Genomic DNA, 71,521 nt, shown 5'->3' with positions numbered 1-71,521 from the left:
ATCCTGTATTCAGCACATGGGGAAAGCTACCTCATGTTTGATGGTGGGTTTTATAGATTAACTGTGAATGAGGTAGTGTTATTCAAGATAGATCACTTGTGATTAGATATCTCTTATTAAGTCCTCTTAATTATAATTACCTTCTTTCATTAGTTTTCATTCAAGTAACACAGTGGTTATGTTGATTTTAAGCCACAGTAGTTACCTGAAGAGTTTCTTAGGTATTTCTAATGTTCCTACACTTACAGCGTTTAGGCCAGAAGGGCATTTCTTTTTTTTTTTTTTATTTTATTTTATTTTTCTTTTTAGTTACATTTTGTTAACTCTGTGTCCCAGCTGTATCCCGCTCCTTCATTCCCTCCCCAACCCCACACTCCCTCCCTGGTCTCCTCCCTGCCCCTTTCCAAGTCCCCTGATAGGGGAGGACCTCCTCCCCTTTCATCTGACCCTGTTTTATCAGGTATCTTCAGGGCTGGCTGCAAAGTCCTCCTCTGTGGCCTAACAGAGTGCTCCTCCCCTGGGGTGGGGGTCAAACAGCCTGCCCTTGAGATCCTGTTAGAAATAGTCCGTGTTCCCCTTACTTTGGAAAACTACTTGGTTACTGAGCTACCACAGGCCACATCCGAGCAGAAGTTCTAGGTTATATCCATAGATGGTCCTTGGTTGAGTGTCAGTCTCAGAAAAGACCCTGTGCCCAGATATATTTGGTCCTTGTAGAGCTCCTATCCTTTCCATATCATACTAACTTCCCTTCTTTCATATGAAAAGATATGGAAGGCTTCACGAATTTGCGTGTCATCCTTGCGCAGGGGCCATGCTAATCTTCTCTGTATCGTTCCAATTTTAGTGTATGTCCTGCCGAAGCGAGCACCAGAAGGGCATTTCAAACCTACCCTGTAGCTGCTGCAGAGGCTCTGGCCTCTGCTCCTGACATCTAATTACCTGCTTTTCAGTTAAAGGGGGAAATGCAGAGAAGAATAGTTTTGCCAATTGTAAAACTCCTACCTGTATGGAACGGGTATTCCTGTTGGTGATGGTTCAGAACAGGAAGATGCTGAAATGGCAGGGCTGGCTAGAACAGGAGAAGCCTCCTGTGTCCCTTGACTGGCTGTTGAAAACGTAGTGCAAAGGAAGGGATGGCTAATAGGGTGGTATGTGATTGGATACAAGTGAATTCAGGAACCCAGACCTCAGATAACAATGATGTGTCAGCTGGGAACTGAACAGACCAAAAGATGTAACATAAACTCAACAGGAAGTGGTTTCCTAGTACTTGACCTTTCAAATGTGCACTCTGGTTTCTCATAGTAAAAGCATTTCTCTCCTGTCGCCCATCCGATAGAGTGTCTCAGACTGGTGTAGAGCGTGGGTGCTTCTGAAGTGACCAGGGAAGGCCAGCTGAACACAGGTGAAACAGCCTGATGCTTGTCTCAGAAAACTGGTGCTCTGAAGTTGTCATCAGTTTGCTGTCACATGCACTTTGCCTCATGTCTGGAGCAGAGCCATGCGGCGCACTGTTGGCTGCAGGCTCTGAGGTTGAGCATGACTCAGCTCCAGCGATAGGGCTCACTCTGTTCTGGGGAGTGTGCTGCTGAAACTGGGTCATCGACTCCGCCTCAACTCATGAGCACCCTGAAATCTGTGGCTGTGGAGAATGGGCCTGCACGTAGAAAACCACAGGAAGTGTGTGTTGCATGTAAGTTCTCATCCTTGAAGGCTCAGCCGGGAAGAGAGCAGGCACTCTAACCTGAGACACCAGGTGTTAGCATCTGCCCACGTCTCTGCTTGCCAGCGCTCCTAACACTTCACCGTAACATTGTGCCTAAGGTGTAATAGGATTCAAGTGACTGATATAAAAATAGTTTCATGTGTCTGTGTGTATTAAATACATTTGTCTTCTAGAGAATCTACTGATTAATTCTACAGGTAGGAAAGATGCATTTTAAAGAGCCGTCTTCCAGGCACTAGTTTAAAATTGCTTTTAGCTTTTTCCAAATGTCCTGTTGACAGTAGGAGCGTAAGTCCAGTTAGGCAGCTGTTGGTTACCACCAAGATATTAGTGCCACCATTATACCATTTTTGAAATGTGGTGAGTCTAGTGGGGTTTTGTGGTTCATAGGCTACAGCTGGCTAGGGTGGCTGGCTGCTGCTTTCCCTTGCCAGTTTACATTGTACTTTCTGGTAGTATGAGAGCCACTGCTCGGGCATGAGGCTTCTGGGGTCAGTTCTAGCTCTGTTATTCCCATGCCCTGTATCCAGTGTGCATGCTGTCTTCAGAATAGGTCCTTACCCTAACATTCTAAAATCCAGGGCGGTGGTAATAGCCTGTAATATTTTGAGAGTTTGGGACTACCCTGACCAGTAACTTTGGAGGGGGTTTATCATGCATGCTACTGGTGTTTTTTCATTCAATAGTTCATGGCTCATGGGGGAAGCATTATTGCTCCAAGTGGTGTAACTTCTTTAACCATATAAATATATAGGTAGTTTATGTGTATTATGTATATGTAATATAGTTTATAACATTTATATAAATATATCTTTATAATTTTAGGTAAATGTAAAATGTCTTCTTGTATGTCTTTTTTGTTATATCGAGTCTCCCTCCACAAGCTCCTCCCCATGTCCTCCTCCATTTCTCTCTTAATTCATGTCCTCTACTTCGGAAGACTCCATCAGTAACCATCCATTGCCTATAGCTCCACAGCTGTATAGGGTGTGGGGATGAGCAGCCCCTTCTGCTGTCCATGCTGGAATGTTGACTGCTGTGGTCTTGCCTAGGCCAACTGTTGGTAGCTCATGAGTGCATTGTCCCTACCATGTCCAGAAGACATAATTGTGTGGCACTCCTCCCAAGCCCTCTGGCTCTTACTGTCTTCTTCTCTCTCTTCTGCACTGGTCCCCAAGCCATGGGTGCAGGGGTTGTGTGTAGATGTCCTATTTGTAGTTGGACACTCCACAGACACTTTAATTCTTTGCACCTTGTCCAGTTGTGATTCTCTGTAATTACCTCCATCTACTACAAAAAGAAGCTTATTTGATGTGGATGAGAGCTGTGTTCATCAACGGTTATAAGGATATTTAGTAGGCAATTAGATGTTATACCAGGTTAGTGAAATGGTAGAGGTAGGTTCTCCTCCAGGGTCTGTGACCTCTCCAGCCAAAGGTTTTTGGCTAGTCTTGCACACCAGATATGACATCCCTTCTGTTTAGCTGACTTTAAGTCCAGCTGCATATCTAATGCTAGTGAAGAAAGGGACTTGCCAGGGAGAGTGAGAGCAAGCGGGCAGAGAGAGAGAGCAAGCTTCCTTCTTCCATGTCCTTTGTGTAGGTTGCCAGCAGGGGTGGCCCAAATTAAAGGTGGGTCTTCTCACCTCAAAAGATCTAGAATTAAAACAGGGTCTTCCCACTTTAAATGATTAAAAACAAACAAACAGCTCTCACAGTTGAGTCCAGCCAGTTGGGTTTTAGTTAATTCCACATGTAGTCAATCTGACAACTACGAATAGCCAGCACAGACTGTCATTATGGTAGCTCGTGGGATTTACAGCTGAGTGGGACTCTGGAAACTTTCTCTCCTGGCATCCTGCATAGCACATTCATGCACTGTGAGAGCTAGCCAGAGGAGGGGGATTGCAGCAGCTTCGAGCCTAGTACCAGCTCAATTTCTGCAAGTCCCATGACCAGTGTGTGGTGTCTTCAGCACGTCACAAGTTAGGGCAGCAACTAAGAGCAATGACAGTAGCCGGTGTTATCTTGTGTGGTCTTGTGGACTCCCCAGCCCCCACATCTGACACTGGACTTTTTATCTGACAAGTCTGTGGCTCCTATGGGGAGCATCTCACTGAGGATAATTACTGCTAAACTATATATACATTTTTTCATGGGTGTGTTCTTAAGAAAGCATATAAAATAGTAGGATTCTGTATGGCTTTTTCAAACATCTTTAGTATTATATCTCCATTTCTCCCTCCCTTGCTTATCTGAATGCTACTCTCTCATCTCCTGTCCCCATTCCCCCTTTCCCTTCATAGCACCTGTGTTCCACTGTCCTCTCTTGAGTGCTTCCTGACTACATGGGTCCTTTTTCACATGGTTGGATTCTACCGTTACTCCAAGTTATACACCCTGACTTAAAGGGTTGAAGCAACAGCTTATAAGTAAGAAAGAACATGTAGATTTTGTCTTTCTAGGTTTAGGTGACCTCACTCATTATAATACTGTCTAATACCCAAACCAAAAATCCATGGCCGAATTAGAATTAGAAAAATAATTAGCTTTGTATTTTCTTTCATTACTCATGTCCATTACTTGCATTCAGTCCTTCCTCGTCCCTTAAATTTAAGCTTTCTGTCCTCTGTTCTTCATGTTATACTGTAACCCCTACACACACACACACACACACACACGTATATGTATATACATTTACCTATGTGTATATAGATACTGTGTATATGTATTATTGGCTAGATTCTGCATATGAGAGAGCATGTGGTTTCTTTCTGAGAATGTGTGACCTTGTTTAATCTTGTACATCATAAGTTCATTGATAGGCCTTTGGGTAATTGCCAGGATTGATAGAGCTAGGTCATGAGGTAGATTTGTTTTTAGCTTTCTGAGGAGCCTCCACACTAATTTCTACAGTGACCTAACAGTTTGTATCCTCACCGTCAGTGAATGAGGATTCTTCTTTCTACACATCCTCACCAGTATTTGTTATCATTTATCTCAATTATAGTCATTCTGAGTGAGGTGAGAAGAAATGGCAAAGTAGTTTTAATTTAGTTAAGTTTTCCCTGGTTGCTAAGGCTGTTGATAACTTATAAAAGTATTTCCTAACTGTTCATGTTTATTTATTCCTTTTACCACTCAATGTTAGCTCTAATAGTTTGTTGTTCTTTTTTTTTTTTTTTTTTCTTGCTTTGTTTTTTGAGTTGTTTATATATTCTGCCTACTAGTCCTCTGTTGGATAAAATGCTGTCAGGGTTTTGCTGGGTTGACTTTGTGGTCCTTATTTGGGTGCTCTTGGTCATTTATTGCTTATGATTTCATTTTCTACAGTACTTATAATTACTATAGTTAACAGATCTGACACTTCAATAAATAAGTGTTCCATCCTCTCAAAAGCATGTTAGTTCATTTTCTAATTCTGTCTTTCCATTTGTATTTGTAGAGTATGCCATGATGGAAGGAAGCCCCATACGATAAGATTAGTCATCCGCCGGTACTCTGACAAACAGTGCAGCCGTGAGAGTCGTCAGTGCCCTATCCCCTCCCACGTCATCCAGAAGTTAGGCACAGGTACGGCTGGGTTCTCTTAGGACTCTGCAAAAAAGTGAACGTGGAATGGGAAACATGATATGTAAGAGTATTTTCATGTAGTTCTCAAAATCAGATATTTTACCAGGAACTAACATCAGGAAAGCTTTTTAATAGATAGTGAAAGTAAATCTCAGTTATTTACGCAGTCACCTCAGTGCATGCTTAGTTAAAAAGATTTCTCAACTTCAAAGAGTACAAAACTAACAGAATTATGTAGAGTACATTTGGTAAATAATGTCAAAATGCCCAGTGATCCCAACTTAGATTTTAATTTCTTTTTTTTTTTTTTATTAATTATACTTTATTCATTTTGTATCCCCCCATAAGCCCCTCCTTCCTCCCCTCCCGATCCCACCCTCCCTCCCCTTTCTGCATGCATGCCCCTCCCCAAGTCCACTGATAGGGGAGGTTCTCCTCTTCTTTCTGATCTTAGTCTATCAGTTCTCATCAGAAGTGGCTGCATTGTCCTCTACTGTGGCCTGGTAAGGCTGCTCCCCCCTCAGGGGGGAGTGATCAACGAGCAGGCCAATCAGATTATGTCAGAGGCAGTCCCTCTTCCCATTACTATGTAACCCACTTGGACACTGAACTGCCATGGGCTAGACCTGTGCAGGGGTTCCAGGTCATCTCCACGAATAGTCCTTGGTTGGAGTATGAGTCTCTGGGAAGTTCCCTGTGTTAGATTTTAATTTCTTAATCCCAGTCATTTAAATAATATTATGCTTTGAACATTAATGAAGATGCATGTGTTTATTACATCCTCAACATTTTCCTTAGGAAATTATGATGCAACAACTCCCCTGGTTGATATCCTTATGAAGCTGTTCCGAAATATGGTAAATGTGAAGATGCCATTTCACCTCACTCTTCTAAGCGTGTGCTTCTGCAACCTGAAAGCACTGAACGCTGCTAAGAAAGGGCCCATGGACTGCTACCTCACATCATCGCTGTCAACCACGTGCCACTCCGGCAAGCGCAGCTTCGTAAGTGCATCCTCATGGCAGTGATGGCTAAAAGCCACCGTCTGTGCTGCGAGTGCTATGGAGATTCTCTGAGGTGTGACTGTCCTGATTATTTACTTGTTTGTAGTTTCTATCACAGTATGGTCATTGGCCTTAAATATATTGTAATCTAAGAGGAAAATGTAAACATCAGAATAAAAGAGAGAATTGGAATACGCTTCTGTTTTAGAAGTGTTAACACATTTTCTGGAGATATATTGGAATATTATGGATTGGCTTATAAACATCTAGAAAGTAATTATTATATTAAGGTTAGGATAGTATTATAATAATTGTTGAGCTATAGTTGAGTGTGTAAATACTTATGCTACATAAAGCTAGAAGGGAAATTCAAATGAAAAAATATTTATAGAAAAATTGTGCAAACTTGGTGAGAATGTTTCCAAGTTTTATATAAATGTAATGTTACAGCATCAAAAATAACAGACTTTTATAGTGCTTTTTTTGTTTCCTTTTGTGAAATGTTACCCTTTAGACAAGTAACTTTTGGAAAATCAGCCCTTGGTGCTTTGTGCATATCGTTTTAATAACATTGATTGTGTTAGTTTACCAAATTGAACGTTTGAACACATGATTGTTGAGGTCCTTTTCTCATGCATGTCTCCAACTCAGAGCTAGTGAGCAAAGAGCATTAGGAATATAACGATAAGCTGCACAGTAGTGTAACTCACTGGGGTAAATTAATCACCATAGCTACTTGGCTCCGGCAGGCTTGAAGTTGTTTGTGAGACTCTAGCTACAGGAGTATTTCAGCTGCAGTGATAGAAGGCAGTCAGACTCCTAAGTTCTGTTCTTCCGCTTGTGTTCTAGAAAGTGAAGGACACACACACCGAAGACTTGTACAAGGAGAAAGAAGCAAACTGGAATTGTTTGCCAAGTAGAAGAATTGAAAATACTAGAACTGGGGAGTCTCGCGTGGATGCCGAATGCCTTTCTAAAGAAAAAGACACAAGTGACTTCCCCTTCCAGTCACTTCCCGAGGGGGTTGACCAAGAAGTCTTTAAGCAACTTCCAGCAGATATTCAAGAAGAAATCCTTTCTGGAAAATCTAGAGAAAATCTTCAAGGGAAAGGAAGTTTAAATTGTCCATTACATGCCTCTAGAGGAGTATTGTCTTTCTTTTCTACAAAGCAAATGCAGGCCAGTTCCTTAAGTCCCAGAGATACTGTGGTTACTAGCAAGCAGGTATCAGCTGGGTCTCCCTGTGAGCCGGGAACGTCAGGCTTGAGTACCAGCACTTCCTCCCACCCATCGAGCGGAAAGAATTGTTCCTACTATATAGACAGCCAGTTAAAAGATGAACGCATGAGTCAAGGACCTAGAGAGTCTCAAGGATTCCACTTTTCCAATACAAACCCTGCTGTTTCAGTTTTTCATTCGTTTCCAAATTTGCAGAGTGAACAGCTTTTCTCCAAATACCGCCCTGCAGACAGTCACAAGCAGGCAGCCTCCACCTCCCACCAAGGACTGGGAGAAAACAGAGAGCAAGATTCTGCTGATGAAAGAATTATTTTCCCATCTGACATTGATCCTCAAGTTTTCTATGAGCTACCAGAAGAGGTCCAGAAAGAACTGATGGCTGAGTGGAAGAGAGCTGGAGCAGAGTTCCACTCTGTGCGTAAATAAGTGTGCTCAGGAAAAGGTCCAGAAAGCAAGGCAGCCATCGTTCTCAGACTGCTGTTGATAAGCTCTTCCTAATTAAACACCAGTATTCAATGATGTAGAAGCCTGATGTAAGATGTAACAGATAAAGCAAGAATGGGTGCAGGAAGTAAATTCTAGTTCAAAAGGAGAAATATCTATAACATGATAATGTAAAAAAAAAATGCTATCTTCCTGTTATTTCTACAGCTGTTTTATATTACTGTCCAATAAAAGGAATATCATGGTCAACAATAGGCTACTTACCATAAGTTGCAGTAGAGATGTTTGATGCCTGTATGCAAAATATGGGCTCATCCTCAGCATCACTTTGCTATAGGAAAGAACAGGTCTGTTTGCTTTGGTGTGTGGACATGAGTCCATAATATCCAAAAAGGAAATTCTCTTGACAGCTTCAAAAAGGTAAATATATTTGGCCGAATTACTACATACAATAAGTTGACTTCATTTTTGTTTTTGTAACCCAGACCAGCCTCAGTGTTTGATCTTTCTGCCTCAGACCCCTGAGTTTTGAGACTACATCAGGATATACCAATATGCCCAGCTACAAATTGGCTTTTGAAGATTTTGTTTTGTGTGTTCAAGTGTGTGTGTGTGAAGGAGAGAAAGAGAGAGATAGTGTGTATGTGTACATGGAAGCCAGAAAAGGGCATATAATCCCTTGATGTTGGAGCGACATGTGTTTGTGAGCCACCAAGTGTGGGTGCTGGCATCTGAACTGCAAACACCTTAGCCTCAGCTTCTAAGAGGGCAGAGACAGGATGTCAGGATGTTTATTGGGGCTTGCTACCCTCCAGCCTCACTGAGAAATATGAGCTCTGGGTTTAAGGAGAGACCCTACCTCAAAGGAACAGGCAGGGAGTCATAGAGGAGGACACATGAAGCCCCCTGCTGCCACCTTGCACAGGTCCACACACTATGAACACACACACATAAACACAATTTTTTTTTTTCATAAACACAATCTTTTGCAAAATTTATTGTGAATGAAGTATGAGTAACTCTGGCCCAGGAACAGATTCAAGTCACTTTGAATGACATGTTCCGCTGTGGAAGTGGTGGTGTCACAGAACAAAAGAGTCACAAACCAATGTATTTAATAATTACTTAATGGGGTCATTAAGTTATTTGGCTCCAAAGCCTGGGATATCTGTAGGTTTCAGATACCACAACATTCTTAGCCTTTGGATTGAATCAGAGATCTGCTGAGTTTAGGAATATATCTGGAGAAATTTATTAGTCATGAGATTGTTAGATAAAAAAGTTAATTAGATACAAAAGGCATAAGATAATTCAAGAGAACTTTGGCTGTCAACTTTGATGTTGATAGTCTGGACAGCTGTGGTCAGGTAGTCTTTGCGACTTTCACTATGGAGTCAACTTCTCCAGAGAACTTCAATCCACTTTTCAGACTATCTTTTAGCTATTTTTTTAAGATTATTTTTTTCTTTGGTATTCGCATATTTACAATAATGTTTGGAGCTGTGAATTTCTCTTTCTAGTATATGATGGTTCTCTATCTTTCATATTCTGTAGAGTTTTATATAGTTTTTCAAATATTCTGGCCCACGAGTCCCAGAATAGCTTTGAATGTTGCCCAACACATTTGTAAATGGCATTGTCATAATTCTGCGTCAAAAGTGTGGACATCCCTGGTAATATTCTGACTGCCCAAATGACAGGCTTCCATGCTGTGTCTCATGTTTTTCATCTTTTTGTTTCTCTTTGGTTCATCTGGGTAATTCCATCAGTTCTTCCTATTAATCACTCTTCAGGATTAATCTCGTTTGCTACTTAAACCATTAATGATGGCTTTAATTCCAACAATAACTCATTTTCGATATTTCTGCTTACTCACTGTAGTTCTTTGTAACTTCATTTCTATTCATAAAAACAAATACTGTATATTCTACTTCAGATTATTCCAGTGTCTTGATTACAAATTTAAGTTTGTGGTATTGTTGTGTACCACTTGTGACTTCTTGAGTAGCTGACACAGATAAGGGACCTGAACTGTGGCTGCTGTCCTTTAGATGATAATAGGTATTTGGTGTTCTGAGTAAACTGGTCCCCACCAACGGGACCAAAACCTTGGCACTGCTGTAGTTTAATTACCCGGGTCCAAGCTGCCATCTTGAAGTTTTGAGTAGAAGTGTGTTATTGGCTACTGTCACCCTTTCCTAGCTGGTGCCTGAGTTTTTGGTATTGGTTTCAGTTCAGAGACCAGGCCCCATGAATGTAGAAGGGTTAGGCATAGAGGTGTTGCTATTTGGTACAAACCAGCAATGAATTATTAACAAGACATCTACTTTTCCCAGAAACTACTGCTTGGAGTTAGGGGATCTCCTCATGGAGTATCTGGTACCATAGTGCCAAAGTGCAAGTCCACTTAGATTTCTTCTTAAGTCTCATTGTGCCTGGAACTTGCTCTGTAGACCAGGCTGGCCTCTGACTGACAGAGATCCCCTTTGTTTTGCCTGTGATTAAGGGTGTGTGCCACCACTACTTTCTGTTGGTATTGCTTGATACCATTTTTTTTTCTTTTTCTGTACTATGGTTTTCCTTGCTTTTGTCCTCTCTTAACATCTTTGCACTAGAATTTTTACCATGCATTTTCCTCGACTGATTTGAAATGTGAACATTTACTACAAATATTTTAATTGCTCTTAAAGGCTCAGCATTTGGAGGCTTGAGGACATCTCTGCAGTTAAGATCACTGATTGCTCTTTTCAGAGAACCAAGGTTTGATTCCCAGTGCCCACACGGGCAGCTTGTAACTGACCACAGGGGATTCAACACCTTCTTTTGGCCTCTGTGGACTCTTCCATACACATAATGCACACACAGACACTCAGGCCCCAACACACATACACTTAAAAAAAGTTTAACATACATGTAAACATGCTCCCACTTTCCAAACATCACAAAGACATTGGAATACATTAATTCTAATTTAGCCTGCTAGTTATTTAATCTCCAAACTAGACTTTTTTTTTTTTTTTTTTTTTTTGCTGTGGTAAAGTATATTGGGAAGGCTGGTGACACAGGTAAGAGGAAGATTGTGGTCAGAAAAGACAAAAAGGTTACTGAAAGACACTGCAAGGCTGTAGTGGGATTCCCAGAGGGCCAGAGAGGGCGAGCACAGCCTGAAATGAGTAGGAGATATGCTCCCGAGTAGCATATCTCGGGAGAATTGTGTGGGGTCTGTATCTGGGCATCTTACTTTGTTAACTAGTACACTTTACAACTAGTCTCAAGACTGGCCATTGGTAGGCCACATGGGCCATTAGTGTCTAGGCTTCAAATAATTATTTAAGCCATAAATCACTACAGTTGGGCACCAAGTAGATGAGGCCTGGTTGCTGGTGTAGAAATAACCTCCGCTCTACCCACCTGCTGGCCCTTTGTATATTGCTTCTTCTTTCTCCTCCACCTTTCTTCTTCTTTCTTCTTCTTTTCTTCTTGAAACAGGATCACCATAGCCCTGGCTATCCTGAAACTCATTCTGTAGACCAGGCTGCCTGGGAACTCAAGAGATCCTCCTGCCTCTGCCGCCTGAGTGCTGAGATTAAAGGTGTGTGACACCATGCCCAGTTAATTTTTGTTGTTTTTATGTTAGCATACAAATTAATGGATTTCATCATAACATTATACCTTATTCCCATTTGTTTCCTGCCTCTCTCAAGCTGGCTCCCTTCTTTCTCCTAGTGAGTTCACCTTCTGCTTTCTTACGTATGCTCCATTACCCTCATTTTTCTCCCACCTCCCTAAAGATCTCTTCCTTCCCTTTCCTGTTTGCTAACTTACACACAAACATACGTAAACTCATGCACAAACATATTTATAACTTTAAATGTAGTTTGCACACAGTATAGGAAATATATTTGTATCAACTTTGTTCATTTTGCTCAGTGACTTCCAGCTGCATTGGTTTCCCTGCCAATGCCATTATTTTGTTGTTCTTAAACAGCTGCATGAACCTTCACTGTTGTGCACATGCGCCACATTTCTTTCTGCATTCATCTGTTGCTGGATGTCTAGATGGCGCCATTCTGTGGCTATCGTGGGTAGAGCAGCGTAAACGGGTGTGTAGCTGTTTCCACGGCATGTTAAGAGTCCTGGTATATACCTAAGGGTCGTACCGATGGACCATACAGTGGTTCTATTTTTGTTGTCTGGTTCTTTTAAAGAAAGTCCATACTGCTCTTCACAGTGGCTACAGCACTCTACTTAGCAACCAGCAATGTGTAAGCTTTCCCACACCCCCACATTCTTGCATTTGTTCTTGATCCCCTTTGGGACCAGGTGAGATCAAACCCGAGTTTTAATTTGCATTTCCCTGATAAAGAGGATATTAAACACTTTTTTTCATGTATTTATTGGCCAGTTGTATTATGTTATTTGAAAACCATAGTTGCTGATTAGATAAGTTTTTGTATTTTTAAATCCTAGATATTTATTCCCTAGTGGACAACATTTTTTCTCATTTTGTATATTGTCATTTTACTCCAGTGGTTGTTTCTGAAAGGTCTCAGATGGGGGACTCGAGGACGCAGACATTGTTGTAGGTAAGAAGTTGTGTTAGAAGAGTTAGTACTGATGCTGTGAACAGACAACATCGTGATGGGCTCTGAGGAAGCTCCAGACCCAAGAACCAGAACTTGATGGTGTGGAGGCTCTATAAAGAGCACTATCAGTGCCCTAGCACCACGGATAGACATCATGGCAGAAAGGAAGTCAGGCTGAGGCCGACTCAGGGTCCCTTCTAATAGCTCTCTGAGGAAGAGGTGTGTTCCATAACACAAGCCTGCTGTCAGGTTTCCAGATCCCCAGCAGCAGACAGGGAAGATGATGAAGTGCAGGATGGGTGGTCCCCAATACCCACATTTATATAAATTCACTTCTGCTGGTGAGAAATCAGGGCACTTGAAAGTTAGTTAGCCAGAGATAAACAGAACGTTCTCAGCAGGATGTCTGTTGGGTGTGTGTGTGGAGGTGGTGGGAGGGGGAGGGGTCGCTGCTGTAGATCTTGTGACCTGAGCAGAAGTCTGTCCCAGATTCTATGATTACAGTTTCCTTTGCTGTGCAATCATCTGAAAAAACAAAACAAGAACAACAACAAAAACACCTTTAAAGGCCATTCCATCTGTCAACATTGGGTTTCTTTCCTTTGCTTTTCAGGAAGGGTTTACCTATGCCTCAACCCTGAAGTGTTTCTTCCCATGCTTTTCTTTAGCAGTTTCAGGCCTAACAGGGTCCTTGACCCAGTTAGAACTCATTTTTAAATGTTTAGGGTGTGACACGAATCCACTTTAATTCTGTATTTGTAAATCCAGTGTCCCCAGAACCGTTTGAAGAGATGGTCTTTTCTCCAATATGAATTTTGGCACCCTTGTCAACAGGTGGCTGTATCTCCTGGGTTTTTATCTAGATATTCCTTTCCTTTTTACTGATCTACATGTCTGGTTTTGTGCCCAAATCATGCTGATTTTTGTTACTATTGCTCTGAGACCACGCGACAAGAGACCTCCAGCTTTGCTGCGTTTGCCAACAATAACTCTGGCTATCTGGAGCCTTTTGCATTTTCACATGAACTTCGGGACTGTTTCTCTCATGTGAAGAATGTTACTGGGATTCTGATGGGATGCCTTTGATCTGTAAATCAGTTCCAGAAATGCAGCAAGGTAGCCATTTTTACATTATTAATTTTGCAAATCTATGAAGATGGAAGATTCCTGACATGCCAGAAGTGACCACCTAAAGCTCAGGCCAGAGCTCATGAAAAGTTTTAACCAAGAGTATATGCCGAGGAAGAAACCACAAACACACTGGGTGAATTCTATTTAGTTCCCATTTAATAAGTATTTGTCCAGATCTTTATTTCTTGCTATCTACTGCTTTGTGGTTTGGATGATTTTTGTTTTCCTCTTATATAGCTATATCCTAAATGTTCAAGTAGGTTGTGGTTCCATTGTTACTTGGTTTTAGGAACTTTAAATTTTTTTTTTTTTATGATTTTTCTTCAATGGTCTGCTATTCATTAAAGAAAGTATTTTGCCCTTCCAAATTTCTTGAGTTTCTACATTGAGACTTTTGTTTTTGCCATTTCTTCTGTTTCCCATGTTGGTGGTAGTGGTGGTGAGGGGCTCTTCTTGTTGAAGAACACACTCTGGAAAGCTCTGGAGATACCCAATGCCTGCTTTGGCAGCAGCTATGCCCAACCATTCAAAAGACAGAAATATGCTTAAAATCAGTTACAGCCAACTACTAATACATGACTAGTGATCAAAAACTGAAGACAGCAAAAGTATTTCAGTATGATAAAGTTAAAAACTGCTTAGAAAGGGCTGGAGAGATGGCTCAGAGGTTGAGAGCACTGGTTGCTCTTCCTGAGGACCCTGGTTCAATTCCCAGTGCCCACATGGCAGCTCATGGCTGTGTATAGTTCCTGTTCCAGGGAATCTGACACCATCACACAGACATACATGCAAGCAAAACACTAATGCATATTTAATAAATAAACAAATTACCTGCTTAGAGTTAGTTTGGAAAGTGGAAGTGAAATAGAAGAAGACAGGAAGGAGGAGAAATAGAAAGGGGAGTACATGAAAGAGAAATAAGAGCAGAGAATAAAGTTACAGAGGGTAAGAGATTAGAAAATCAACAAAAAGATTTACTAATAATGAGTGTTTAAAACTCAGACGAATATGTCTTTCTGCTTCTGGGACAGCTCACTCAGGAGGAAGCAGAAAGACACACACAGTATATACTCACTCATATAGACATATAACATAGGATAAACCTACTAAAATCTGTACATCTAAAGAAACTAAGCAAGAGAGAGGACCCTGACTAAAATGCTCAATCCCCATCTCAAAAGGCAAAGAGGATGGACATCAGAAGAAGAAGAAAACAGGAAACAACCTAGAAACCTGCCACAGAGGGCCTCTGAAAGGCTCTGCCCTGCAGACTATCAACTGTTGGGCAATGTGCATAGAATCTTATGTAAGAAGTGAGAAATAGTAAGATCTGGAGAGGACAGGAACCCCACAAGGAGAGCAACAGAACCAGAAAATTTGAACGCAGGGGTCTTCTCAGAGACTCATACTCCAACTCATACTCCATGCATGGAGACAACCTAGAACCCCTGCACAGATGTAGCCCATGGCAGTTCAGTGTCCAAGTGGGTTACATAGTAATGGGAAGAGGGACTGCCTCTGACATAATCTGATTGGCCTGCTCTTTGATCACCTCCCCCTGGGGGGGGGGGGGACAGCCTTACCAGGACACAGAGAAAGACAATGCAGCCACTCCTGATGTGATCTGATAGACTAAGATCAGAAGGAAGGAGAGGAGGACCTCACCTATCAGTGGACTTGGGGAGGGGCATGTGTGAAGAAGGGGGAGGGAGAGTGGGACTGGGAGGGGAGGAGGGAGGGGCTTATGGAGGGAAACAAAGTGAATAAAGTGTAATTAATAAAATTAAATTAAAAAAATCAGACAGTATAAAAAAGTAGACAAGAAAACACAACATTTAAAAAAAAAATCAATTATGTGTGCTACTGCAGTTTGTCCTGTGCTCACCTGATTTCATCTGTTCCCAACCATATCCAACTTCGGGCCAGACCTGCGCAGAACAGCTCGAAAGGCGGCCCAGACTGGTGGTGCCTAATTGCGGCTTCCTCCACCCTTCCTGTCCACCCGAGGACTAGCTTTCATAATACAAGCAGGTGCTGTACCAGCTGCCAAGGGAGAGACACTGAGCGGTCCTACCCAGTGTGATGCCTGTGAACCACAATAGCCAGCCTGGCAAGCCGGCCCTGAAGGTACAACAGCGCCGCTTAAGTCCTTGAGGGAAACAGCATCTCTCTACTGGCGCTGAAGGTGCCCTCAACAGGAGGAAGCCATGCTTGACCATAGAAACCCAGCCAGGTACCCAGAGCTACTGAAATCCTGATCTTAGAGGAGGGCAATTACTGTCATTTAACTAAACCAGTGTAATTCCCAACTGTATGGACTTGTCCTCTGAGTAGGAACTCCTGAACTTTTCACAGGTTTACTTTTTGGAAGTGGGTCTGTTTCCCCATTTCCACCTGTGAACTGTGGCTGAGGCTGTCTACCTACTTCTCTGCATTGCCAGCCTACATCTCACCCTCATCCTCCTTCCTGGATTTACAAAGCACTCCTCCATTTCTCTCTGGGGTTAAGTCTATTTTTTCCTTATTCTGACTTCCTTCACATGCAGACATGGAAGTCGGATCTGCCACCTTATCTGCACATCCTACAACTAATATTTTATATGAAGGAAGTTTAAGTTTGCTCAAATGTTTATCTTTTAAGAGAGGATTTTTTTTTTTTTTTTTTTTTTTTTACTTCTTGCATCTCAGAAATACAACTTACTTATGAAATACTGGAACAATGGGTTTAGAATAGCCTCTCTTGGCTCTGGACTTTTTATTATAAGTCTTAGTGATTTCCCTGCTTCCCTCCCTCTTGAACTACTGAGGAAGACCTCGGGTTTCTGGCCCTCCGATCTCTACTTCCTGAAAGCCTCCTGGGTTAGAGGCTTCAGGCTGCAGCCCTTGCCCTGTGCCACACTCAGCTCCCACTTACTCTGGCTCTAAGAATGGAACCCAGGATATTCTGCATGTCAGGAAAATGTACTACTGACAGAGCTACCCTCCAATCCCAAGATTTCTTTTTATCAAGCTTGGGACTGGAAACTTTCTTGAATTTTCAGATTTATTCAGATTTAAGTTTTTAATCATCTGGGTTACTAAGAAATACCTGTGAAACTTGTACATAGAAAGAAAAATAAGCATGAAGATACAAATAAGTACTCAGAAACAACAAGTATGCAGTGAAGCAAGAAATAAAGTGAATTATGAAGTCCAGAAGTTTTAAATTTCCAATTAGTAGTTATAAAAGGTAGAGTGTAGAAGGTAAAGACAATATATCACACTAAGTGTATGCATTAGGATAGATATCAAATACACTACTTATGTAGAGACTATGGAAATTTTTTGAAGTGGTCATTGATAATAGCCATTCAATTCAAATTATAAACTGTAAGAAAATTCAGCAGGTGCCTGATTTACCTAAACAAAACTGAGTAGTTGCATAACAATAAATATAAAATATTTGAGGTGCTAATGAGTAGAATGTTTTGTCTTCAGGTTGGCTGGAATGTGGAGTTCTAGCTTGCTTTGGGGGAAGGGAGTTGTGGGGGAGGCAGTGGCAGTGCTGGGAATTGAGCCTAGCGACTCACACATGGCAAACAAGCACTCTACCACTCTACCATCGACAAGGGCTGTCTGTCGATCCAGCCCTTACTTCATTTGATGATTACGTTTTCTTTGTCCTAGTAATAAAGTTGAAGGCACAAACTTGCAGTGTCTTTGTTTACCTCGATACCTGTCTTAGCCTTGGTGTTCAGCTAAATTCAGTGTTTGTTTTGGGTAGCTGAATGCCTATGTCTGCATTCTTAGTGGTATCCTATAAAACTGTGCATGCAACTGTCATGTAATCATTGAAGCTTTCCATTTCATTTGGTCGATAATTCCAGTCTCATTAACAAATATAGCTGTCCTTTTGGATATTTAAACTCCAAAATATTCATTTTTAAATACAGATAAGCATCTTAAGTAGCACATGATAAAATTTGATGAGTATTCACTTCTCATTAAATGCCATCAGACTATATAAACTTAATTCTTACTGCAAAAACACTGAAATGATTACTGTGAAATTAATTTTATGTAGAAAAGATTAGAATTGACATTTATAAAATTATTCAAAGAATACATTGTATGGGTTATTTTATAATGGAACAAAGTTTTTCTGTGCGTGGTGGGATATTAGAAGTAATTGCTACAAAAGTTGGTATCTAGAAATGCTGGGCTGCCCTACAAAACCATGACATATGTGGCATTAGGCTACTGAGTAACGGGGGTTGAGGAAACTGTTAGTAAAAGCTGCAGTATTGTTGAGGAAGCTGCTATAAGAAACTATTAACAGAGCTGCCAGAGGCTTCTTGGAAAAAACAGATCAAACTTTCATTTCCTTTGGGCCCAAGCTATCCACAAGCAAAATGTGGACAGTGCCACCTGGCGGCATTTGACTGCATAGGATTAAGCTCTCAAAGTTTAAGAGCTCTTTCCCAGCTTCAGTTAAAAGTGATGTACACACAATACAGTATTCTTCTTCTTCATTGTTTTTGTTAATTTTTTTCCATGCACTATATGCTGATTTTGGTTTACCCTACCTCACATCCTCCCAGATCTTCCTCACCATACTTAAACTTTGAATTTTGATTCCATGTGGGGTCACATGACTGAAATTATATGGGAATCACTCATTTGACAATGGTAAAAGGTTTCTGAATGTTCAGGCACCAAAAACTCAAAATCAAACATGAAAAGCATGACTTACTGTGATGTCTTGTGTCAAATACAAGACTTTATTCACTACAGCCTTGGCTCTGAAGACACCAAAATGCCAGATCTTGATTTCCTCGGTGTGATGCTATTTAATCACAAGTTTATGAATTTTTCTTGTGGTTTTATTCCATTGTGCTCAAACAGAATATAAGGTATTACTCACTTTTTCTATATGTTAAGATTTACTCTCTGAAGTAGAGGCTTCTAGTTTTGCTTGAAGAATGTTTTGCCATGTGACGTTTTTGCTGGAGGTTGGCATGTGAGCAGACACGTGAAGTTTTGCTCTCTCATGCAAGGGGTGTGACTTTGTTCAGCTGAGAACATCCATGGGTGGACTCTGAGGAGAGGAGAGTTATACAGGCCTATGCACAGCAAGACATTGCTTTTTGCATCAACATTGTGCTGGTATTTGTGCTTTGACACTTGACTTCACAAAAAGAGAACTTCATTCCAGAGAACTTCTAGGGCAATCCAACTGAGTCGTGCGGCTTTTCCTGACTTGTCCCAATCTTCCAAATCCTGTTGCTGCTTGGTGTTGTTGGCCTGTGGACTGGCCTTGCTGGTATCCTGATGATAGAGTTCGGTAATCCCCTAAACACCCATGGATCCTAATCAGCAGGGAGTTGATAAAAGAGGCCTACAGCCCTTTCCCCTACACATCTGTCCAAGGTCAGGGGTTGAAAGGGAGGTAAAGGTGGTTAAGAACCCTAAATAAAATAGGTTTGGTAAAAAAAAAAAATCAATGCCTACAACTCTCTCCCACCCTCCCTCTCTCGGTGTTTGTGTTACATATCAAGTTTTATGAGATATTGAGAAAAACGTGCATTCTCAAATTATTTGTAAGAACTGTTTTGCAGATATCTTTAAGTTCATTTGGTCTATTATGCCTTTTAATTCAGGTTACCCCTTTTTCTTTGCTTATATGAGAGTAGGGTATTGAAGTCACGTACTACTACTGTGCTGGGATTAATCTTATCTCTACTAGTGTTTGTTTTATAAAATTAGGCATGTCCATGTTCTAAGTCTATCTGTTTGGAACTGCCACGTGCTCCTGATGCATTCTTACGTCATTCTGAAATAACTATCTTTTTGGCTGAAAGTCAATTTTGTCAGATATTAGAATAATGGTTCTTGCTTGTTTCCTACTTCTAATTTTCTTGGAACACAGTTTTCCCCATCCTTTCACTCTAAGTAACATAGTTCGAATGAGATATTCTCCCATATTTCCCTGGGCATCTTATTATTTGGTCCCCAGTTGGTTATACTGTTCGGCTAGGGCAGGAGCCTTGAAGGAAGGAGCTGGGACCTTGAAGGAAGAAGTTTGACACTGGGGTGAGATTTGGGTTTCCAAGCCTGTACCTTTCCCAGGTAGCTCTCTGCTTGCTGCTACTGTTCCAGCCAACCACGCTCTGCCTGCTCCAGTGCTTCTCCACTGTGATGGGGACGGACTCAGAACTGTAAGCCCCAAATAAACCCTCCCTTCTATGTGGTGTTTTTAAAATGACAGAAAAGTAACTGCTAAGGTAGAATGTCTCTTTTATGGTGAGGTGTGTTTCTTAGAATGACAAAAAGACCCTGCATTTAAGCCAGTATCCTAGTATGTGCCTTTTGACTGCCAAATTAGGGCCACTGATAATTAGAGTTATTATTGAAAAATGTGTATTATCTCAACTCGGTTTCTTGATTTTGCAGTATTTGTTGTTTTCTTATTCCTCTGTCATTTACCTGATATTGAAAGAGAGGTTTATTCATCCCTGTTGATATATTTGTCTTTCTTTTCAGTCTGAAGATTCAGTCTGATGTTCCTGGTTGGAGGCTGAGAGCTCCTAGTGGTCACTGCTTCGTCAGCCCTGGGTTGGTGGAGGGTGAGGACGGCCATGGGAACGGGGTCCGCAGCGCAGCGTGCTCTTTAATTCCAGCCAGCTGAAGGGAGAAGTGAAGTGGGCATGCTCAAGAAGGTCCAGCTCCATCCGCTGCCCAGGCAAGTGAAGCCTACACCCAGGAGCCATCAGCCCTGCCTGTTACTTCAGTGAAGACAACATTCCAAGGAGACTCTAGCCTTGTCAAGCACTCTAGTGAGCACAGCATGCTGCTAACGCTCCATATGACCCATCCCACGAAAAGTTGGCAATAACCTGGTACTCTGAACACTGCGAGTTTCTCTGAGCAAAAGTATGAAATAGGTGAAATAAATAATGAACTGAACCATCCAATGATCTAACTCTAAGTGTGCAAATCCCAACACAAAAGCAGGGAAAACCAAGACAATCTTTGTCCTTTAAAAACCATTAATTCTACAGTAATGGCTGCCATGAAAGTAAATTATGTGAAGTCTGAGAAAATGAATTTAAAAGAAGAAACTAAACTCTTAAAAGACTGCTGAGAACACACACAGATGAATGAAACAAGGAGTCTGAAAGAGGAATTCAATATGGAGATAGAAGAAGGAAAAAATTTAAATACTGAAAATGAAAAATGTAAGGCAAATAAAAATATCTTTGGAGTGTCCTGCCAATAGAATGGATTAGAGAATTTAATCCTGAAGAACTGGAATGAACATTCCAACAAAGATAACAATTAATTTAAAAAAGGGGCACATGCTGGGCTTTGATGATATTTAGAAATTATGAAAATACCAACTCTAATAATCATGAATATAAAGGAAAGTCAAGAATTCCTTTCTAAAAGCAGATAAAACATTTTCAGTGAATGCCCATCTGGATAGAGGAGGCATCCATCCAAAACATTAAACAGATGAAACCAAACCCTCCAAGTACTCAAAACAAAGAAAGGACACAGAAAGCTTCAAGAAAGATGCACCAAGTCAAATACAAAGGCAAGCTCATCAGAGTAACAGCTGATGGGTGTCTCAGCAGAAAGGCATGAAGCATATTTTATAACTGCCACCCCAGACTAGTATACCCAGAAAAGCTATGAGGAATAACTGATGGATGAAAAAATCTTTCTATGGTTAAAAATAGATTTAAAGACCTCATGACCACTATTGCAGCAGTACAAAAGGTACTTGAAGGGCTTCTTTGGACTGAAGAGAAAGAAAAGGAAGCTTTCTCCTTAGCACTAGGTCATCTATGGCAAACCACAGTTCGCTCACTCATTAAAGGGTCTGTGGATGTGGGGATTGTTGTCAGTTTGGGGTTCTAAAAGTAAAGCCGCTGTGAACATTTGCAGAGAGGTTTCCATGAGAACATTTCCTACTCTGTAGGACAGAGTGAGATTTCTAGAGAACACTCAGAATGTTTAGTTCTGACTGCATTATAGCTTTCCAGAGCGACAGTGCTGTTTTTCCTTTCTACCTGAAATATAAGCAACCCAGTTACTCTGTGTATATGACACTTGATCCTATCATTATTTTAAACGTTTTGCCATTCTTATAAGTGTGCTGACATCTCAACTTGAATGTTACTTGAATTTACCAAATGGCTCATGTGGAACTTTTTTTTTTTTTAAACTTTATTTTTCAGTCACATTCTTTTTGGTGCTGTTGTCTTTGGCCACTTTCTAAATGGATTGTTTTTATACTATACATTTTGAAAGCTCCTTGTATATTTTAGGTAAGAGTTCTTTGTCGGAAATGTTTTACAAATATTTTTTCCACTTTATTTTCATCTTCTTGCTAGGGACTTTCACATGCCATGCACATTAAATTTGGCAGTCACTTTCCTTTGTAAGAACACTGCTGTCAGTGTCATGTTTAAAAAGTCTGCTCAACTGTAGGTTATGACTATTTTCTATGGTGTTACACTTGCATCTATGTTCAAGTTCCACTGTGAGTTCATTATTATGGGTGGTGCACGAATAGGTCAAGGCCTCCTTATAACCAAGGGCTCCGGTAGCATTTGCTGGGTAGGTGTCTGTCCTCCACTGAATTGCCTTTGAGTCTCTGTCAGTATCAAATGTGATTTCACACGTCTTTTGCTTTCTTAAAGGCTGTGGATCCTATTTAAGGGCCCCTTGAAGAAGGCAGCATCACTGTTAGCTGTGGTTAGTATGAGAGCTGTTGGTGTATATCTCCATAGTCGAGAAAGCAGAGCATTGGCTGACCCTCATGGCAGATTCATATGTCAGCTCAGCTCCATTTCTGCCCTTGCTGAGATCTTTATTGGATGATGATTTGCCTATATATGTTGCCTTGGCAGTATATTAGCTCATCACTCTAGATGATACTGACAACACCAAAGGATGAAGGAAATGGAAATAGAATGAGACAAGGCATGGGACTCAGCACCATGTTCCACATGTTGATACGGACATGAAAATGGTGGTTCAGTTAAACATCATTGGCTATTTACCAGAGTGAAATTATTATTATTTTCTGGTGCTGAAAATGAAATACAGGGTTTTTATAATGTTAGGCAATCATTTTACCACTAAGCTATACCCTAAGTTCCCTAGCGGAATTCATTTAATTTTTACATTTAAGTTTTCCATAATTCTCAATTTAAGCATTAAGTGAGGAAAAGTGATTTAAAATCTCTCTCTCTCTATTTATTAAGAGGGTCTTGCTATGTAGCTCAGGCTGGTCCCATTATGCTGGTCCTATTTCAGCCTCTTTAGTACAGAGATTACAGGTTACAGGTGCTTGCCATCATCCACATATGAATATTTGATTAATTTCTAATTAATGCTATCTGCTGCTGGTATCTGGTTTTTCATGACCTGAATGTGGAGCATATTCAGATGGGCAAAGTTTATTAATAGCACATTATTTAATGTTATGTGAAAGTAAAGCTATATTTAATGGAGCTTCCTGTACAGTGAAGTTCTTATTTTGACAAGACATTCAAGCACTCTGTTCAAGAATAATGTCTAGAGACATAGAACAGATTTATGCATGGTGACTCAGCCATCATCTGCAGTAACAGACTACACTTACTAGCAGTTTGTGCTATCGGAAATCTCTATGATTTATTAACAGAACGGCTTTATTTCTTTTTGTGTGCTGATGAGTGCCCATTGAGATGTTCACGTGCTGACAGACTTCTGTATGCCTTTATGCCATCTTTCGCGTTGAGGAAGAAGCTCACTAAGTTGGAAGGCATGGATTTTTCAATTATCGAGAGGGGCACTTTTCCTTTCATTTCTGTCTGGACAAACACCATCAACTTGGAATATGCTGGGTTTCTGTAAGCAAATGAAGAGTTACAAAAGATAAAACATTCTTAATTTGATCTTATGAAATGGCAAGTTCATAGAAGGCAGGATTCTTAAATTCTCTTCGATTCTTTCTATAGTGCATATGACAAGATAGTTAACTAAAGGAGGTGGGGAGGGAGAATGACCTGAGATCACATCCTTATAAAAACTATTCAAAAGGTATATTAACTTTTTAGTTTAAATACCCTTCCTTTTGTTATTTCTTTGATTCTTTGAGTGGATACACAACCCTCATAATGCATACTTTTTCTTTTTTTCTGAACAATTATTCTAATCATGTTTATGCAGCATTTATAAACTTTATATAGCACCATTATATATGTAAACTATTTACCCAATAAGAAACACAATGTCTGCCTTTATTAAAAATGAAATAAACAGGGAAAATTATATACATATGTTCCCATATATGTGCAGATTCTTCAGTGAGATATATTTATATTTTTCCTTTTTATTAAACATATTCCTTTTTCATACAATATAATCTGAATACAGGTTCCCTTCCCTCCACTCTTCCCAGTTTCTCCCCACCTACTCTTCCATCTGGATCTAGTCTGTTTTATTTCTCTCATTAGAAAAGAAAAGGCTTCTAGGAGATAACAACAACAGCAACAACAACAACAAAACAGTATAAAATAACATATAATAAGATAAAATGAAAACCATCACATCAAAATCGGACAAGCCAAGCCAACATAATATTTATATAACTGCTTTCATTAATTCTCCTTCTCTGAGACTGAGTTTTGGTGCATCTCAGGCTAGCCGTCCCCCTGCTTTCCCCTCCCAAGTCCTAGGATCACTGTCTTATAGTACCACACCCAGCTTAAAACATACATAGGTTTACTCCTTAGATGCTATGGCTACAGAAAACACATTTGAAAACTCTAACTCCTATGGAAGAAAAGAGTGATCCAAAGGCTCCAGCCAATAAAGCGATAAAGGCTTTATGCATTTTGTAACGAGCAGTGTAATGGCTGGCTCAAGTTGTGGTAGATAGATTCTATTAAATGCATTATGAGGGCTAGAGATCCATTTAAGTACATCAACATTCAGGATCTGATACAAAGTGTGTCTATGTAAAATTCTAGGTCAACTTGAAAATATGGAGGCATACAGAGCTTCACAGAATGATTCTAAAATTGCAGTAACTGGTGGGAGTGTCACCATTTTTGTGTATTCTTACGAAGAGTCTAGACTATTTTTGTCAGTCCTAAAGCTTGGCATGAGTTTACTATGGGGTCACACACATAAGAAAGCCTTTCTGCTGCTGCTGGCGAGTAAGTCGGTATGGACACTGTGTTTTACAAGGGCTCCGCCCAGCTTGGCTACATATGCCACTGTCCAGAACATTAGACTGCGTGGAAGGAGAAGACAGAGCACTTTGGTTTCTGTCACCATCTTTCTCCAATCTGTGTAAATGGGATTGTGCTGTTCACCCAGCAGGACAGCAGGCGGAGCCCAATTGTAACAGTCAAGAGTTGATTCTCCTCACTCATTTGGAGCACCAATTCATTTGCTTTGTTCTTCTAGGGAATCAAGATCTTGGCCACAGACTCAAGATTGACAAATAAATGGAAAGAGCCTATAGTATTCCTGTTACAACTACGTGCAGCAATGTCAGTCTGCTAACGTGTAAAATAGGTCTAAGCTCTTCAGTTCAATACAGAAAGCACTAGGGAAAACAAAATATTTAATTTTTATTTCATTTTAGAATTATTAATGAAAATACAGGAGTCCCGTAGCTACATCATTTCTACCTCTGCCCCATCTAGCACTTCCCATGTTCTTCTCCCACTCTTACTGCTTCTCGAGTTTATGACCTCTGCTTCAATTATTGTTACACAGTTCTCTCTCTCTCTCCTACATCCAGTTACTGTCTTTTATATATCCGTATGCTCAAAATCCTTTAATTTTTAATGGAGAAATATAAACATCATGGAAGGTTTAGCTGTGGAAAAATATTTATGTGTTTCATTATGCCCAGAAACCTCTAATATATTTTTATATTTACATTTAAGACAAAAATATAAAAAAAAGTCATTTTAAGATTGCTTTTAGGAACCAGTTTTCTCTTCCAACAAAATAGGTTGGCACCTATTTCCATTGGTAAGTGAAGTGAATTATATGTTGAAGTGAAAAATCTTGTTAAAATAAACAAGTACAAATAAGACTTACTCTTTCAGAGGTGAGCACACACAGCCGGAAGGATGATTATAACCACGGACATAATGTGAAGTTGGAGGATAGCCTGGGAAGTCCACACTGCTGGCTGTGGTTAAAAAGACTGAAATGAGACCGAGTTCACCAAGACAAAAATATTATTTCTAGAAGCGTAATTACAAAATATGACAGCACTTAACTTCAATGTTAGTCGTAGTTTCACAGTGTGCATTTATCTGTATTAGTGTTCCTAAAGATGCTTATAATCTTTTATACAAGCAAAACTCTTTAAAAGGATCATCATCTTATTTTCCGAGGCTTGAAACAAAAGAGTGTAGTGTGAATAGATTGTTTTGATGGGGTCAGGGACTCCTTGACTTTTGTTAATATTTTTTATTTTCTATGAAACTACTGACATACTTAGACACTTTAAATGCCTTCTTCTGTTAATTCCATGTACTAATTTCAAAGTTTAATTAAAAATTAGTAGAATTTGTCCTAGTAATTAATTATGCAGAATGATATGCATATTGCAGTGAAGGGAGGTGACCATGATTACATTTATGATAATTATATATTCTCTAAAAATAGTTTAAAAAATATAACTTTTGCTACAGCCAGAGAATATGGGTTTTCCTAAAGGATTTAAATGAAGCCTATTCAGAATGCACAGTAAGGCACTGGTGCAGGGCAGTGTGGCTGGGTGAATGCTCCTCTTTGAGCTCCTTTCTAAACACAGCCTGTGATGCTGGGATGACGGTACCGCCCAGAAGTAATACGCAAGTAGTTTTTCCATTTAAAATATGGAGACACACAGAAGATGACAATGCAGCCACTTCTGATGAGAACTGATGGTCTAAGATCAGAAAGAAGGAGAGGAGGACCTCCCCTATCAGTGGACTTGGGGAGGGGCATGCATGCAGAAAGGGGGGGAGGGTGGGACCGGGAGGGGAGGAGGGAGGGGCTTATGGGGGTACAAAATGAATAAAGTGTAATTAATAATAATAATAATAATAATATTTAAAAAAAGAAAAAAAGAATGTAAGACACACCTGACAGCGAAGGTGCAATTGTGTTTGGATAATTTAACACAAGGAATAAAGAAACGATGTTTCTGGCTTAAAAAGAAATATGGAGATATACTGATATTTCTTTTTTGAAAGCTGTTATAGTTTACAAAGAGCATAAGTCTTTTGTGAGGCATGACTTTGAAAAATCATAAAGACTGCAGTTTAAAATCCAGTTGCTTATTAGATATGGAAATCAATATTTTCACTGCTTAGTTTCTGGAAACTTCAGTTTTATCCTTAGTGAGATTATGAATATAAAATATGTAGCTCAGAGCAAGGTGCAGGGTAAGCTTTAAAAACACTGGGAAGAAAACTGATGATTCATTGAAAATTTATTCACTGGAAATTTCTTACAGAAAATTTAGCTTTGTTGCTGGACAAAATTAATGGCTATTTCTAGTTGCTGGTTTAAACTTAGCTGATGTTTTATTTATTATTTTTTAGATAGGATCTCAATAAATACTCCTGGTTGGCTTGGAACTCATTATGTATACAAGGCTGGCTTCAAATTCTTAGAGATCATCCTGCCTCTGCCTCCTAAGTGCTAGGATTAAAGGCATGAGCCATCATGTCCGACTTGATATATTTTCATTTATTATTTTACTATGCTAGGATCGAGCCTATGGCCCCATGTGGCTGTGTTAGTTAGCACTATGTCGCTAAGCTTAAACTACAGCTTCTATTTTACCTTCCCTCTGACTATTAATAAGGGCTAGAAATGGCTTGTTTCAAAATATGGAAAATTATAGATATACAATTCAGAAAAGGCAAAAATTTGTAGTCTGTGAAAACATTCTATATGTGGTAACTCTGAAAAAAACGATTAAAACATGTATACAGCAATAACATTTGTCTTTAGTAATATTCTGTAAGGACCCCAAGAACTGGCTTTGAGTCAGAAGGCTGAGAAGTTTTGTCTGTGAAACCAAACACTGGTGTCATCCCATAGTAAGTGTGGGGATGTAACAATACAGCTTCACTCTCTGTCCTTGAGTAGCTTACTGCAGAGGGAACATTGATAGAAATTACAGTATTAAATCAGGTTCAAGAGGAAAACTGGGATCTTCGCCATTACCCTGCCAAAGTACTTTCACCACATTCAATATTAAACTTTCCGAGTCCAAACCCTTATGGTGTGAAAGGGTTTTGATACAGTAACACAAGTTAGCACAAATGATAGATTTGCATTTTATAGAGTCACATTACTGCATGGCAGGGCAGTTATATCAAAACTTGCATTCCCTAGAAGAGATTATAAGCACATTCACGGAAAGACCCATCCAGCAGTATTCAGTATTTTCATATTTGATACTCAATAGTGTAGCAATTATTATTTCTGCCTATTTTAAACAAGCCAAGTGTAAAATTATATAGATATAGATAAATATGCTAGTTTTCTTTCATTGGATTGAAAATGTATACGTTGAAATTTTAGCTTACAGTAATCTATCTGTATTGAGTCCATAGTTCATACTGTAAAAGTCCAGGAGGAACTTAGCTAAACAGCACCTCATGGTTATGTAAAATACTTAGCCTGTGCACATGACAAGATTTTTGGTTGCACGGAATAAACAAACAAAGAAAATATAGTTTCGTCTAAACTATAAATACTATTAATGGCAAAAGAGTTACAATGACACTAAAACATGGGCAAAATGTTTCAACTTACTACAGATAATGTCCATATTGCCTTCATAGTGCTTGATGTACACTAAGTCGATAAAGTCTCTGGAGGAAATTGAGCCCATGGCAAAACTGTGTGTAATGGTGTGGCATACAAACGTGTCCTGCAACAAATCAAACCATAAAGATCGCAAGAATTACTGAATGATAATGATTCTTTGTTCCTTAAAGAACTTCATCATGGGTGCTTAGCCTGTCTTTGGAAAAATCATAACGTTTAAAAGAAGTGGTAAGGCTGTCTCACCAAATCAGTCTGCATTTTTAGTGTAAAAGAACATTCAAGTCATAATTATGAGAGCACACATTCAGTGAGGAATATGAAGATCATTCAGTCTGTTTGTAGATGGAGAAGGCAAGGCCCATCAGATGAAACCATATGTACAGCTAGAAAGAAGTTTAGAAGCCAGGTTCTCAGATTTCCATATAGCCCTATTTTGTCTGTCCGTCTATGTTGGGTAGGTAAAAATATCCTGAAAATACATTGATTTGACACTTTAGGCCTAAAAATTAAAGACCAGTGTTTACAATCCAGTGAAACTAGATTTAGAATGCTTCAGATAAGCTCTTCCAGAGTCCAACAGCCATCCTTACTAAAAGGACCCACAGTCACTACTTATCCCTGTCAGAGAATTTCAGCTTTCTGCTGGCCTGTGTTGCATGGCAGACTTCTTCTGGGGAGACATAAACACAGGTCTACTCACCCCAAAGAGGGAATCCATGACAGACCAATGTAAGGCTACACCAAAGTCCAATTTGGTGAACCAATGAGTTTTATTAGGGTTATTTACAGGAGGAGAAATGACTCAAAGACAGCTGCCACCAAGGCCCACCCCAGCATGGATAACAGGTCATAAAAACTAGAAACTTGGAACTGAACTCTGCACAGCCAGTCTGCAGGCAGCTCCTTTCCAGGTGGCTCTGTTTATCTAACTCTTCCAGGCAGCTCAGCTGTTCCTTGTTTCTTCCAGGCAATTGGGCAGTTCTCTGCTTCTCTCATGCTGCTTGGCTTCTCTGAGCAATTCTCAGCAGTCTTTACTGCTCACATACTCATGTGGAGGGAGAAGCCTACCGAATCTGGTCATTTTCAGGGACTTCCTGAAGCTACTTTGCATAGCTTCCTTCCTGTCTTAACAGAGCTTCTCTCAAGGACAGAATATTTCACTAGAACACTGATTTTTCACTTATTTGTAAACATCCTATCATAAAATAGCCTATTTACTTTCCCTTTTTACAGCCCATATCTCAAGAAATTTCTCTCCAAGATGGAAGGCTTTATCTTGGAGAAAACTGCTACATAACACCTTAGCACCACAAGCCTGCCTTCCAGAGTTTCTGGCTATTTAATCAATTTTCATGTTGCCCTGTGTAGTACTATGCCCTCTTCTCCTGATCCACGATTTATGATTTTACATTACTGTTTACCTCGTTTGCCCATTGTATTGCACATATGTCTCCAAGAATGACAATTCTTTCCTCATCCATGGTCTGCATAACAGGCAGTTAGCATTTCTGGAGGTGAAATATTATAAATATGGAAAGGAAAGTGAAATAATGACATCCTTCAGAGGTACTATGGAGTACTGACTGGACAGGGCAGGAACTAGATACGAAGTCTAACTCTTGCCACATATTTGCTGTAGAATTGTTGGGCAAGTCACACCACTTCAGTCTGCTTTTTAAGTTTTTTAGTGCCAAATTAGCATTCTTTCCCACTGACTTGCAATAACAGCAGACATTTCTGAACTGCCAATGGACCGGACCCTTCTCGTCAGTGCCACACAATGGTGAATGACAAAGTCTCATGTCTGTGTTTGCATTAGTGAAGCTCACTGTTTCTCTACCTCACTGCTCAAATATAAAAAAGATCATAGATGTGATTAACTTTTATTTTATGAGGATTGGAATGTAAGATTTTTTTTACAGATACAGTGAATCTCTCTTTCTTTCTAGGCTTAAGGTAAGTTTGAGAAAAACAGGTAAAATTACAGAGGCCTAATTATAATATGAGGAACACACATGAAAGACATTTGCTCTTTAGCTTGTTTTGAAGACTTAAAAAGCCAAAGACTCATGGATCTAGAAGTCTACAAATATTCAGTTATAAAAATCATGAAAATTAGTCCCCATTGCCATATAATACTTCTTTGAGCTAAAGCCCTAGCAACAGTTTTTCCTCTTTCTTTTGCAGTGCTGGGGATCAAACCCTGGTCCCAATGCTTGATGTGCAAGAGCTTTAACTCTGAGCTAGACATGCTCTCCATCCTAGAGTTTATTTCAGGAAGAGTCTCCGTATGAAGCTTAGACTGGCCTGCCCTCATCAAAAAACCCAGGCTGGCGTCCAGTGCAATTCCTCTGCCTGCCAGAAGACTTAGTGCTTTTTTGTTTGTTTGTTTTTAGATTACCTATGATAAATTCACCAATTTTAAGTACATAGTTCTACAGTTTTCTAGAATAACTTTAGTTGTCTAACCACAGTCCTGTTAGAACTTAATTTTGGTTATTTCTTCCTCTGTCAGGACATCCTGCTGAGTCCATCTCTGGACTGTATCTTCAATCCTTCCCTTCAATGACTTCCCTTGCTTCATACTGCTATCACCCTGGCGCAAACCACTAAGAGTTCACTTAGATTGCTCTGATAGCTTCCTAACTGTTCTCACCAATTTCTTCTTTTGTCCCCTTCAATTGTCACTGAAAATTTTGTTGGACATCCTGATCTGATTTAGCATCTATGGTCTTTCAGAACCTGCTCTTCTGGATTTTAATGCTTCCATTGAAATGTCAGCTGTCGTTCTCATATAACTATCTTTGCATGTAACCTCGATCTTTGAATGTTTTTTTTTTTTTCTGTGTATTTAGTGCTTTAACTACAATACTATAGGAAGAGTTTCTTTTCTGGTTCTACTTGGTGTTCCATATGCTTCTTGTTTCTGGATACTCATTTTTTTACTTAGATTTGGGAAATTTTCTTCTATGATTTCACTGAAAATATTTTTTAGGCCTTTGGTATGGAATTTTCCTACTGTACCCATAATTTGAAGCAGATCTCACATATTCCAATTACACTTACAATTATTTTTAACTGAGTGATTCAGTTCTTATCTATCTTATCATCAAGCTCTACTATTCTATCTTCTGTATGATACATTCTATTTTTTAATTGGGTTTTTCACTTGACTTTGAATCTTTATTTTCAGCTTCATATCTTCAAGGGTTTTCTTTAAAGACTTTAGAGCTTTATTGAAATTTGTTTTCATATCCTGCATTGTCTTCTTTATTTTATTCAGCTGTTTGTTTTCTTGAACTTCATTGAAGAGTTATTTTTGTCTTAAAATTCTTTCTGGTATTTGTATCCTTATTGAATTTTCTGAATGTATTCATAATTCTTAAATTTTTTGAAAATTTGTCTGTTATTTTCAATAGAAATCCATTACTATAGGATTAATGAGCTTTAGATCACTTTATTTTGATTTTCATGTTGCATGACTATTTATATTTTTATTGCACACATTTTAAAATATGAAACACTTCATGAGTTTGCATGTCATGCCTAAATAGAAGTCACAAAAATGTTCTCTGTATGGTTTTTTGTCTATGTGCTAGATAAAATGTTCATTAGTTCATACTTTGTCCTGAGTCTTTCAAAAATGTTTTGATTTGCCTTTTCTATTAGTGTGTGTGTATTTGTGTGTGTGTTTACAACAGTGCATGTGTGGAGGTTAGAGGACAACTTTGGTTGTCCATTCTTGCAATTCACTTTGATTGAGAAAAGACCTCTTTGCTGTTTGTTACTATATATTACAGGCTATCTGGTTTATGAGTTCTGGGACTTCTCCTGTTTCAGCTTCTCATCTCCCCCCATGGGAGTACAGAGGTTAATTGCTACTGTAACCATCTTTTTTTTTTTTTTTAACATGGGTTCTTGGGATTCCAATTTAGGTCCTTATACTTGCATCACCCATTAGGCTAACTCACCAGTCCCTGTCTTTAATATTTATCAGCACCTGCTGTTTCTTATATCCTTTTGGTACGTATCGACATGTACATGTGTTCTAATGCCATATCTACAAACTAAACTTAATCATGACACTTGTAGTCACAGCACTGAGGAGGAAGGAGAATGCTCAGTTCTAGGCTAGCCAGTGTAGGAAGCACTGGGATCATAAAGGCTTATTAAAAACCAGAGCAGCAGCAATAAAACCCCAAACCCATGGCTGGAGAGATGGCTCAGTGGATAATAGCATACGCTGCTCTTGCAGGAGACACAGCCTAGTTTGGTTCCCAGCACCCACATCAGACAGCTCACAACCTCTAGTAACTACAGCTTCATGAGGGTTCTACGGCTCTAGCCTCCTTGCGCACCTGCACTCATGTGTATATACCATTCCCCCAAAATAACTCTTGACTCCTTATCAACAAGGCCTGTTAAAACTTGTTTCCATATAACAGAGGTGGATAGCTAAGTTTAATTCCCTCATAGCAAAAAGTACATATCAACAAGAGACTGCCATATCAGGAATGTGATAATTATTTACAAACTGAAGAAAACTAATTGGAATTAAATTCTGGACTAATAAAAAAATCAATATTTTAAGGCCTTTATAACATTTCAGCTAGGTGTAGTGGTCCATGCTTATAATTCTATTACTCAGAAAACAGAGGTTGAGAACAGCCTAGGCAGGATCTGTTCTCCCATAGATTTTAATAGCATTAGTGGTATATGGGTATTGGTGTGTTGGGGCAGTATTCAGAGTTATGGAGTTTACTTCGCATGCAAATGACCCTTACTTCAATCCCCAACCCTGTAATTCAAAAAAGCAGCTAATTTGTGTCTATAAGACATATATTCAATACTACACAATTTAAATAAACTTAACTCATTAAAATATTAAAAATTAAAATTATAGTAATACAGTAAACAATTATTTACTATTAAATATCAAATTACCGAGTCAATCTTGTGTATCACATTGTACCGTTTCAACGATTTATCCCATGTCACTCTGTTTTCAGGCTGATAGAGGAAGTCAGAGAGCTTAGCTGTTGATTCTGGAATTATTCCTTCAATACGGTATCTATGGTTGCCAAAGTTAAGAAAACTTCAAAAATTTAGCTTAAGCTGAAGATACACTACTATTGAAATTAAAGATACCAAACAAACAATTGTGAGATTTTGAGTGTCCCATACCTAAAACACTTGTGACCTAAGATGCTTTTTATTTTGAATTCTTTTTAGTATTTGCATATATATGATGAAATATGTTGGGGATGAGATCTAAGTTTAAGCACAAAATTCATTTATACTTGAGATTCTTTAGATACGTGTTCTAAAGGGAAATGTATACAGTATTTTAAATAATTTTATTCACTATAATATACTGAGTAGGAAACTAGCATAGCTTACTTAAATACGCACTGAAGCAATTATTTCAAAATTTACTTTCCTAGCCAGGCATGGTGGCACAGGCCTACAATCTCAGCTACTTGGTGTGCGTGTGCGTGTGTGTGTGTGAGGGTGAGCAGGCAGGAGAATCATTACATATAATTTCTGACTAGGCCAGAAGGTGAGTTCAAGACCAGACTGGGCAACTTAGTGAAACACTGTCTCAAAAAGTACAAAGATGGTTTGCGGATACTGCTCACTGGTAGAGAACTTCCCCGGCATGTGTGGGTCCTGTGTTGTGATCACGTCTTTATTGACAATGGCTTTCAAACCTTGTGTGATATTGTTATCCAGCAAAAAATTAAGGTGTTGGGGAAAAACTTGATCCAAATCCACTATTAGTAGAAGGTTTCCAGCTGGAAGTGAAATCAGAAGAGTATGACTACGCCCTTACTCTTTCATCCATTTTTTTCAAAGACAGAGAATAGATGTTTTGAGGCAAAACTGTTTAAAAAATGTATTTATTCACTTTAGCTTCCCCATCCTCTGTTTCCAATCCTACCCTCCCTCCCCTATTCTTCAGAAAAGGGAGATGGAGAGGCAAAACTTTTAAGTTTCTAAAATATTAAATTTTTTTTTCAGAAAACATAAGAGCTAAAATGCCATGATTAGTTAGAGAGAAAAGTAGTATGGGAAATTTTTGCCCTCAACTTGTGCTTTCTTTTACTGAGACAGGGTGAAGCTATGTAACCCAGGCTGTGGGACTTTTCATAAAGCTCAGGGTGATCTCAGCATGAGTGCCTCCTTCCTCAGTTTCCTGAATGCTAAAGCCAGAATTACAGGCAGGGCCCTTGCATCTGACTGGCTTCTATGATTTGCTCAGACAAGGAATTCTTTTTTTTTTTTTTTTAATTTTTTTTTTAATTTTTATTTTATATAAATTGGTGTGAGGGTGTCAGACACTTGGAACTGGAGTTACAGACAGTTGTGAGCTGCCATGTGGGTGCTGGGAATTGAACCCAGAACCTATCTGAAGAGCAGACAGTGCTCTTAACCACTGAGCCATCTCAGCTCAATGATGTGCTTTCTTCTGATGCATAGAACAAAGCACTCAAAGCCACAAGTCATTTTGGGACAGTAAATTATTTAAAAAACCACAAATGCTGATAAAATATATAGATCACATCTTATAATGCAGGTGTATTTAACACTGAACATTTATTAAATAAATATTTATCATGTGTCTATGTGGCAGGCAGTGTTGTGGTGTAGGGTTACCACAAAACACAAGGGTGACTTATTTCTAGGCTCATTCCTATTCAAGTTCCTGCGCACACCACTTCATATTCTAGTAAGACATTATAATGAATTAAAAATAAATCCCATAGGTGTCCCCTTTGAAGGTTACAACAGCCAAATATTAAGCAGGGACTGAGTGTGCACATGTGGGACATTTGGCCAGGAAGGCAGGAAGGTCATTCTGAAGAGGACATAGTGAAACTGAAACCCTGGCAATCAAAACTGACATTAGCTTTGGAGGGATATGATGTGGGATGTATGCAAAGCCAAACAAACAAACAAAAGCTCCCAAACAAAAACAAAAAACCTAAAACTCTTAAGGCTCTACGGCTCAGTGCAGGAATCTGACAACAGATCTCTTGTAAATGTAACAGAGGGAGAAAGAGAAGGCTGTGATAGGAAAGGAGGGACTGAGAGTGACTTGGAGGTGGAGATGAAATGTTTGCATCTTATTTAGATGTGAAAGACATTCTTTAAAGGATTTTATACAGGGAAGTGGCCAAAACTAAACTGTATTTTGAGACTCTGCCTTGGGCACTGGGTGAACAATGGGATGTATGAGCATGAACAGAGAGTCTTTCACGTAATCCCCTGAGAGATGGTGGCAGCAGCAGCAGGGTACCATCATACCATTGAGAAGCTAATCAAAACCTTCTCTCTCGGACACTTCTCTAGTCTGTTTTAAAAATACATTCTTACTAAAACCAAAGTTAGTGAGTTAGCTTTGAACTCGTGACTGCAGAGGAAGGTGCTGTAAGGACTCCAGTGTTCTTTCGGAACCCAAATCTAGCTGAAGTGTCTCCAGCAGAACTCAGGTAAGTGACAGAGGATGGGTATGCAAAGCTGAAATTGAGCTGCTCATTATTATCCTCCTCTCCTTCTACAGTCCGGGCAGTGATCTATCCCAGGCACCATGGGAACACCAAGTGCTGGAGGAGACTAGAGATTAGCCCCTGAAATTCACTAGCAAATGTGAATGGCTCAGCAACACAGGGTCCCTGCTCCAAAGAACAATACAGAGAATTATTAGTCAGTCAAGTTGGTTGTTTGAAAAGAATAAAATATACCAACTAACTGAGAGTAATAAAATCTAAATTGATAAAATTAATAAAAATATACACTTGAAAAGGGACAGCTTTTTAGATAAATGGTGCTCAAAAAGCAGAATATTAACCTGCAGAAGAATGAAATGAAGTCTGTATGTCTTACCTTGCACAAAAATCAATTCAAACTCGATCAAAATCCTTAATGTAAGACACAAAAATCTGAAACCGGAAAAGGAAAACACTCAAGTACACAAGCATAGGAAACAAATATCCGAACAGAACTCCGACAGCACGGCAAACAGCCATAAGAATCGACACGGAATTAAAAAGCTCCTGCACAGCAAAGAAAACCCACTGAGTGAGCAGCAGCCCACAGAGTGAGAGGATCATGGTCAGCTATATTTCAATCCCTTAGTACCTATACTCTATAAAAACTGCAAAACTTAAACACCAAAGCCTTCCAAGCCAATCAATAAATGGGCCAATAAACTGAGCAGGAATCTTTCACAAGAAAAGAACACACATATACAACAAAAAGGTTAGTTTGGAACTAAGCAATGCTTGGGGCAGCCTGCAGACACCAGCTGCTCCTAACCCTGTCAGAACGAGGCTGGGCTTTGTCCACCAGCATTTCATATCTTTAATTCCACCTTGCCCTTCCTCCTTCCTCCTGCATTCCTTGGCTATGTCAGCTCAGCAAGCCCTGTAGCAGAACAATAGTGCCACCTATTGTTTGAACCTTTTCCTATCCCTTATTTATTTTATTTATTTATTTTTAATTTCTTTCCCTTTTTCTGTATTCATTCTTGTTATTGTTACTTTTCCTCAAGTCTAGAAGATGGCCTGGTGTATGATATCTGGTGAAATATTCCTCAGAAACCTATACCATTTCCCCTTTACTGCAATTCTTTCCACTCCCGCATGTGGCCCTCTTCTCAACTTCCCATCTAACAACCTAATACCCATCACTAGTTTCATTGTGAATGATTACATCTTTTTTCTTTCCTTTTCCATTCATACTAACAATATTAGTATGCATAGTACTATGAGGGTCCCTTGACTCCTCAAATTAACATAAAACAAGGGTTGTTTTGCTAGTTTATTTTTAGAGTGGGTTAACTACTGGATAGTGACTTGGGCTACAAATAATACTTAACCCACAAGGGTAGAATATAGATAGAACCCTGTGCTGGAGCACCAGTGTAACAGATTAAAATATCATCATAACTGTACTGCAATCTAGTCTCCCCCAAACACTTCATTGACTAGATATACAGACAGAAGAAAGGCAGCTTAAGTTAGGAGAACAACAATAAAAATCTTAACCAACGCGGTAATTCAAATAAGTAGATCCCAGTATGAGAACATAACACAAAGCCAAGACAACTTGACTCTGCCAAACATTACCAATCCCATAGTAATGATCCCCAATTAAAATTACTTCTACAAAATTCCAGACACAGAATTTAAAAGAATGAATATAAATATGGTAAAACAACTCAAAGAGGACTCCCATATTTACCAAGAGGATATTGATAACTAAATGAAATAATGAAATCAATTCATAATATGAAAAAAAGGATTTAATGAAGAGATAGAAATTCTGAGGAAAACTAGAATCAAAATGATGATGGAATGAAACATAATTCGTAAATAAAAAGTATAACTGAAAGCTTTGGCAACACGTGGAAGAGAAAGTATCAGGATATGAAGATAAAAGACAGGAATTGAATCATTCACTCAGGGACAATGATAAAAGTTTTAAAAAATGCATAAATGGATTATACAAGTACTTTGGGAAATCATGAAAAGGCAAGCCTATGAATTAAAGGCATACATGAAGATGAATTTCAGGCAAAAGGCATACAAAATATTTTTAATAAAACATACCAGAAAGTTCTGCAAATATAGGGAAACAGAACCTATTCAAATACAAGAGGCAGACAGAACACAAAACAGAACCAAAGAAGAAACTTCCTTATTCATTACATTCATTATTAAAACACCAAATTTACAGAACAAAGGAAGTATATCAGAAGTTGTGAAAGAGAAAGGCCAAGTCACAGACAGAAGCAGGCCATCAGAACAGCTGCTGGCTTTTCAGTTCAAAAAAACGAAAATAAGAAGTGATGGGACTGAAGACTTTCAGACTCTGAAAGATCACAATTGTCAACCTAGTCTAATATACCCATTCAAACTCTCAGTCATAATTGAATGTGAAAGAAAAATAATTTTCATGACAAAAGCCGGCTAAAAGAATGGTGTTGCCCACAGTAGCCTGAATCTTCCTGTATCAAGTTATCAAGACAATCCCTCACCGACAGACCTATGGACACCCTGATTCAGCCCCTCATTGAAACTCTCATCCTAAGTGATTCTAGATTGTGTCAAGCTGACCATTTCTCTGGTATATTTGGGCTTAATATATTTATACCTTCCCTGCCCTCAGTTTAGTTTTCGAAAATACCGCTGTTAGGGTCATCTATTGCTTAGCTAAAAAAAAAAAAATTACTTTTGTGATACTCATTAAAATGAATGAGAGAAAATGGCATGCAGGAGGCTAAAGCAGAAAAAGCTGAGTTAGTGAGACCTATCTCCAGATCGAAACAACAACAAACCCACAAACATTGGTGTACAAATACAGGTAAACTTTAGTCAGATGAAAGACAAAAAAAAACAACCACAAAAATCCCACCAAAAGCCAAATGCACAAAGACAGAATATCAAAGGAATGGTTTCTAAAAATTTGCTCATGATTTTCGTAATAACCAAGTGATATGAAGGAACAGATGTGATACTAGAAGCTATAAACGAACACCTAAAAAAAAAAAGGAACTTTAAAATATGTCAACACATTCATCTTTAGTGTACTTGTGTTTGAAACAGTTCGATCCTTAAAAATATGCTTAAAACAATTTATAGGGAAAAATATCTGCACTTATGAATAAGAAAGAAAAAGACAGGGATTTTGGGGATTTGAGAAAAAAAATGAACGATTCCACATATCAGAAGAATGCTACTGTTGGTAAGAAATGCAGAACTTTTCTATCCTAGTAAGTTAGAAGGAATTCCTTGTGCAAGTTTTCTGGTGTTAGGGAGGGATCTCAGGGCCTCCTGCATGCCAGTGAAAAGCTCTGCATTACACAAGTAATCTGCAGAAGGGATTTACTTTGTGACTGTATTCATGTCTGGATATTGTTGCACAATAGGTGATTACTGTACTTCATGACAATCACATGACTTCACACATCATCTCCTGGTGAGTGTTAAATAGTTTGTTCTAGTTGATAAAGTAGTGTTGACTTCCAGATTTGGTAATGCCACTGAACTTAAAACAATGACTGTAAATGGGAAAATGTACTCACAGATTTCCGAGGAATAGTCTAGAGGTCTTGCTGGAAACAGTTACCTTTTTCTCAAAGGGGAATAAAATCCAGAAATAAATTAACTGTCAGATATAGAAAACAAAACAAGCCGAAAGCAAAACAAAGGTAAAACTATGATTTTCTGGCTTACAAAAGAATACATTATTTTAAAATGTCTTTACAGTAATCTTTCATTGAGAAAAATACTTGTTTTCTTACTGAGATTTTAACCACTTGCCAACCAGATATATCTTGACTGTAAGCTAAAAGTTCTTCCGCAGTTCGTTGGGCAATTGTCTTATAGTCCATCTACCTGTGAAAATTTAAAAACAAATATGGTAAGAATATAATCATATAAACAAAAAATTCCATGTTGCAAAAGCTGGTCTTGAACTCATGAACTGAAGCCACTCTTCTGTCCAGTCTCTCAAGTTGTTGATAATATAAGTATGCTATATTACATTTTAATACCATTTTTTACAATATCTGTCATTTAGCAATGCACAATAATTATTTGATTATGTGCATTCACTTCTTTCTTCAAATGAGAAAATGTGCAAACGTGTAAAAACCAGACTTTGAGATCAGGGACCTTGGTGAAATCTGATCCCTGCCCTGTGTGAAGCATAGTATGGGATATTTCTTCTTTCTTCTTGATGTAAAATTAGGACTTAAGTAACACCTTATAGAGTCAAAGTGTTAAATAAAGCCCTAAATGTGTTAAATGAGTGCCTGGAGCATGGCATGTTCTAGTCTTTCAAAAAACCATTATTTCTAAAGAGCTTATTTGCCTTAGGATGTGGCATTCTCTGTTCATGATGTGTTCTTGGCATTAACCGTGGTAAAGTGAGTGGCAGAGGCCATATATGGCCTCATCCAGCATGCTCGTATAAACTATCTTCTTGTCCACCTAGCCACAATCATATCAATCTTCTGGATATTCCTCAAATACAACCCCAAAATGCCCTTTCTCAAGGTCTTTGTCCTTACTCTTCTCTCTCCTTGGAAAATTCACGAGATTATGCTTTCTTGGATCCTCTGCTTGAATGTCAACCATTCAGACAAGATCATATTCAAAGCGATTCAGTTTCAATGCAGTTGCTAAATCTCTCCTTGCTGGTTAAGTACTGCAAATGACTGTTTTCATTCCTCCACATTCATAGACTGAAACTGGCTGGTGATTAGGTCCTGAGGGCAGAGACTTCATGGATAAGACTTAGTGTCTTTATAAGAGACTGCAGTCAGCTTTTTCTTGTCCCTTCTGCCCTGAGGACATAGCTCTAAGGTAGCAGTCTGCATTCCAGAAAAATGTCCTGATCAGTAAGCAAGCATTATGGCACACCTGTCAGATGTATCGCCTCCACAGGTGTGAGAAATGAACTTTTGCTCTTTATAAGCCACCTAGTCTATGGTAATATGTAGTAGCCAACAAAGGGACTAAGTACAGAAGTCAAGTATAGCAAAATCAATTAAGGCACTGTGTCTGTTGGGAATGTGTTCAGCAAGCTGTGGTATTGTGGTCCTTTAGCCCATCAACTAGTTTTCAGTTAGGGGAAGCTGGAGAGATGTTCCAAGGAACATGGTAACATCTAGATTCAAATCCTGACTCTGACACTTAAAGCTGGTAAAATCCTTAGGCTCTGAACTTCAACTTCCTACATTTATAGAAAGGACATAATGATGCCCACGGGGTCCACTAAGGTTAAGAGAATTATTATATGCAAAAATACTTGAAGCAGTGATGGGTTTTGTTCAAGGTGGTCCATAGGTTAGAATAACTGCCTCCAAGCACCTTAACACATCTAGACCAGGCTGGCCTCAAACTCATAGGGATCTGCCGGCTGCTGCTGGGATTACAGGCGTTTACCACCACACCTGGCTCACATACACCTCCCTCCCCCCTGAAACAGGGTTTCTCTGTGTAGCCTTGGCTTGGCTGTCCTGGACGTTGCTTTGTAGACCAAAGCTGGCCTGGAATTCACAGAGATTTTGCCTGCTGGGATTACAGGTGTGCACCACCATGCCGGGTCTCTTTTCTTTTCTTTCTTTCTTTCTTTCTTTCTTTCTTTCTTTCTTTCTTTCTTTCTTTCTTTCCTTTTTTTTTTTAAATTAGGCTGCATGTATGTCTGTGTGTGAAAATGTTACATCCTGAAGTCACAGACAGTTGTGAGCTGCCATGTGGGTGCTGGGAATTGAACCCCAGTCCTTTGGAAGAGCAGTCAGTGCTCGTAACCACTGAGCCACCTCGGTAGCTCTCTGGCTCATATCTTAAGGCATACACATTTGGAAGATCCTTTGCTCTCACCTAACACTCTTTAGGTTGGATCATAAATTTACATTCTCTTGCTTGGTTTCCCAGAAAGGCACAGTAGCAAGGTGGTATCTTTTACATTAGAAAAACCACAGTATGTTATGGAATCCTCAACTCCTCTTTCTATAAAAGTCCTGGTTTCTTTACCTTTCTCAAATCTAGTCCAGAATTTCAGTTCCCATTGATACTGTTCTCCAAATCCTCGTGGAGATCTCCATATCTGTTAACCTGTAAGGGAATAAAATAGAGGTAGAATATTTTGATCCACAACTTAGGTCAACATATTTTATAAATTCTCCACAATGTCCTCCGTTAACACTTTATATCTTGATTATAAAACACATTCCTTAGGTAGAAATAATATGTATGTCTTACTTGTCTATTGTTGTGATAAAAGACTGTGACCAAAGCCACTTATAAAAGAAAGCGTTTAATTTGGGGTATATATTTTCAGGGGATTAAACTCCATCATGACAGAGCAAAGGCATCATGGCAAGAACACTGAGAGCATGTATCTTGATTTGCAGGTTGGAGGCAGACAGAGACACAAACACTGGAAATGACACAAGCCTTGTGAGGCCTCAAAACCTGCTTCCCAGTGACACACCTCCTCAATCATGGCCATACTTCCTAATCCTTCCCAAATAGTTCTACCTACTGGAGAGCAAGTTTTCAAACATGTAAACCTATAGGGCCATTCTTATTCAAACTACTATGTAGTTTGAAAAAAAAAATTTTTTTTTAGTCATGCCATAAACATTGTTTCACTGGTCCCCAATATAGGCTTCTCCTAACACAAAACAGAGGTTTTTACTTGTTAGTGATTTGCCTAACATTGACCTAGAAATTTCACAATTAATGGCATTTATCACTAGCTGTAAGTTTCTGTATGGGCTGTACTATTATTTTAGAATCATTTCACATTTCCGTAATAGATATGTTTAATGAACTATTGAACAGCATTTTAAAGCATCTGCCAATTTTATTTGCTAAAGAGAAATAGGAAGGTATAGTTTAGGAAGGTAGAGAGGGTAGAGCTACAGGGAGACAGCTAAGGTACAGTTCTATTACCTGATGATGTAACACTGGATGAACTAGAACGTATCCAGGCGGAAGTCAAGGAGCCTTCAGCCACAGAGTCAGTGGAACACAAACATAGACCAATGTTGAGCTAGCATCTTTTCTGCTATAGCACTTAGTTGCAATTTTAGTCTTTCCACCTCATATCCTGTCCCAGCCTAGTAGACAGGTTCACAGAAGTTAGTGATCTTTATGTTTGTATGATTCCCTCTTTCCGTGCTGCCCGACTGGGTCCCTAATCCGTGTTGGGTCACTGCCATTCTTTCCTGTGAATAAAGGACCCCTAAGAGCTTGTTAAATCCCATCACAGGTTCGTCCGACCTGAATCTGCAGCGTTTTTGAGCTGGATGGAAGCCCAGGTGGGTCAGGGCTTTGGAGTGGGGAGGGGATGTCGCCGAGGAAGGTCGTGGTGGGCAGAGTGCCCTTGGCTGAACTGGTACCTGTGTTGGGGGATGCTACGCTGAAGCCGCGCAAAGCTCACTGAGAAAGACTGGTGCACAGAGCAAGGACCCACTAACTACTAAGGCCGCCTTCAGGTCTCTCCTGCACACTGCCCTCCCACCGCCCAGGCAGCCCAGTGTGCCCTTGGCGCCGAGTGGAGAAGAGCAGTGTCCGGGACGAGGGTGTCAAGGGACATGGATGGAGTCTAGAACCTTCCCAGCTGACAAGACAAGGGAGAATCCCCACCTCCCCCGAGGGATGGCGACCTAACGCCCCTCTACGCCCTTTGACCTCTGAACCCTCCGGGGGGGCCCCCGAGCCTCCCAGACACCCGCGCCTCCCTCCGGCTGGCGCTACGCATGCGCCCCGCGCGCCGGCGCCATGTTAGGTCGGTTTGAACGCGAGCGCGGGCGGCGGACGAAGGAGCGGTCCTGAGGGCGGTGTCGCGCTCGGCGATGCTTTGAGAGCCTGGGAGCGTCCCGGTGAGTTATCGCGGGGAGCGGCAGGAGGAGGGCGCCCTTAATGTGGGTCCCTTCTCGGCGGGGCGGCGGGGCGGGGGCGGAGGACGCTCCCGGGGAGGACTCCATCCAGGGGTGTCCCGGGTGCGGCCTCTCCAGGGGGTGCCGACGAGGCTCGGGAGGGGCCCGGAGGGGCCGTTGCCCCGCAGCGTGGCTGCGGGCTCGGCTGCAGCAGGGGGAGGGAACTCAAGGCCACGTCTGTGTCCGCGACGCCCAGGGACGCTGCCGCCCCGGAGCCGGACAGCCGCACCCGGCGCACACGGACGGGCGGGCGCCGCGCTGCAGGAGAAACCAGCCTTGGCTTCCGTCCGGGATTTGGAACTCTGAGAGCGGCGGTTTCCAAGAGTTGTTCTCGACCTCCGGGGCCATCGTCTGTCTCCCTTGCACACTTTCGGCCGACAGTCTGGGTTTTGAATCGGGGAAGTTGGAACTTCCCACCCTCATTTTACCGTTCAACACGATGGATTTAGTTTTGGGGATTCAAACCGAAGCACTTGCAAAGGGAATGGTAAGATATGTGAAGTTTACTTAAAAATAAATGAGTAAATATATGTGTGTATACATACATGCACACACACATACAAAAATATGCATAAACATATACATGTATATATGTATACATATAAACACTTGTATGTGTATGTATGTATTTGGGAACAATCTTGTGACCGAAATGGGAGGGAGGGTCTCATAAACAGTTAAAGCATGTTGATAATTATTGTTGGAAGCAAGGTAGTAGGTGCGCAGGGGTTTCTTAAGCTTATTCTACTTTTGCTCCAACTTGAAACTTTCCATAAGAATTTCGGATTTTCTTTTTCGTTATGTAAATGGAGGTAAGTCTCAGCCACTCACTAAGAATTAAATCCAACAGCTTTCCCTTTGAAGGTTTTGCTTGTATTTAAGGTTTTGTGAAGTAGACTTGGCAGCCTACTTTTTGTTCTGATAAGATGCAATCCAAGCGGATTTAGTGGAACTAATTTAAAGATTCCTAAGAAGGATAAAGAAAGCACACAATTGATTTTGTCTAGTTATTCTTTAGAGAAAAACCAATAGCAGAGCATCCAGGAATGGAGAACCGCGTTCGCATATTCTGCTATCTCTATGTTCTCCCTTAGCCACCAAGTGCTGGGAATACAGGCAGGAGCTATTACAGCTCTGTCGCTTCTTTAATTAGCAAATTTGTTATATTTTAGAGTCAAATTTGACATTGCTAATATTACATTAGACAAAATTTTCCAAAATTATAGCCGGAAATGAGCATATTGACATTGTAGCAGCTTTGTAGCATGAGTCACATCCTATGTCTGGTTTTTTTTTTTTTGTTGTTGTTGTTCAGAAACTCTTTTAATTCTCAATGACTATCATGCCCTGGTTGATACCTATCCTGTTAATTCTTTTTAACAAATGTAGATGCTATTGCAATGCCATGAGGTCTCTCAATTTTACTAGGAAAACAGAAAGTTGAATGCATTAAACAAATGTGTGGATCAGTTAAGCTTTACTAAGTAGGTGAGCTGAATCTATTTAAGAATTAAAAATAAAGAAGCTGTAGGAATGCAGTGGTTAAGAGCACTGGCTGCTTTGCTAGAGGACCCAGGTCTGACTCCTGGCACCCACATGTTGACTTAACACTTGTCTGTAATTGCCATTCCAGGGGATCTGCGGACCTCTTTGATACACAGACATGTATGTAGGCACAACACGAACACACATAAATAAGATTAAATATTAAAAAGAATGACTGATATATGAAAAATGAAGGTCAAGAGAAGCTTCTTTTTATTTTTGGGGAGATTGCAAACTGATAAAGGTTTATTAGTCAAAATTTATAAATAGTTCGTTAATCATTTCCCCAAAGGTACATAATCCAGTTAATCAAGAATTTGGTTAGACATTCCTTGGATGATTATTAACAAATTACTAAAATAACGAGCAATATTATGAGTCACTAAAAAATGCATATTAAAACCAGAAAGTGCTATTTCATATCCAACAGAATAGTCATAATTTTCTTTGGCTTCTTGCTAAGTAAATGCTTTACCTCTGAGCTGCACCAAAAGACAATAATACTTTAAGCCTGAAAATAATAAGTGTCAACATCGGAAACTTTGTTTGCTGGTGAAGAAAATATAAAATGAGCCTGCCATTCGAAAAAAAAAAAATGCTTTTTGTTTCCTCAATTCATGAAAACATGAAGCTATCATGTGAGCTCGTACTTATTCTATGTATACCCACAAAGAAGCGAAAATAGCTATATAAACAAAAGCATGTAAATAGTTATATAGGCACTATTTGTAATAGCAAAAAAAAAAAAACTGAAGGCAATCTCTGTTTTATACTTCTTTAAAAATATGGACAGAATACAGGGGTATTACTCGTTCATTAGAAGTATACATGGCTAAGTGCTAATATAGATGAACCTCTAGAACAATGCTAAGTGTAGGAAGTCTAAAGAAACAAAAAGTCTTGACTGGAATGATTCCATTTACATGACACACCCCAAAAAAAAGAAAACCTGAAGACATAAAGATTAGTGACTGCTAAATTCTGTAGGAGTGCTATGATTTGAATATCCATGTACTGTTAAAATTCAGATGCTAAAATCCTAACTCCAAAAAAAAAAATTGTATTAGGGAGTGCCTTTGAGGAGTTTAGATTGTGAGTGGAATAAGCAACCATATGAAACAGACTCAAAGAACAAGTAATTAGCCCTTTCTTCAGGAGAGGTCACAACCAAGAAGTGTGTGTGATGCGTGAGCAACTTGCCCAGACAAACTGAACCTGCAAGCACTTTGGTTCTAATATTTGGGAAATAAATTTTATTGGTTATAAGCCACCTAACTCATACTACAAGGATCTAAAGCAAAAGAGACATTGGAGGGTTGAAAGGAGTGTCCTTCATTGGGGTATAGTGTTTAAATGTTATTGATATTTTTGAAAGAACAATTGTTACTGAGGTAAAATGATTATAAAATTAAATTAATAATTTTAAATTGTAAACTTAAGTGCTATTAATACCTACAACTCTGTACAACTATTATCTCCAATTCTGAAAGAGGAGATTCTTAACACTTTTTTAAAAGGCTGATAGTTAGCCCATTCTGAAATAAAATTTGTAGTTTATTGTTTGTTTATAGATCCTAGTTATTTTATTTTCTGAAATTATTTTTTTTGGGGGAAGTATTGGGTAAAGTTGCATATTGGTGCTCGGAGTATTGAAAGAAGACATTATTCCTTGTTGCTTCTTGTTTCTAATGTTTTATTGGATGGCTTAAAAATGAATTGACTGCCAGCTACCTGTAATTCATGGCAGTAGGCTTATAAGACTTAAAAAATACTATCTTTTGGAAACTGTTCGGTATTGTGAGCCACCATGTGGTTGCTGGGAATTGAACTCAGCACCTATGGAAGAGCAGACAGTGCTCTTATCTGCTGAGCCATCTCTCCAGCCCCAGAAACTGTTAGGGATTGTGATGTCATAGAATATATTAGCAAAATAAAGAAGTACTGTCCGTAGTAGTGTTTAGGACTTTTCACAAAGTAAGTACCTTTTCTTTGGTTTTCTATGTATATTCACAGTTTTTGTATGTGTATTCCCAAGCACGTGCTCAAATTTTTTTCTAAATCATTTATGACATGACTAACCGTAAAGCTAATAGAAAACTTTCAGTGCTTAAATAGGGATATATATTGTCAACAACTAATGAAAAACTTCGTTTCCTATTTAAGAGTTTTTATTGTTTGTAGTCATTATTCATTGGCACTGTCACTTTTTTTTATTGAAGTATGTAAAGGAAATGAACAACTCATTTTGAGAAAGCCATGGCAAAATCAAACACAAAGCGCAGAGTTTGTTCTCGGGAATCATCAGTATCTTCTCTCCTGGCAAGCGGCAGCCCAAGTGATAGTTCCTTCAACTCTGACAGCTCTTTTTGCTACAAGGACAGACTGTACCGCTCTGCTTCTGAGGCTCTGCAGGCCTATATCGACGATTTTGATCTAAGCAGGGAACACTCTGGCCCATACACTGGCAACGCAAACCTTGATGGCGAGTCCAGTAATATGCTGCGATTTCCCAGTGGTGTGTGGAAACCAAACAATGGTAATGCTTTGCTTTTCATGCTTTTTTGCATTCTTTTATGTCTAGTGATTTAACATAGTTGAGAGATGTGCCTTTGAAAGTTGGACATTTTTTTTATTTTGGAATAAAATTAACTTCTATTACTAAAATCTTGATATTTTGTAAAATGGATTGTATCCCTGTCATGATCCCAAGTGATTTTATTTTTTTGTTTTTTAATTTTTTTCTGAGACAGGATTTCTCTATGTAGCCTTGGCTGTCCTGAGCTCACTTTGTAGACCAGGCTGGTCTTGAAGTCACAAATAACCACCTGCCTCTGCCTCCTTGAGTATTGGGATTAAAGGAGTGCGCCTCCACACTCCCCGAGTGCTAGGATTAAAGGAGTATGCTTAGATGCTCAGTTCCAAGGAGCTTTTTACTAAGATCTCTTGTCTTTGGAGACAACACAGAGATATAATTAGCAGTAGTAAGTGGCTGGTCCTAAACTGGTAAGTCAGTTTTCTGTGGCACGATGGAAAGAGTATTGATATTGTTATCCTAACAAGCTGTTAAATAATTCCAATCTTTCTGAGTTTATATTTGCTCAATTTCAGCTGGTAAGATAGGAATATTATTATTTTATCATCTGTAGTCTGTGGAACAGTAATCACAATATACTAAGAGTTTGTTCTTAATAAAGCTTTCATGAAGACAGGTCTGGAAAAATGAGTTGTTGATAAACTCTCTACTAAACAGCAGCAGAAGAACGTAGAGCGGGAAGGATGTGGGTGATTTATTCTAGAAGATAATTAGATAGCGTTCTCTGTGGCTGTGCCATCCCAGGGTGCATAGGAAAGCAAATTGTTTTTCATCCTGGTTTAACAGTACACATTTCCCTGTGCCGTAGCCAATTTTCAGTAATCAACTTACTGTGATTGTATTTATGTAAAAGGAATGTCTGCATTCAGAAAGTAGAAGAAACAGTAAGTTAGAATACATACAAATTTACTGATTGGCAATATAAATATATAAATTAAAAGCTGAAGAGCTATGAAAAAAGCATGTGTTATGTTTACCAATTTATGTTTTAATATTTCTATTCAAAACTAATGATAAAGGGAAAACACCAAAAATCTTCTTAAATTTTTAATTCTCATTTACTGTCAACTAGTCTGTTTATATACGCTAAAACAAATAGAACTATGCTTCATTTTTCAGCTTTTGAAGATCTTGATCACAGACTGCATTTTAATTCCTTACACTATAGAAGAGAGACTGTTAATGACATGGACTCCATTAGCCTGACAACGGATGATTTGTTAAGACTTCCAGCGGATGGATCCTTATCCTTCACTCATGTTATACCTAGTCACCTTGCAAGCAGGAAAAACAAGAAATACAGTGGAAGATGGGATTCACTGGACATTAAAAAGAATCCAAATTTTCATGTAGACTCTACTTTCAAGAGCAAGGATAATGTAGTTACTCCTACTATATATGCAAATGTAAATGGAAAGAAATGTGGTAGTCTCAGAACCCCAAAACCTATGAATAGAAATAATAAATGTGTTTTGGAATCATCTTTATCTTTTTCTAAAAAGTCATCTTTCAAGGACAGTTCAGAACAAAATCCTGAAAGGAATTATCCAAGATGGCTCACTAGCCAGAAATCTGACCTTAATGTTTCAGGGGTCACTAGTCTACCTGATTTTAAGTATCCAATTTGGCTCCATAATCAAGACTTACTGCCAGACGCAAATAGTCAAAGGGCTTATAACTTATTTAATGGAGATGAATATTCTCCTATAAATAGTTACCAGACACAAAGAACTACTCAGCTTACAAACAAAGTAGATTGTTTTGAATATTCTTTTGAACCTTCAAACTTTACAGATACCTTCAGTGAGTATGAAGGATTAGCTAATGAATATAAATGTCATTGTGAGAACCCACTTCTCCCAGGACAATCCCCAAAGCCATTCTGTGGTAATATTTTGTTTTTAGTTTTTTATTTTAAAACAGGATGTGTTAAGATTTAATGTACTCTGTAGAAGTTTTTTGATGTAATAACATTTTTAGACTGTATAATTTTGAGCATTTTAAAGCTATTTCTGTTTTCATTGCTTAAATTATCAACACTTTTTCCTAATTTGCTGTCATAGACGTGCACATTTCAAATATTTTTCCTGTTGTCTGTGAGACGTTTTGAGATTTCTATTTTCTTCTTAAAGAGTGTTTTTAAAATTAGGTGACAAAATTGAATTGCTTATCCTGAAGGCTAAGAAGAACCTCAGGCAGTCTACTAATGACGTCCCAAAGCCCATGGAAAAGGATGATAGTCCCTGTTCCTTAGATCAACTTGAAGCCGAGCGGTCATGGGAAAATGTCCCTGTTACTTTGTAAGTAAGTGACCTTGTTTGGTGTACCAGATGAAAAAGCGCTATGCCAACATCAGATTTGCTTTCCACATAACTAATAATTAATGATGGTATGATCTAACTTTCATGGTGCTTAGGTTGCATTTTTCATTTGTTACTACAAGATGATACAATGTTATGTATGCTTCTGTAAAATACATGCTGCATGTTCATTTTGCTTTGGTGTTAAATTAAATGTGAGTATGTGTGTGCAAGCATGTGTATATGTAAATAATTATGAAACTTGAACATTTACTTTGCAAATGGGGTAGCATTATGGAATCCTCGTTGCATTTTAAATGTTAAGTCTTCCCAACACTTATTATTCATGTCTTGTTTACATTTTGGTTTCCTCTTTTATTCATTGCTTTCCTGAGATGACAGTACATTTTGAGATATGCTCTTTTGTAGATCTAGGGTTCTTTTCATTTTGTTTGCTCAACCTTTCTATGGCCTTTCAATCTTTCTGTATTTTGGAATAATTAAAAAGTCCCTACATACCTAAGATGGGTATGGTGTTGACTGTAGCTTATATAAGAACGTTTTTTTCATTAGTGGTACTACATTTGGAAGTGGTACTCACAGAGATGCAGTTTTGGTAAGCCATATCTGTATCTTAGGCTCTAATAGTTGATAATATTTCATAATTTCTGGATGCCTTTTTTTTTTTCCTTGAGACAGTGTCATGCCCTGTAGCCTAGGCTGTCCTTCAAGTCTCAATCCTCCTCTGTCAGCCTGCAGAGTATGTGGGTTTCTCTTGATTGTTTCTCAGTTGACTACTTGACTTTGAATGCTGATACTGATTGTCATCCTATCTCATTTCTTACTTTCTTACTTTGATAGCTATGCAAGTTCTCTAAATTTTAAAGATGGAGAAAATAATAGTTAATTAGGGTTGTAAAGACTAGAAGTGAACTGTCTTAAGAATCATGTAGTGTCGGTGATTGCTCACAAAAATTTATTTTCTTTTAGTTTTCTCATTCTATTTCAACAGTTTTTTTAAAAAGAACTTATAACTGGCTCACTTCATGTTTAACTTCTTTTATTTTCTTATTTCCTAACCAGTTAGTTTTTTTGTGTTAGTAAAGAAGAGCTGCAATGCTTAGTTTTTAGTTGTTAACACAAAATGAGGAATAAAGTAATAGCAGAGCTGATTAGGAGTAGAATTGTTGAATGGATTTACTGTATATGTTTTGCAGTTAGACTATAAAACTTGCATTTTGTAAAAATAATGTCAATTATTTGACTCAGTAACTTGCACCTAGAACTTCATTTTTAGAGAGTCAATTCTCAAGTATTATGTTTATAGAAAAAGAAAAGGTGGATTGCCGAGAAGAGTAAATAGATCTTAGTTGAAACTTGAAAAATCTTCCAGGATGAAACAGAATAGGAAGCAATAAAGTTAGTGGTCTAAAAGGTAGAATGTAAATGCTGGGTTCATCGGTAAAGTGCTTACACAAAGTACTCGCAAAATGTTTGGATCTGTAGCACCCATGGGAGAAGCTGGGATGGTAGTGTGTATCTGTAATCCCAGCAGGGAGAGGCAGGGACAAGAGGATCTCTGGAGTTTTGGGCAAACTGTTCTTGCAGAGTTGGAGAGCCAAGGTTCAGTGAAAGACCTTCAGAAATTAAGATGACTAAAAATAGAGGAAGACATTGCCCTTGGCCTAGACGTATACACACACATATTATAAATGAGCGAGTGTGTGTACACACACACACACACACACACACACACACACACACACACACAGTAAAAAGTAAAACATAATGAAAAGCAACTGAACATACTTTAAACATTTTGTTATGAAAATGTTACACATAAAAATAGGATAGTGTAATGAGCTTCTGTGTTCTGTATCTTCAATATGGATATATAAAAATACATTGAGTGGTGAGGGAAAAGATTTCCCAGACTGATAAAAAGTTTTAAGTAAAATATGTCAACAAAGAAGTGCTTCTTAAAAAAATGATTAGCATGCAATGTTCAAGTGTTACATAGAGATAAATGAATATTGTGATTTTTAAGTTACAAATATATGTTATAATGATATAGAAGAAATACTACCATAATATTTATTACTGTGATAAGTACAATTTAACTTGAAACATTCTTTTTTCCGTGAGTACTCCTTACTACTCAGAACATCAAGAAAGAAGTGATTATTGAATGACTACTAAAAATATAAGGTGCATGGAGAACTATTTTACAGTATCTCTGTGAAATAAGGACAGTAAATGTAGATACTTGGACAGGTAAATTACTGAAGGTTGCGTGGAGTTGGGACTGTGATTAGAATTTTCAGTTTGGAATTTACATTTTAAAAATTAAATCTTTTCTCAGTTTTGCCGACACTAATAATAATTCTGAGATGTGTTTGTCTTGTTGGGGAACACAAAACTGCGTCTTAAGTGAAGACTTCTGAGTTTTGAGTTTTCTGTTATCATTATTAGGAAAATAACTTGTTTGGTATGTATGCCTGGCACTGGGGATTGAACCCAGTCTCCTGCATGCTGGGCTTAGGACTTTATTACTGAGCTTCACGTCCAGCTTTCACAGTTTTTACTTGGCAAAAGGAACCTGTGCCAAATGTATGAGCTTTTGAAGTTTTTCCATGGTTGGGCAATTCAGTTGAGGAATAATACTTTACTTTATATTTAAACTATCGGTATTGGCTTTAAAGCTGGTAAGGAGAAGCCAGGGAACACAGAAGGCCTGGATTCCGGTATCAGTTTAGGGAGAGGGCAGAGGAATTAATACACACCTTGTTATGAGTCATATTCATGACATTTATTATTTTTTTGGTCACAACTTTAAAAACATATTTTTAAGTGTGTGCGCTCTTATGTGTGCATGTGTGAGTATGATTGAAATGTTGCAGAAGTAAGAAGAGGTGGTTGTATCTCTTGGAGCTGGAGTTACAGTGATTATGAGCCATAGGATGGCTCATATGCTGGGAGAAGAGTAGGTCCTCTGCAATCGCAGCAAGTGCTCATAACTGCTGAGTTGTCTTTACAGCCTAACTTGTTTTTAAGTGAAAAAGTTTGAATTATATAATGCCTACTTTTTAAATTACTGTTTGTATCCTTTAAATCCTCTGTAGCAAATCTCCTGTCCCAGTTAAAGCTGATGACAGTCCTCAACAAAGTTCTAGAATACAATGTATTAAACTTCCTGACAACTTTTTAAATGATGATAATCAGGTGAGTAAAATCTTTATATTAAAAGAGGGTCTGTATTTAATTTATGCATATAATTTCTGTTATTTAATATTTTTAAAGAACAACAAAAAGTTCCTGTAATGTTTTCCCCCAAATATCCACAAAACTACAAATTTTATCAGAATTTAGTATTTTGAGGACTTTTAGTATTGTAAAGTACAAGAAACTGGAATTAAATTATACATGTAGCTTGAATTGTCATTACATTGTTTTTTACTGGAAAACAAGATGGAGACCATTGTGGGGAAAATGATCTCTCGTTGTAGGCCAACTGATCATTGAGGCTTGTGTTTCTTCAGTAATAATACATACCATAATAATTTAAATTATTACCTTATTTTATAGTCAGTTTATGTTTTCAAATAAAAATGTATGTATACATGTTAAAGTTAGTTTTATATGATTCAGATTTTCTCTTAACCTATCTATTATACAAATGATTGAGACTCTTTTATGTTTGTGTAATAATAAGCTTCATAACACTAGAACTGACCAGTTATTAATCTATTCTTAACCCACTAAGCTAATCTGGCCTCCTCCCAGCTTACATCCCAGTGATACTAGTGCTTTGTAGCTTTCCTGCTCAAGCTCCTCTCTCCTGATGTCCCTTGGATCTCTCCCATGTCTGAATCCCCTCCTTCCTCTTCTAATTCCTCCCCTGGCTGGCAAGAAGTCCAGCCCTGTTGTCTCCCCTGCTCAGCAATTGGCTGTAAGCTGCTTTACTGGGGACAATATCAGGGGAAATTGGGGAGCATTTTTTAATTAAATTTTTATTTTTTATATTAATACAGTTTATTCACTTTATATCCCAGCTGTAGCCCCCTTCCTCAGTCCCTCCCAATCCCACCCTCCCTCTCTCATCTCTTTCTAAGCCCCTCTCCAAGTCTACAGATAGGGGAGGTCCTACTCCCTTTCCATCTGACCCTAGCTTATCAGGTCGCATCAGAACTGGCTACATTGTCCTATGTGGCCTGGCAAGGCTGCTTCCACATCAGGGGGAGGCGGTCAAAGAGCCAGCCACTGAGTTCATGTCAGAGACAGTCCCTGTTCCCCTTACTAGGGTACTCACTTGGATACTGAACTGCCATGGGCCACAGTTGAGCAGGGGTTCTAGGTTATCTCCATGAATGGTCCTTGGTTGGGGTATCAGTCTCAGAAAAGACCCCTGTCCTGTATCAGATATTTTGGCTCTGTTGCTCTCCTTGTGGAGGTCCTGTCCTCTCTAGGTCTTACTATCCTCCCCATTCTTTTCTAAGATTCCCTGCACTCTGTCCAAAGTTTGGTTAGGAGCCTCAGTATCTGCTTTGATACCCTGCTGGGTAGTTTTGAGTTTAGCTTATTTTATTAAGTGTGATTTCCAGTTTCATCCACTTTCTTGCAGATGCCATGATCTGAGTTTTCTGTGTCTGCATAACGGTTTCTTGTGTTTCTGTGGTGTGTTTCTTTATGGGTGCAGCTGCTGCAGGACGTCAAGGTTGGCCCATTTCCTGACCTTACAATAGTGCGGCAGTATAGATATGAGTGTGCAAGTATCTCTGTGGCGTGCTGATACAGCTCTTCTGAGTGGATAACCACGGGTAGTGTAGCTGGCTTAAATGGTAGTTCTTTTTTCAGTTTTGAGGGCTAGTCATTCCATTTCTATAGTGACCTAACACTTTCACATTTTCACAATAAGTGAAAAAAGGCTAGTGAATAAGGCTTTCTCTTTCCTGATCATTGAAAGTATGCTGAGAAAGATTTTCTTGAAATCTAGTCCTCTCTTAGTTGATAACCAATTTTCTTCAGATATTAGAAAAGAACATTTTGATACACCTGGATTCTGATTTTTGTTCAGAAGCCGTGGTTTGAAGGTAATGAGTAAATGTGTAATATTCATTTTAAAGTGCGCAGTTAGTGCTGGCCATATATGTGCTATCATCCACGGGAGCACACCTACAAATGGCCACATCCTCAAAAAAGAATGAGTCTTCCTTTTCCAGCCACCGACGTCCAGTCACTTCTCAGGAAAGGATGGGGCTTGGAGATCATTTACCTTATCTGTGCCAGAACTTTGGTTGGTTTATTTTCTGTAGGCCTTGGGCAGGTAGCCAGAGCTGTTGTGAGCTCCAGAAGGCACCACAGCCTTTCTCCCTACCCTTTGGCTCTTTGTTCTCTTTCCTCTTCATTGATGTTTCTTTAGCCTTGGTGTTTGTAATACAGACATCTGAGTTATGGCTGAGCATATATTGTGCATCTCTGCATTGACTACTGACATTACAGAAAGCAGCTGCCTTGACCACTGCTAAGAGCAGGTCAGGTTTACGGTTATAAATATATATGTTCAGGAAACAGCTGGCCAGTTCAACTGCTTAGCAGAGCAGCAGTAGTAAGGTTCTGCCATAGCCCTGTGACCTCCCCTAGCCATAGACTTTGGACTAGACATCATAGAATTTTCTTCTGTGGAGCATGCCTCAAATTCAGTCAGAACAGTTTTGCTATGACTAGACCAGTAGGTACACCCTTTCTGACAGGTTGGTATTGTAGCTTGCAGGGTCCAATGGTAGGTAAGACCACAGATATAGATTATTGTTTTTAAATAGCAATTTTAATACATCGTCTCGATTTTTGCATTAATTTTATGTTGGGGATATTATACAAATTGTACTATTTTTCTTTTATATTTGAATGGTTAATTTCATCATTTCATTACCTTCAGAGCTCTACTCTCTCTGGAGGCAAACATCATGGTCCCGTTGAAGCCTTGAAACAAATGTTATTTAACCTTCAAGCAGTACAAGAAAGTTTTAGTCAGAATAAAAATCCGGAGCCAGAAGAAGATATTAAACAAGTAAGTACAAACTTAGGATTGAAACATATGAATTTATCTAAAATTGTGTTAATTTTTTCACCACAATGGCAGGATACATGACATAAACATGTTTATCTTGGCTTGTGGCTTCAGAGGTTTCAGTTCATAGTCTTTGGCTTCACTGGGCCCTAAATGAGGCAGAACATCAAGGCAGCAGGAGCAGTGGTGCTTGGGAGTAGAATGGGGAGAGGCTGTGCATCTCATGACCCTACTGAGGAATAAAAGAGTGAGGAAGGGCCTGGAGACCAGTGTAACCTTCAAAGGCAGGCCCCAGTGATCAACTTCCTCCACTCAGTAGAGCGACCAGTTGAGGATCAGCACTTGAGCTGTAAGATAATATTATATCCAAATTTATATCTTATTTCACCAGAATCCATTTTATACCTACCTCTAGTCCTATGCAAAGTATCATGCCTACCCAGTACATGCTGTAGAATTGTACTCTAATTATATACTCTTTAGAAATTATTTTACTCACACCTAGTATTGTGAGAATTAGACTTGTAAAGATTTGTTTTACTTTATTGCTTCTGAGCTGTGTTTTCTGTATATTTTATGCTTAAGGCCAGTGTTTTATTTAGAGATGCTGCTGCTACAGTTATAGTCTGGAAGAGGCACCAATGCCATGTTTACATCCTACAGAACTAATCTTCTGGCTTCTTACAAACAAGAACTTCCTAGTGTTTCTGTGAAACATAGAATATATTCTCAGTGTTAGACTTTTCCACCTTTGTATCTCAGAAAAGTAAATGTTTGTTACTATGTTCTTGTTGACACTTCTGAGTATAATATTTTTTTAAAATTTTCTGTATTTCTAGAAATTTTGAAAAATTTGTTTCGCTTCATGCTGTTCTACAGAGGATAAAATTTCAAAGTACAGGATCATAGAATTTATATTCTCCCATATCTACTTGTGAATTGTAACTGCCACTTACCTAGCAAGTGGAACATAAATTTAGAGCAGATAACCTCTTTACTTTCAGTTTTATTTTCTTCTTTTTTGTGACAAACAGAACTTTGGTATTGTTGATGTAATATGATATATTAAATAGGTATAGATTATTGAATGGGTAAATCAAGCTAATTGGTGTATATCACCAATTGGTGTATATAGGTATTTTTGTTATGATGAGAACCTTTGAAATACCTAATCTGTTAATGTTATTTTCATAGAATTGTGTTTGTAAGTTTCTCTCTTTACCCGGCTAATACACAAATAATGAGACTTTAATATTTGTGTAATAATAAACTTTACAACACAATAATTGAGCAGTTAATCTGGCTTCCTTCCAGCAGCCCAGCAATACTTGCACTTTTTGGCTTTCTTTCTCTAGCTCCTCTGCTAATGTTTCTTGGACCTCTCCTATGCCGAATCCCCTACTTTCTGTTTTAACAACTCCTCCCCTGGCCGGCAGGAAATTTGCTGTAAGCTAGTTTTTGTTTTTGTTTTTTGTTTTTTTTTCCGTATCAGGGGACAATTGGGGAGCAGTGTTTACATAGCGTTGAGACAGGAAATTCTTGGATGGATTGCAACCAGATACGGGGATGGGGGTGCAGAAATCAGCATTTGAATTATACAGTAACCTTATGCCTACATTACTCCTTGAAATTTTCAATTCTGTAACACATTGTTATTAACTATGACTACCATAGTTACACAGGAGCTATATTAAACTTAACCCTCCTGAGTGTAATTACCAACATCTCATTTGGTATCACTCAGCCAGCCTCTAATTTTACTGCGTGATCCAGTGGCTAGAGAAATAGCTCAGTTAAGAAGACTTGTTTTTACCGAAGGCCCAAGTATGGTTCCCAGCACCCAAGTAGTGTGGCTCACAAGTGCCTGTAACTCCAACCCCAGGGCTTTAAGAATGGTACTTCTCAATTCGATATGTAAGTGAAATCATTCATTATTTGATTTCTGTGCTTATTTTAGTGATCATTTTTACTGCCATTCAGTGGAGCTTTATAACAGGGAGTGACTCTGCCTTAGTGTGGCAATTTGTTCATTTAAACCATAGTATTCATTTTTCCTGCTGACAGTGTAATCATAGCATAAAGATACAGTGTAACCTACCCTTCACTTACTCTCTTAAACATCATTAACCTTAACCTTTTCTATAAGGATGCAGTTTTAAGCCAAAGTGTAATTCTTTAAGGGGCATATGTTTAAGAGCACTGAAAAGTGAGTCAAAGTAGTTGTATTCTTTGAATAAAGTAAAAATGAAACTATTAGTTGTTATTCAAAAAATAATTTGGTACAATGGTGAGATTTCAAATATTTTTATTTCTTTTTGGTTTTAATAATAGGTATCAGAGGATGATTTACAATTGAAGGAAAATATGATTCCAATTACTGCATCTCTTCAAAAGTAAGTATTTACTAATTCAGACACCAGTACATTTTAGTCATTCCTTTGATAAAAATCAGAGTGCAATTCAGTATTTCCAAGAGTGCATGTATGGTAGGCATGTTTAAGTTTCTTGTAGCACATTATATTATTTTTTAAGATTTATTTTAAAATGTGTTTATATTTATATATTGTGTGTATATGTGTGTTTATCCATGTGGAGTCCAAAGGTCCACATGGAGTTTCTTCCTTTTCAGGGAATGCATTTTTTTTGTCTTATAAAAGAACACTGCTTTCTCTTAAACCTGTACAGTTTTCCTCAGTAACACGCATAGTATCTTTCAGTACTATGAAAATTAGGCAGTATGGATGAAGTTTTTACATTGGTAGCAGCTTGATTTCTCTATGTTCTATGACATAAGTATGTTATGTTTTCAGCAGTAGGGTTTTACTGTTAAGTTTTGGAGGGTAACCAAGAACAGTGGCCATGGTCTATAATATTGGGAGATTGTGGGTCTCAACTGACAAATATTTTGGGAAGAGATAATTCATATCTGACATTGGGCTTTTTATTTGATAGCCTATGGTGTCTAGGAAAGGCATTGTCCCACTGTAATAGGGTGATTCTATTTAAACTCTTTATATGTGAATGTATATACTTTAGGAAGCTTCTACAGTTTTTTTCAGGGGTCTTCAGGACACTTAAGTTATTCCTCATACTCCTTTTTTTCTTTGTATTTCTTCTTTTGAGAACTGTTTAATTACCTGCTTCAATTAAATTGTTTAATTGCCTGCTTCAATTAAAACTATTTTTGAACTTATTTTTATGTTATATATATATAGATGTTTTGCCTGCATGTGTACCACATATGTGCCTGGTCCCTTGTAGAGGTCAGGAGACAGCACTGGATTTCCTGAAATTAGTGTTATGGTGGTTGTTAGCCACCATATGGGTGCTGGGAAATGGACTCACCAAGTCTTATCAAGAGCTACATGTGTTCTTTAACCGCTGAGCCATTGTTAATACTCCTGTCTCAATTTTTAATTGGTTTTTTTTGTCTTTGTTTGGTTTTTAGGTTTTATGAGATCTTAATATATTCTAAACACCTGTGTCAGCTGTAAAGCTGGTACAGATTTTTCCCCTTCTGTAGGCTGGTTCATTATTTAAAAGATTGTGTTCTTTGTTGTACATAGTTTCATGAGGTGTCCCATTTTATAAATTGTTAGTCTTAATGCTGTGCTACTGAGTTTTCCTGTTCAGAAAGTTTCTTCCTGTGCCTGTAAGTTTAAGCATATTTTCTAATTATCCTCTATCACATTGAGGTTATTGGGTCTAATATTGGTTCTAAGGTCCTTGATGTCTTTGGAGTTGTTTTTTAAAGACTAAGAGATAAGGATTGAGTTCCTCTACATGTAGGTATTGAGTTTGAAGATGAAGATAGTTTTTAATTTAATGTATGTTTTGAAAAAAGTCTAGATTGTTAATGTATGCATTATTCAACCTTACTAGAGAAATTACTTGTTTTCCTTCTCAACAAATATGAGTTTTATTGAAAATTTTATAGTTTTAAGTGTTTTTTTTGTTCGTTTTTTGGTGTTTCGAGGCAGGGTTTCTCCGTATAGCCTTGGCTGTCCTGGACTCATTTTATAGACTAGGCTGGCTTAGAACTCACAGTAATCCACCTGCCTCTGACTTCCTGAGTATTGGGATCACAGTGATATTTTAAAAAGTTAAGCTATTTTTACTGCAAATATTTAATGATTTTTGTGCCTTGTTTCCTATATATGATATATGTAGCATGACAAAAGAGAATAGAGCTGTTGGGAAAATTAGATGAAAAATGTTTTATTAAATATGATACATGTGATACTATTTTTTTTATTAGTCTCCAGCAAATTAACTAAAAATTGACTAACATAGGTATTTCAAGCAAATGTTTATAGGATGCTAAATTATATTAGTTACTATGTGTTCAGATGTCAAAGTTTATAAAAAACAGTTCTCAAAGTTTTATGTTTTTCTATGACTTAATTTCTTACTGTAATTTTGAAATCAATAAGTAATGTAATCACTATTTCTTGCTTTCTACATTGGCTACTCAGTTTTCAGTGTTGGTTTATAATGTATTTTTTATTTTTTTAATAAAGGGCCTTAGACCATTTATCACGCCTGAGGGAGCTGGTCGATGATACCAGTGGGAAACAGTCACCAAAAATGTGAAGAGGAGAACACAACTTTGACCACAATAAACAGTCACATATAATGCATTATGTACTTTTGCTATTGCTTACATTGACAAAGTAAATGTAGGCTATATGTTGTCTATGACAAGATCAAGTATATGACTCTAAACTTGGAAATATTTATAGGCCTGATTTTATATGAAAAAAAAGGTGGAAGACACTTAAGATATGTCCTGAAATAGTTCTTGGGTCTTCAGACCAGAAAATGCTTAATATTCAAAAGAGGATAATTTCCTTTCTTAACATTTTTCTGGACCTCGCTTTTACTGACATTCTGATTATTTGTCATTTAATTCTTTGATGTTAAACTTTTTAGCTTTCTACCTAAATCTCCTAAATTTTATATTTATGTGTGTATGTACTGAATTTTTTAAGCAGCTTAAAATATAATACCCAAATTGTTGTATTATATGGAATTTTGTTACTTCTAAAGTTTTATAAATTGAATAATTAACATTTCATGTATGTAAATGCCACTTAAATAGTTGGTGACTCAGTGTTAATGGAATTTTCTTTTATTGTTACATCATAGAACCTTATTTAATTAATGCTTTGATTCTTTGTAAGATAATCTTGATAATACTTGACATTTGACAAATCATTTTAGAGAGTATATTTGAGAATTTAATATTTGATATGTGGTTGTTTCCTAGATTTTAGTTGTGGATTAATCTCAATCTATTAAAAGCTATGACTTTATGACAAATATGAAACTAAGCAAAAAATAAATGCGGGAAATCCAAAACCAATTGTAATTTAAAGCTGTTTTTTGTAGGCTTTCAAATTTATCTCTATATAGAACTGAACTGTTCTATGTTTTGCAGTTTCTACTACACAAATCTGTTTATAGTAAGTAGAAAACATCTTCATCAAGGCTCAAAGTTATGTAATAAAACATAACTAATGTATTTAAAAGTCTAATGAAATTAAAGAGTGTGTGCATGTATAGCCAAATACTAAAAATTAATGTTTTACCCAAAGGGCTGTGTCTTTGATGAATAAATGTATTTGTTACGGTGAATTTCTAAACATATGTCCGAATAGTTTTTTTCTCAAGCTATTAAGGCACTATTAACACCAAAATGCAATGAAGTAGACTCTCTCTTCTTGTGTTTTCTAGTCTGTGAGGTTTCCCACAGTATTTTTCTGGCTAGAATAAGAAGCTGTTAGCAGTGAATTTGTTAACGCTAAGATCTCTTTGCTGCTGATATTCCGTTTTGTGATATTTTCTACTGCTAGCAAATGGCTTATATAGTCAAATATAGCATTACTTTGTAGATTAAGTTATGCCTGGCTTTAAAAGGGAAGAGGATATTTTGGATATATGCCTAGGAATGGTATAGCTGGATATTGAGGAAGTGCTATTCCTAATTGTCTGAGAAAGTGCCAGATTGATTTCCAAAGTGGTTGTACAGGTTTACAAACCCATCAGCAATGGAGGAGGGTTCCCCTTTCTTCACATCCTCCCCAGCATGTATTGTCACTTGAGTTTTTGATATTAGCCATTCTGATGGGTGAAAGGTGAAATCTCAGGGTCATTTTGATTTGTAGCTCCCTGATGACTAAGGACACTGAGCATTTCTTTAAGTGTTTCTCTGCCATTCTATATTCCTCTACTGAGAATTCTCTGTTTAGCTCTGTACCCCATTTTTTATTTTGATTACTTGATTTGTTGCTGTTTAACTTGAGTTCTTTATATATACTGGATATTAGCCCTCTGTCAGATACAGGGTTGGTAAAGATCCTTTCCCAGTCTGTAGGCTGTTTGTTTATTTATTTTTGTTCTGACGACAGGGTCCTTTGCTTTACAGATGCTTTTCAGTTTCATGAGGTCCCATGTATTGATTGTTGCTCCTAGAGCCTGTGCTGATGGTGTTCTGTTCAGGAAGTAGTCTCCTGTGCCAGTGAGCTGAAGGCTCTTCCTCACTTTTTCTTCTAAATGATTTAGTGTGTCTGGTTTTATGTTGAGGTCTTTGATCCACTTGGTCTTTAGTTTTGTGCAGGGTGAAAAATACGGATCTATTTGCATTTTTCTACATGTAGACATCCAGTTAGACAATTTGTGGAAACACCATTTTTTGAAGATGCTGTCTTTTTTCCGTTGTATGATTTGGGCTTCTGTGTCAAAAATCAAGTATCTGCAGGTGTGTGGGTTTATTTCTGTGTCTTCTATTTGATTCCATTGATTCACCGTTCTGTTTCTATGCCAGTACCATGCAGTTTTTATTACTATTGCTCTACCATGTTCATAGCAGCTTTATTTGTAATAGTCAGAATCTGGAAACAACCTAGATATCCCTCAACGGAGTAATAGATACAGAAATTGTGGTACATTTACACAATGGATTACTACTCAGCAATTAAAAACAAGGAAATCATGAAATTTGTAGGCAAATGTTGGGCTCTAGAAAAGATCATCCTGAGTGAGGTATCTCAGAAGCAGAAAGACACACATGGTATATACTCACTTATAAGTGGATATTAGACACATAATATAGGATAAACATACTAAAATCTGTACACCTAAGAAAGCTAAGCAAGAAAGAGGACCCTGGGTAGGATAATCAATCCTCACTCAGAAAGACAAATGGGATGGACTTTGGAAGAAGGAGAAAACAGGACAGGAGCCTACCACAGAGGGCCTTTGAAAGACTCTGCCCAGCAATGTATCAAAACAGATGCTGAGACTCATAACCAAACTTTGGGCAGAGTGCAGGGAATCTTATGAAAGAATGGGGAGATAGTAAGACTTGGAGAGGACAGGAGTTCCACAAGGAGAGCAACAGAACCAAAATAATCTGGTCACAGGGGTCTTTTCTGAGACTGATACTCCAATCAAGGACCATTCATGGATATAACCTAGAACCCCTGCTCGGATGTGGCCCATGTCAGCCTAGTATCCAAGTGAGTACCCTAGTAAGGGGAACAGAGATTGTCTTTGACATGAACTCAGTGGCTGTCTCTTTGATTACCTCCCCTTGAGAGGGGAGCAGTCTTTCCAGGCCACAGAGGAAGACAATGCAGCCAGGCCTGATGCGACCTGAAAAGCTAGGGTCAGATGGAAGTGGAGGAGGACCTCCCCCCTCAGTGGACTTGGAGACGGGTATGTGAGGATATAAGGGAGGGAAGGTGGGATTGGGATGGAATTGAGGGAGGAGGCTAAAGCTGGGATACAAAGTGAATTAATATTAAAAAATTTTTTGAAAAGGGAGGATTGTAACAGGGTAATCATCAGGTAGGTCTGGGAGAGTATTTTCACCTAGTGAAATACATCAGACAATTTCTAAAGAGAGATCTAGGTTATAAGGTCCAATTACACACTGCTTATATGTTTGTCACACATATAAACGATTTCTGGAAAGCCTCAGGAAAGGCATGGTTCTCTAATGATTCACTAATATTCTTTGGTTAATGCTCCCCATTTCATGAACCTGTCTCCATTGCTAAATATACCCAGCTCTTTCCCAAATTATGTTACAACTTACACTTAACAGTTTTATGTTACCAAAGAAGCATTCCCTTTTTCCTTTTATATATGGAGAAATTTAGCCATTACCTAAATAAAGGAATTGATTCAATAAATTATTAATCTCCACTTAGTATATTAAGAGACAACTGAAAAATATAAACGTTCATGAAATTCTACAAAGTAGTAGTATAGTTAATGTTTCAGAGTTTTTTAGAGTTTTGGAAAAAATGTCAATATGGAGATTGCTGAATTGAGAAATTAAAGTAGATAATAAGAAAAATTAGATTTTAAAAGATGGTTATAAATGTAAAATTGTATCACTTCATTGCTTTTATCTTAAGGTATTTTGGGAAAATGTTCATTAAGAAAAAGGAAGAGGATTTAAGTTCTTGAGTATAAAATTTTAAAAATGAAAGGGTTTGCCGGGTGTAGTGCTGCATGCCTTAGATCCAAGCACCTGGGAGGCAGAGGCAAGCAGATCTCTGAGTTTGAGGCTGGTCTGGTCTACACTGTGAGTTCCAGCACAGCCAGAGCTACATAGTGAGACCGTGTCTCTTAAAAACAAAAAATAAAAAGCAAATGGTATGGAAAGGTTATCCTATTAATAAAGTGCTTGCTACTCATGCTTAACTAATGTTAAAAAACAAAGAAAAAGAAAAGGCCAGGCATGGTAGAGCACAAGTCCAGCATTGGAGAGGCAGAGAGGATTCCTATAGCTTCCTGTCCAGCTTGTGTAGTCCAATAAGTGAGCTCCATGCCAGAGATGCTTTCTTCAAAAATAGGTAGAAAAGCATTCCTGAAGCATGACACCCAAGGTTGCCTCCTGACCTCCATATCTGCGTTGCTAACTCTCAAAATAATTTAAAAATATTTGAGGTCAGGAATTATAGATAGGAACAAAATGCAGTCAAGACTGAAATATACTGTCCTTATAAGTATGAATTCACCATTCAGCTTCATAGAGATTCCTCACCAAATTGAGAAACTCTATCCTTGAATTTGCTTTGGTATATGTTTCTGTAGTTAGGTTATTTCTTGGCAAAATTTATCCTTTGGGGTTTGTCCTTGTATATTGGAGAGATGACTCAACAGTTCAGAGCACATCCTGCTCTCCCAGAGGACTACAGTCTGGTTTCTAGGACCCACGTTGGGCAGCTCAAAACCATCTAATTCCAGTGCCTTCTGAAGGTACCTGCACATATGTAGGTACTCATAGTGTCAAAAATACTTCAGTAAAAATACTGATCTTTAAAAAAATATTCCCAATGAAAAATCATATATTTTTGTGTTTTATACATGGGTTTTCTCTTACTAGGTTGATTCTTTTTCAGTTTCTTCCTTCACCCTGTATTTCAAACCTATTTAGTGGAAGAAGTGCTGCTGAGGACAAGGGTCACTCGGTGTGACACATTCTGAGTTTGGACAATTGCATGATACAGAGCCACCATCATGCTAGGTATCATGAGAGTTTTTCTCTGAAGTCTTATGTGCCTTTTATCCATTTCCACCTCCACCCATGCAAAACTGTCTTAAGGTGAGGTATATCATCCATACTTCAAATTTATTTGCATTTTGTATTTCTGCTGCTGTTCTTATATATGATCAGGTCTTATTAAGTATTACAGCTGGACATTGCCATAAGCCTTCTGATTACTTGAGCCCCGAACACTTGGGGATTTAAAGGTTTTTGGTATTTTGCATTTTACCAGATATGCAGCCCATTTTACAGATGCAGCACTGAATCAAGGACCATTTTTAGTATCTGACTGTCTCGATTGCTTTGTGCTGCTGTGATTGGGTATCCAAGACTGGGTAATTAATAAAGTTTTCTTTCCCCCTAGTCTGGAGGGTGAGTGGTCATCTCAGAATGCTGCCATCTCTAGTGTCTGTCCTTTGAGGGCTGCTCTGCTCCCAAGATGGTGCCTCACCACATTCTCCAAAGGAGAGGAATGCTGTTTCTGCATTTAGCAAAAGGATAGAAAGCAAAGGGAGCCACATTGCTTATGCCAAGCAAACCCTTTTATAAGGTTGTTAATTCGTTCATGAGGGCAAATCCTCATGACTTAACTTTCCTAAAGTTCTGCCTCCTAATCCTGTTGAGTTGGGAGTTTGCCGTACATGGATTTAGAGTGCTCAAGCAAAATAAAGTGGTGCTTTTGTATCCTAGAGCATTAAGCCTGGCTTGATGGCAGGAGAGGTCAAAAACAGAAGTAAATTTGCATAGTGATTGAAAACATGGGAATTTTAAGTTTTAAAGTTTTAAACAGACAAAAGATGCTAGAGCAGAAGAAAGATAAACTTGGAAACAACAGGCCCAAGTCTGAGTTAAGATTTTCCTGAACATAATGAAATCTACACACCTAAAGAAGATAATCAAGAAAGTGGACACAGGCGAAGGTGATTAATCCTCATTTAGAAAGACAAATGGGATGTGCATTGAACGTATGACAGGAGTCTACCACAAAAGGCATCTGAAAGACTCTACCTAGCAGTGTTTCAAAGCAGACACTAAGACTTATAACCAAACCCTCGGCAGAGTGCAGGGAATCATATGAAAGAAGGGGAGTTAGTATGATGGGGAAAGGATAGGAGCTCTACAAGGACCAAATATATCCGGGCACAGGGTCTTTTCTGGGACTGACACTCAACCAAGGACCATCTATGGATATAACCTAGAACTTCTGCTCGGATGTGGCCCGTGGTAGCTCAGTAACCAAGTAGTTTTCCAAAGTAAGGGGAACACGGACTATTTCTAACAGGATCTCAAGGGCAGGCTGTTTGACACCCCCCCCCCCCCGGGGAGGAGCAGTCTGTTAGGCCACAGAGGAGGACTTTGCAGCCAGCCCTGAAGATACCTGATAAAACAGGGTCAAATGAAAGGGGAGGAGGTCCTCCTCTATCAGTGGACTTGGAAAGGGGCAGGGAGGAGACCAGGGAGGGAGTGTGGGGTTGGGGAGGGAAAGAGGGAGCCGGATACAGATGGGACACAGAGTTAACAAAATGTAACTAAAAAGAAAAATTAAATTAAAAAAAAAAGAATAATTAAAAAAAAAAAGATTTTCCTGGAGAAGTGTCTGGAGTCCACTAGATGGCAGATGAAGGGAACTATCTTGGCCACTTATCTTTAGTCGCTAGACAAACAGCCAGTCTCCACGGTACAGAAAAGTTGATGATTGTCTTATTTTTTTCCCTGTTGCTGTAATATAGTCTGACAAAGGAAGGGTTATATTAGCTCAGAGTTCAAGGGAACATTCCATCATGGTGGGAAAGTCAGGACAGCAGGAAGCAAAAGCAGCTAGACAGATGGCATCCCACAATCAAAAGGCTGAGAGCTATGCATGTATTATGCTGCTGCTGCTGTTGAGTTTTATTCAGTTCAGCATCCTTAAAGGTAGGTCTTTTTACATCAAGTAAGATCATCTCTCAGGGGCGTGCTCAGAAATCCATTCCGCAGATTCTAGATCAGGTTGAGTTGAGTTCACTAGCCCTCACAGTGAGTGTGTGTGCATGCAGAGAATCATGGAGACCAAACAGGAACTGACCAGAGTCTGAGAAACTGCTTTTCCACAAGACTCTCTACACTTAGCCCAATGTTTGGCTGTGAGTCTCAGCATCTCTTTTGATCTCACGCTGGGTGGAGGCTCTCAGAGGACAGCTTTGCTAGGCCTCTGTCCACAAGCATAGCAGAGTATTGTTAGTGTCGGGTTGGCTCTCTCCCACGGCATGGGTCTTAGGCCAGACATTGGGTGGACATTCCCTCAATCTCTGCAGTATTTTTGTCCCTGCACATCTTGTAGGCAGGGTAAATTGGTAAGGGCAGTAGGAATTGTCTCTGACATGGACTCTGTTACCTGCTTTTTTATCATTCCCGCAGGGGTGGGTTCCCTTGCCAGGCCACAGGGGAAGAGGACATGCTCAGTACTGATGCCACTTGATGAGCTGGTGTGAATGGGTGGAAGGGGAAGAGAGGAGGGGGGAAAGAGGAAGGAAGTGGGCTTCGATCGGGATATTAAGTGAATAAATTAGTTTTAAAAAGGGAAAAATGATTTTAAGAATGTCAGGTAATTCAGAAGAACTGAAGAGCAGTGAAAAAGTTTGAGCCAGTGTTCCAAACACTAACGAATCTGACCACTTCATCAAAGAAAGAAATAGAAATCTGGACCTATTGTAAGAATTCTAGAAGTGATAATTGGTGATTGGGGCCTGGAGTGAATGTTTCTATGTTCTTGTTCTCTTATTGAAATAATTAAAAATTCTGTTCACACAGATTTGCAAAAGGAGCAAGATATTTTTTTTCAAATATAAATGATAGTACAGATTAAGGACGGATACACTATAAAGATTTACAGAAAGCCACATGAGTAAATACTCAAGAGCCTCAATTACTATTTTATGGAGCTCAAGAGGAAGAGCTGGTTACCAAGAGGCACAGTTTGGGTGGATCTCTGTTTTAATTAGGTTATAGAATCACTATTGTGTATGTCCCTTCTTATGATGCATCTGATTTTAATCATACATGCCAAGTTATGCTTGGGCATATGGTGATAAATAGGGGATTTCCCTACAAAGTTACTAATGGAAACAGTCTGCTTTTTACTGTTCATGCTCCCCCAAACAGTTGAGGTTGAATTGGCCCCCCCTATTCTACATACCTGAATACGTAAGAAATACGATTGAAGGGTTTAAATTTGATAACTACCAGAGTGGCAAAGGTACCATTGTTCAAAGATGGTGGTGTGTGGCCTCCCTGATACAGATTGAGGGTTGAGGGGGTTTCCCGGTTGCTAAGTGCATTGCCTGGAGTGAGGAATGCCTGTGCCTATACCTGCAGGTGAAGGAACTAGGCTTTCAAATGTGTTAGAAGGGTTCCCACCATTTGCCTGCAAATTTTGTGATTTCCTTGTTTTTCATTGCTGAGTAGTGTTCCATTGTATAAATGTACCACAATTTCTGCAAATGGTGGGAACTAGAAAAGATCATCCTGAGTGAGGTATCCCAGAAGCAGAAAGACACACATGGTATATACTCACTTATAAGTGGATATTAGACATATAAAATAGGATAAACATACTAAAATATGTATACCTAAAGAAGCTAAGCAAGAAGGAGGACCCTGGGTAAGATGATCAATCCTCACTCAGAAAGCAAATGGGATAGAAATCGGAAGATGAAGAAAACAGGGAACAAGAGAGGAGCCTACCACAGAGGGCCTCTGAAAGACTCTACCCATCAGGGTATTAAAGCAGATGCTGAGACTCATAGCCAAACTTTGGGCAGAGTGCAGGGAATCTTATGAAAGAAGGGGGAGAGAGAAAGACCTGGATGGGTCTGGAGCTCCACAAGGAGAGCAGCAGAACCAAAATATCAGGGCACAGGGGTCTTTTCTGAGATTGATACTCCAATCAAGGACCATTCATGGATATAACCTAGAACATTGGCACAGTTGTAGCCCATGGCAGCTTAGTGTCCAAATGGGTTCCCTAGTAATGGGAACAGGGACTGTCTCTGATGTGAACTCAGTGGCTGGCTCTTTGATCACCTCCCCCTGAGGGGTGGGGGGGGCACAGCCTGACCAGGCCACAGAGGAAGACTATGAAAGACAGTCCTGATGAGACCTGATAGGCTGTGGTCATATGGAAGGGGAGGAGGTCCTCCCCATCAGTGGACTGGGGAAGGGGCAATGGAGGAGATGAGGGATGGAGGGTGGCATTGGGAGGGGAAGAGGGTAGAAGGCTGCAGCTGAGATACAAGGGGAATAAATTGTAATAAATAAAAAAATTATGTTTAAAAAAAGAGAAGGGTTGGGCATAACCCAAAGCCAAATGGGGGTCCCAGAGTATTAGACTATCTCCTATGCTTGCCTACCTCAGAATTACAAGAGTGTTCCTCAAACAGAACATCAGGTACAAATAGCATTGTTTTTATTAAGGTTACCATTTAACATTTCTGTAAATATTTCCAGAAATAGAAAACTATAATTGAAATTCTTTGTTCCTTAGCATATTCTTGCTTCAATAAAGCTATTATTTTTCTATGCTGTCTACAGATTATGCTTAATTTTGTCTTCCAAGATAGACCTCACACATATTTCAGTCTTCCTAATATTAAAAAGTAATGTTGAGGCTAAATATTTAGTTTCTGAATTATTTTATAAAGTGAAGTTTTGTTTTGATATTGTATCACTTTTTTTTTGTTGTTGTTGTTTTCTAGCTTTCAATGTTGTAGGTTTTGTTTGATATTTGATACCAGAAATCTAAGTTGCAGTACAGTGGAGTAAACTCTGTATTTGATTCTTAACTAATTTGTTACTGTGCCAGATTGGAGATGTCTGAGAAGTGAGTGAAGTATAGGGTAAGAGGTGACAACAAAAAATAAGGCATGTGAGTTCAGGGCTAAAATGACTGCATAGCTAGACCCTGTCTTTAATAGGTAAAGATCAAACAGCTATATCAGCTGGGAAGTTTTTCACCCGGGATTATATGTGTGAATTGATCTAGGTAAATGAAACTTGAGTTTTCCATAACGGAATTGGGCAAAAGTGCATTTATTCTTGATAAAGGTTAATGTTTGCAAAGACCTGAACAAAGTCTGATACAAATATAGTGGTAAGAAGGGTGTGTTCTGAATTATATGGAAAGAAGGAAAGAAATCTGAGCTTTGCAACTAGGCAGATTTCTGTTATGATTCTCTCATTTAAAATCCCTTAGTTGTATACAAGGGTACCTGATCTTTCTTGAGCCCTTTGTTTTGGTGGTGATGGGAATTGAACCCAGGACCTCATCTGTGGCTAGGTAGGTTCTGTACTACTGGGCTATTCTCCTGACTCCCTCGCTCCTTGCAGTTCTAGGGTTAAAGAAGAAAAGGTATTGCTGGCACCTGTGATCTCAGAAACACAAGCTATTATGGTGTTGACACATTTAGTTAAGGAAGGCAC

General features: G+C 38.7%; 3 protein-coding genes and 1 non-coding gene across 10 annotated transcripts in view; 2 read left to right on the top strand and 2 right to left on the bottom strand.

The window, feature by feature from the left end:
* The window catches only part of Poli (DNA polymerase iota), a 17,501-nt gene extending 9,220 nt beyond the window's left edge, over window positions 1-8,281 (top strand). For all 4 annotated transcript variants that reach the window (XM_055622937.1, XM_055622939.1, XM_055622938.1 and 1 more), the window contains 3 exons: window positions 5,174-5,301; window positions 6,100-6,305; window positions 7,155-8,281. In XM_055622937.1, the coding sequence (XP_055478912.1) occupies window positions 5,174-5,301; window positions 6,100-6,305; window positions 7,155-7,970 (1,150 nt within the window). In that variant the 3' untranslated portion in view covers window positions 7,971-8,281. The remainder of the gene's footprint in view (window positions 1-5,173; window positions 5,302-6,099; window positions 6,306-7,154) is intronic.
* On the bottom strand, window positions 765-871 carry LOC129688219 (U6 spliceosomal RNA). The gene has a single exon (XR_008721877.1). It is a non-coding gene; the product is annotated as a U6 spliceosomal RNA (small nuclear RNA).
* Window positions 8,282-23,355: 15,074 nt separating the features above from the next.
* Window positions 23,356-43,308, bottom strand: Stard6 (StAR related lipid transfer domain containing 6). Of its 2 annotated transcripts, XM_055622810.1 has the most exons (8): window positions 43,009-43,308; window positions 42,085-42,165; window positions 39,846-39,939; window positions 39,627-39,676; window positions 33,482-33,608; window positions 28,523-28,640; window positions 25,799-25,892; window positions 23,356-23,587 (listed from the first exon to the last, which is right to left on the bottom strand). In XM_055622810.1, exons 3-8 carry the CDS (start codon window positions 39,933-39,935, stop codon window positions 23,389-23,391), a joined length of 678 nt encoding a protein of 225 aa, XP_055478785.1. In that variant the 5' UTR covers window positions 39,936-39,939; window positions 42,085-42,165; window positions 43,009-43,308; the 3' UTR covers window positions 23,356-23,388. The 2 variants fall into 2 exon arrangements, with proteins under 2 accessions (XP_055478785.1, XP_055478786.1); XM_055622811.1 differs by lacking the exons at window positions 39,627-39,676; window positions 39,846-39,939; window positions 42,085-42,165; window positions 43,009-43,308 and adding an exon at window positions 34,170-34,242.
* Window positions 43,309-43,839: 531 nt separating this feature from the next.
* Window positions 43,840-61,507, top strand: CUNH18orf54 (chromosome unknown C18orf54 homolog). Of its 3 annotated transcripts, XM_055622681.1 has the most exons (9): window positions 43,840-43,940; window positions 44,194-44,484; window positions 47,762-48,078; window positions 49,255-50,022; window positions 50,285-50,435; window positions 53,558-53,657; window positions 56,371-56,502; window positions 58,834-58,895; window positions 61,023-61,507. In XM_055622681.1, the coding sequence occupies exons 3-9, from the start codon at window positions 47,799-47,801 to the stop codon at window positions 61,093-61,095; spliced, it is 1,566 nt and encodes a 521-aa protein (XP_055478656.1). In that variant the 5' UTR covers window positions 43,840-43,940; window positions 44,194-44,484; window positions 47,762-47,798; the 3' UTR covers window positions 61,096-61,507. The 3 variants fall into 3 exon arrangements, with proteins under 3 accessions (XP_055478656.1, XP_055478658.1, XP_055478657.1); XM_055622682.1 differs by lacking the exon at window positions 43,840-43,940 and having other exon boundaries at window positions 44,138-44,484; XM_055622683.1 differs by lacking the exons at window positions 56,371-56,502; window positions 58,834-58,895; window positions 61,023-61,507 and adding an exon at window positions 55,057-55,097.
* The last annotated feature ends 10,014 nt before the right edge of the window (window positions 61,508-71,521 follow it).

Source organism: Psammomys obesus, unplaced genomic scaffold (assembly GCF_907164565.1).
Source record: "Psammomys obesus unplaced genomic scaffold, mPsaObe1.curated_primary_1811, whole genome shotgun sequence".
Classification (NCBI taxonomy): Eukaryota; Metazoa; Chordata; class Mammalia; order Rodentia; family Muridae; genus Psammomys; species Psammomys obesus.
Note: the sequence above shows the minus strand (reverse complement) of the source record. Positions and strands in the feature narration are given on the sequence as shown.

Bases quoted from the DNA above. Each gene is read 5' to 3' on its own strand.
- Stard6 (XM_055622810.1), bottom strand. From the start codon at position 39,935: ATGGACTATAAGACAATTGCCCAACGAACTGCGGAAGAACTTTTAGCT. The intron at 39,677-39,845 runs GTAAGAAAACAA...TTCCCCTTTGAG, and splicing joins GGCAAGTGGTTAAAATCTCA to AAAAAGGTAACTGTTTCCAG. The intron at 33,609-39,626 runs GTGAGTACATTT...TGGCAACCATAG, and splicing joins AGACTATTCCTCGGAAATCT to ATACCGTATTGAAGGAATAA.
- CUNH18orf54 (XM_055622681.1), top strand. From the start codon at position 47,799: ATGGCAAAATCAAACACAAAGCGCAGAGTTTGTTCTCGGGAATCATCA. The intron at 53,658-56,370 runs GTGAGTAAAATC...CATTACCTTCAG, and splicing joins TTTTAAATGATGATAATCAG to AGCTCTACTCTCTCTGGAGG. The intron at 58,896-61,022 runs GTAAGTATTTAC...TTTTTAATAAAG, and splicing joins ATTACTGCATCTCTTCAAAA to GGCCTTAGACCATTTATCAC.